We start from the raw sequence: 72,089 nt of genomic DNA, 5'->3' as shown, positions 1-72,089 counted from the left end.
GCTGAAGCTGAAGTGGGTATAAGCTGGGTGCCTTGGGGTGCTCAGCTCGGGGTGGGGGTGCCCCTCTGAGAGGTTTGGAGCTAAAGTAGGCATTAGCTGGGAGGTCCCTGAGTGTTGTTCACTGGGGGTCCCCTAACCAGCCATCTAAAGTTGCAGTGGGATGGGCAAGGATTATTCAAGGGTGTTTTGCACTTCTTTCACCCTGGTGCAGCTGCTGGAGTTGTAATCAGCAGGGGTGTCCTGATGTCTACCATCTTGGGGTTGCTTTAGTGGGATGGCTAGGGCTGTTGTTGGATAGGGGTCCAGTGCACTCTGAGACAGCAGGCTGGCTGTGGCATCCAGACCCTGCTTTGGTCTGTGCTCTCAAGGTAGAGGGATAGTGTAAACTATGGCACTTGCTAGCTCCTCCAGTCCAGAGATAGTTCCAGCAGCTCCCTTGCCACTCGATGAAGTTCTGATGTTGGCTCCATTGTGTACTAGTTTCTCTTTTAAAATGTATTTTAAAGATTTTATATATTTATTTGAGACAGAGAGAGAGCATAAGTAGACAGAGAGGCAGGCAGAGAATGAGAGGGAAGCAGGCTCCTTGCTGAGCAGAGAGCCCAATGTAGGGCTTGGTCCCAGGACCCTGAGATCATGACCTGAGCTGAAGGCAGAGGCTTTAACCCATTGAGCCACCCAGGTGCCCCACTAGTTGCTCTTTTAAATTGGGGGCTGTTTTACTATGCCCCAGGGCAGATAAATGCACTTCCACTCCCTCAGTATGATCCCTCTTCACTGCACTTTGCAACATCAATAGTGGAAGTTTCCTTTCTTACTGTGTATTTGTCTCTTCCTTCTGGGTATTCTCTCTTACCCTTCAATCTTTAGTTATGCAGAAGGTATTAAGTCAGCCCTTGGTTATTTTTTAGGAGGAGGTAAGTTCAGGATCTTACTATATCACCATCATGGACACTAATTCCCCTCTATGTTTTACCATTTTCAATTCATTCATACTACTCTCACTGGAATTTTTACCCATATTTAAATCATCCAAGTTACAGAGACATAGGGGCAAAGAATTTGGGGAAGAGAAATTAACCTGGGAAGCATTATAGAATTAATGACATCATCCCTGGAAAATTTCATGGCAATACCCTCTATGCTGCTAAGCAAAAGGTGTTTGGTGATTTCATAAACTCACCACCCAATTCAGTGCCTTTAATAAAGTTGCAGATGAAGAATTATGTTGACTTCTTAAGACAACATGTTTTATTCTGTTAAGCTGAGATGAAACATATAAACCTAATACTTTAGGACTCTCATCATGAAAGTGGGTGTTTCATATTACAAAATGAATTAAAGTCTCTGAATTAATTTGTGAGATTTGGGAAATTTTATTACTGTTAGTACTGCTGAAATGTGTGTCCTGGAGTTTGAGTGATAATTAACTTTTTAAAGCAGCAATATCTTACATGAACCTATTAGTTTAAAGACTCTAAGCTTCTACTTATAACATAATATAATTTATTAATGATTTAAATTATTCTTTTTTTTTTAAAGATCTTATTTATTTATTTGACAGAGATCACAAGTAGATAGAGAAGCATGCAGAGAGAGAGGAAGGGAAGCAGGCTCCCTGCTGAGCAGAGAACCAGACTTGGGGCTTGATCCCAGGACCCTGGATCATGACCTGAGCTGACGGCAGAGGCTTTAAACCACGGAGCCACCCAGGTGCCCCAATTATCTAAATTATTCTTAAATGAGACAGTCACAATACAAAACATGGAACTATGAGTGCAATCAATGTGGTGGAGTCAGAATCAGTAGCATCTGTAAGGAACAAGCAGAGAAGAAAGAGAAAGAATGAAGATGGATTGGAAAGAGACTAGGAGAATAGAAGAAGAGATAAGTAAAGGGAGAAGAAAATCCTATAAGACAAATAGGGAGGATTTCATAGCTTTTTATTAATATAAAATTAAAGTTTATGATATTGGAACGTTTCTACTTTATCTAACACTCTATCACCTGCCTAAAATAGTGGCTGGCATATAGAAAAGCCCAGGAAATATGTGATGAGTGAATTTCCTAGAAATAGGTATTGAATTGTTCATAGAAGAAACAAAACAGTAGTCATCACAAATACACAGAGAAATTGTTTTAATAGTATCTTCTCCACAAACTTGTACTTCCTGGTGATAACCCAGTTATATATACATAAAAAGTGGGTATTTAGCGGAGTGAAAAAATTTTCACTCTTTCTGTTACAAACATTTCAGATTACCATGTATCATTGATAAGGAAATCCTGATGACCTGAGAGAGCTTGTTTGGAGAAAAAGACGGTGCACTTGTTTCTCTACATTTTCAGAAAACCCTGGTGACTTTGTGAAGCTCTCAGCAGTTCATCAGAAGCCAAGTCTCCACAGAGTTTGCTCTCCTTCCTCTTGGAGATGTAACATTTTTCAGTCATTCAGGGTCTGGGAGAACCATCTTTAAACAGGAAATATAAATAAATATTAAACAAATAAGATGATCAGAATGATAAGTTTGTATAGAAGTGGGAAAGAACTTTGAGAGAATCTTGTTCATTTACTTCATTCTGCCAGTGGAGAACCAACCCTGTGAGGGTAAACAGCTAGCCAGTGTGTTCACAGCGTTACATTCACAGGGCCAGAACTAGAAGTCAGCCTAACTTCCATCCAATCATCTTCCTCAGTAATGCTCTATACCTGCTTAGTAGAGTCATGAAAAAGCTAGAATTATTTATATTTGATAATATCACTCTAACCTAATTAGAAGAGCCCTGATCCCTGAGTTTTTAAAAAATCATTTAAAATAATATTCGCTTCCCTTCCCAAAAGATGATTATTTTTTTGTTTTGTTTTGTTTTGCCAGTAGGAATTTCTCTTACTAATCCCCTTTTCCTATTTCTTCACACAACCTGGTCAGTCCATGAACAGTTCCATCTCAGAACTTGTAGCTCTCTGCTTCTCTGTACCATCTCCTGGTATGGGGCCAGAATATTCCTGACTCAGAATAGCCTCTTGGACTAGGCATTGGCTGTTTCTTTCAAATGTGGAGAAAAATAATACGGAAGGAGAGGGAACCACACCAGAATCCTGGAGGTAAAGGATCAAAATTTCCTTCCTCTTGCTTAAAACAGGATTTAGTTCTCAAATAGGGCAGGAATAATTGAGGCCAGATGTCTGTTTTACACAGTGGAAAAAGTTTAAAATGAGTTGGAGAGCATTAAAATCAGAAACACATGAATCTTGGAAAATCTTCCCATTATGGAGACAAACATATCAAAAGGTTTTGTGTGAATAATTGATTTGATAAGACAATGCAATGATTGAAATTTGAGAATAAGAGAGTGATAGCGTAAAATAAAAGGGTGGAAGTATTTTCAGTAAGAGAAAACTTCTGACACAAATATTTTACTGAAGAGTAGAATCTAAAGAGGAATTGAGGGAAATAGAAAGAGGGACCAACCATGACAGGTGCAATTTTGGGGTGTGTGTGAATATATTTCTTTATTAAGATGCTCACAGGAATGACACACTAGCACTGTCCTTCTGATGTGATAAAGAATACATAAATCTGACCTACATCATGGCAGGCAACAAGGTAAGGGCTCTCAGAGTTGTCCACTGGAGACATCTCCATCCACCAGAGAGGATGTTTCCTCGATTCCAGCATCTTTGCTGTAGCTTCCAGTCAGGTCTCCATGACTTGCCCAGACTTCATTCCAGCATCAGCTAACCCTCTTTTTCCTAGCCACTCAGACTCCTTCAAGACCTATGTCAGCTCCCTCATGTCTAACTTGTCCAGGCAGCCTCTGGAATTCTGCAGCACATCTCTTTGGTATGCTGCTGCTGTGCCACCCTCAGGGGCATGTTTGGGACTTGGGGGAGAGGGAAAATAACATCACATTACCAAAGCAGGCATTTGGGGTATATTGGCAATGACACTTGGACATACACCTAACAACCTCACAGAATACACCGAACAACCTCACAGAATACAAATAATACCTAATCCCCCAGAGAGCAACCACATATGGAATGATTTTGTGTTTCAGGCACAAGGGATACCAAGTGAATGGTATTTACATCCATCGTGTCCTATGTAAAACAGGAAGTTAGTACCTGAACGTTGGAACCAGATCTCTGTCCTGCCTCTTCCTTGTCTTTCAAAGGTGTCAACACTTTGTTTACCGCTGTTTTCAGCCTTAGATCATTTTATAAAAGGCAGAGAGAGTAGAATGGGTGATTGGTGTAGGGTGGTGGATTAATATATGGATAACAACCTATAAAACAGAAGAAGAATAATACAAAAATGCAAAACCCAGATTTAATACTAGAATGTGACAAGAGAAGGTAGCTAGAGAAACTAATGCAAATACAGGATATGATTCACAATGCTAGAGGAAGGACTCAGTGAAGAGTGGGGCAGAGCCAACTGGTTGAGACTAAGAGCCTTTCAGTGGACTGCTAAATGGACAGGATCTGGTGCTTCAGCTGAGAGCCTTCTTTGATGGTGACAGAGCAGGCAACAACAGGCTCAGAAACCCTGCTGACCTACCCCATAGCATGCTTGGAGCACACAATCACCTAGGGCCCATTTTTATCCTTACACAACAGCAGAAGTTGCAGGATGATCTCCAGGGGCTCAGCATCTGCAGCCATCATGATGAATGCAGTGACAACACTGTTGAGAGTTTTGGTGGCTTCATTGGTTCCTTTCCAAAGCTGCTTTTAGTTACATGACTGCTGACAAGGTCCAGTAGTTTTTTGGTGAGGTGGGCATCTTCAGATTTATATCACCCTCAGTCATATCTGCATTTCTGTGGTCCTGCCACCCAGCAGAGCAAGGGGACTTAAGAGGAGGATCGAACTTGCCTTGACCAGGTCACATGGGAGGAATGGCACAGGTGCAGTTTTATAATTAAAAAGCATCTTTCCTATCTGCCTGTTCAGCAACAGGATGGACATTTTTAGAAGAAGAGAGATTCAGAGAGCTTAATTTCTGTGCATAATCTTCCCTCAAGACAAAGCTGTACAAAAGATTCTTCAAAATGGGAAATAATTAGCTACACAGGAGAGTTATCAACTGTTGTTGCAGAGAAGGCTAATATCGAGCCCAGTATTAGCTTCTCTTGGGGGACACTTTGAGTCACATTGACTTCCCCATGAGAGAAATAGTGAAAGAGAAATTGCTTGGTAATGAGACAGAGGGGAAGAGGGATGGTTTGTAGGCAGTATGTTGGTTTGTGTAAAAATATCCTTATATTGATTATGTGATCTTTGAGATGAAATGCTTAGATGCACTGAGCTAGGGAATGAGGGTGTGAAAACATATCCTGAGTGTACAGACATACCTTCACTCATGTACCAAACCAGAAGAAGTAAATGTAAAACCCTTGATATGTGGAGATAATTTTTTAAAGATTTATTTATTTATTTGAGATAGAGTCAGTGAGAGAGAGCATGAGAGAGGAAAAGGTCAGAGGGAGATGCAGACTCCTCATGGAGCTGGGAAACCAATGTGGGCCTCGATCCTGGGACTCCAGGATCATGACCTGAGCCGAAGGCAGTTGCTTAACCAACTGAGCCACCCAGGTGCCCTGTAGATATGATTCTTAAGCTTGACAGTGGGAGAATATATTGATCATTTTTCTCTTATCAGTCATAGCCTATGTTAACCTGTATATATTTATCTGTGGTCCCAAACTTTGAAGCGTTGAGGATGAAGGTCTTCTTGAATGCTTTCAACCCTTGTTTTTCCTGAGTAGACTGACAGAAGTAAAATTTGTATGTAATTAGATCAAATTCTTATGAGATCAAGGGAAAGAGATAAAAACAAAAGAAAATGTAGGGAGTTAGAGCTGTTTCTAAGAGGAGCATGTTTACCTGAAGGAGATACTCATTCAAAGGACCTATGATAAGGCTTTGAAACAAGCCTAGTGTATCTCTGTAAAAGTAAGGCTTTATTGATGTGAAAATATAAAGAATAAGATCTCCAGGCTATCATTGGGCTCCAAAGTGTGAAGGATCTATCTTTGTTTAGAACTGCATTTATTTATACCTGTATTTTATTTTCTTGGGTCAGAAACAAGTAAGAATCTTAATTTTCTAATTATAGAATGAAGTCTCAAATTAATTTTCAGAAAGTATTGACATTGAACCTAGTGATTCACAGACCTGTACCCCTGGGGCTAATATATGTTTACTAAAAAATTAAAAATTATAAAAGAGTATTGACATTGCAAGATGTATAAACAAGGATACAAACTGGAGAATACTGTGGGGTGATAAAAAATAAATAGGTAAGTATGGTCACTTGCATTAATCCTAGTATATATCAGATGATGTAAAGCAATTTATTTGCCAAGAAGAAGCAGAACTACTCTAAGAGGAAAATTTCTCCTGTTGCTTTTCAGCTCTCCAAAAGCCCTTCTGCAACACAGTGACCCATAAAATCATTCTATCATGTCAGTGTGCTGCTGTCCCGATATATCAGTGTTCTAAGTCAGACCCTGGATACCAGGCAGAACAACAGATTAAGATGAATGAGCAGCATCTAGGTAGGAATAAAGTCCTGAGGAGCTGGTCAGGTCAATCGACACAGAGCAAGCTGTGATTTGAGAGCCATCCTCTAAGGAATGGATCTTGGGTTTGCTTGGTAACAGAAAAGGATGCAGGGTCAAGAGGAGCAGGCATTACTAATGTAGAGTTTATGAGACCTAGAAGTATTAGAGAGGATGGAGACCATCAACTAATTTATTTGTTGCTGCAGCTGAGATTGGCCAAAGCTTTGAATTGGCTTGAGTCTACAAAAGGTACTCATTAGTAGATTTCACTGTAGAGTATTCAGGACACAAAGACAGAGAAAATTAACTGAGAAAAAGAGAAAGAAAAGGACAGAAGTACTGTAATCCTATGATCTTTGGTTGAATGTATAAAGAAAACTCAAACAGTATTCAAGAAACTATTCACGTGGGGCACCTGGGTGGCTCAGTGGGTTAAGCCGCTGCCTTCGGCTCAGGTCATGATCTCAGGGTCCTGGGATCGAGTCCCGCATCGGGCTCTCTGCTCAGCAGGGAGCCTGCTTCCCTCTCTCTCTCTCTCTGCCTGCCTCTCTGCCTACTTGTGATCTCTGTCTGTCAAATAAATAAATAAAATCTTTAAAAAAATATATATAAAAAAAGAAACTATTCACGTTATTTGTTTTTACTCTTTGTTGGTTCTATTAATTTAATTAATGATAAACATTTATTGAGCATTTTCTGAAGAGTTGTTACCCATTAATGTTATAGTAGTAACTATGATGGACCCAACCCCTTCCTCACATGGAACTTCAACTATAATGAAGAAGACCTACATCAAATAAGAAATTATTATAATTCATTATTATTTTATTAATTATTATTATTGATGTTACCAAAAGTGGCATTAGGGAGTGGTATAATATATACAATGAAAGGAGTTCTTCTGGACACAGGATTTTGGAAGTGCTTCTTGATAAAAGGATGTTGAAACTGAGATTTGAAGAATGAATAGATATTAATAAGTGAAACATGAAGGATAGATTTTTGAGACAGAATGATTAGCCAGGAAAAAGCCTCAAGATGAGAGAGAATGAAGCTTTTTTTTTTTAAGATTTTATTTATTTTTTTTTAAATTTATTTTTTATTTATTTTCAGCATAACAGTATTCATTATTTTTGCACCACACCCAGTGCTCCATGCAATCCGTGCCCTCTATAATACCCACCACCTGGTACTCCAACCTCCCACCCCCCCCCCGCCACTTCAAACCCCTCAGATTGTTTTCCAGAGTCCATAGTCTCTCATGATTCACCTCGCTTTCCAATTTCCCCCAACTCCTTTCTCCTCTCTAACACCCCATGTCCTCCATGCTATTTGATATGCTCCACAAATAACTGAAACCATATGATAATTGACTCTCTCTGCTTGACTTATTTCACTCAGCATAATCTCTTCCAGTCCTGTCCATGTTGCTACAATAGTTGGGTATTCATCCTTTTTGATGGAGGCATAATACTCCATCGTGTATATGGACCACATTTTAGTTATCCATTCATCCACAAATTGATTTTTTTTATTTTTAAAGAAAGTTTCAAAACAGATAGGGACAGAAAACCACTGAGTGTGCTCCAAGACTCATTTCCATGTTTCTTCCTCTTCATGCCTGTGAATGATGCATATTCCACTTCCTTTGCTTATACTTTATTTAAAATTCAGTATTACTCTTGTGATTTAAGCATTTCTTCTGTGCTCCAATAAATGTTTTTTAATGGCAAAAAAAGGGATTTTTTTTTACTTATTTTATTTTAGAGAGAGAGAGAGACAGAGGGGTAGAACCTCAAGCAGACTCTGTCCTGAGCACAGTGCCTGATGTAGTACTCAACTCTGGGTTTAATTTCATGAGCATGAGATCATGAATTGAGCTGAAACCAAGACTCTGAAACTTAAGGGACTGAGCCACTTTGTGCCCAGAGAAAAATGAAGTTTTAGGCAAGCAAAAGAAAATAAAATTTCCTCTGGAATTGTCCTCTATCCAGGAGAAGAGGATGAGGGCCAGGTCTTGGATCACCTGATAAATGTTTAAAAAATATAAATAAAAAATAAATTAAAAAAAGTAGTTTATATTTTAATTTAAGAGCACTGAGAAGTATGTGAGGGGTCTTAAGGAGAACAATCATGTATTTAAATTTATACTTTAAAAATCTCTCATTCTGTATGTAGATAATGGGAATAAAGGCAAATCAGCTTTGAAGGGAGAAGACACATAGTGACTCATACTCAGTTGAAAAATGACATGTGAAGAATTAGACAAGAATGGTGACATTTGGAAGAAAGCAAAGGACATATTTAGGAGGTGTTTAGAGGTTGGAATTAATATGATTAATGATGAGACAATTAGTTTAGTTTCAGGTCTGCTGAGTGGGAGATGCCCTTGAAGCATCAAATCAGTAAGCAGTTAGATTTATGAAGTAGGAACTCAAGAAATAATACCCTGGCTTAAGAATAAAAGGCCTTAGCTGAGTTGGTAATTAAAGCCAAGGGAATGGATGTTCCCTAGGGAAAGAATATGGAGTGAGAAAAGACCAAAGATGCAATTCTGAGGAACACTGAGTTGGGTGGTGGAGCAGATGAGAGTACCCCAGCAAACTGTTACTGGGAAGGAATTCCCCAAAAGTAGGTGGAAAAGCAGGAGACCGTACTATTTCAGAAACCCAGTGGATTATTTATAAGAGGGAGTGGTTAGCAATGATCAAGTAAAGAACTTCCCATCCAGATGAATACCAAAGCTTTAAAAGAAGTATTAATGGTTAATTTACATGGAGTAAGCAGATATGTTATTGAAAATGTTCCTGGAGAAACACTGGACAAAAAACATAGGCATTATTTTCCTTAATTGAACAGATCTTCTTTTCAGAGAAGTATAAACAAGTAAACGAAAACATGTGTACTTTAATAAAGCACTTATTCCAAATGTAGAAGTGCTCAATCAAATTGAATATGCCTTACCAGTTTTGGCTTTTTACTTATCTAAGATACATAAACTTTTGAAGGAACATTTTGTCAGGTCAGCAAACCATATTCAAAGAAACCAGAATCTCTAAACATATATTCTAGGGTGATTATTCTTATGTGAAACAGCTATTAGTTTTATATTTTAATTAATTAAATTTTTCAAGATTTTATACACTTGAAAGAATTTATTAATTTATTGAAATAAATACATTTTATTTATTTGAGAGAGAGCACAACCTGGAGGCAGTTGCAAGGGAGAAGGAAGGCAGGCTCTCTGCTGAGCAGGGAGTCCCACATGGGGCTGAGATCATGACTTGGCCAAAGGCAGATGTTTAACAGACAGAACCATCTAGGTGTCCTGAAAGAGCAATTACTTTTATAATTTTTTTTAAGAATAAACTAGGATAATTGAATATTTGAAAACCTTCATCTTTAGAATAGTAGAAAATGAGACAAAATTTCAAAAATCTGGTTTGTATTTATTTGAAGTATTTATAGTGTAAAGAATTATCCTTCTTTATGTACAGCCAATCAAATCTAAACAAATAAAACAGCTTGCTTAACCTGATAACAAATAGTTGATTTTGATTCTTATTCTAAATTAAACTCAAACTAAAATAAAAATTAAAAATAGAATTTATTGATTTTGATTGACTCAAAGTCACATTTTATCTATTAAATCCATAAGTTACCATGAGATATATTTATCATTTGTTTGAGGTATGTCTTCATAATTTAGAGTAAATACAATTAGCAAGTCACAGAAAATGGTATTTGAATGTAAGTTTACTCCTATGAATTAGCTCAGTTTTCTGTTCTCACCTTTCTTTTCAATGTAAGTAGGTGATGTCAATTTATTCTCTGTCATTAGCAAAATAACGTCACCTCTGACTCAATAATCCATCTCTACGGGGGAGTTTTGTTGAAATATCATGACAATAGTAGTTCTTACCATTGTAATGATGGCAATCACATGACTTGCAGGGGTTTTGGTGAGCCTGAAGCATGTTGTATGTGGATCTGCTCCATTCATTGTGAGATCCCACTAGGACCCACAATCCGTTTGCCCAGTCTTCTCATGGCCACTCTCATGTCTTTGTTTCTTAATGTATAGATGGCAGGATTCAAGAGGAGGGTGATAGCAAAATCAACAATGAACAAGCACTTATCCAGTGATGTTGTAGGGAAAGGCCACATGTATAGGAACATGCATGGTGTAAAAAACAAATTCACTACAGTGATGTGAGCTGACAGTGTGACAAATGCTTTGGACAAGTCCCCTGAAGAACGTTTCCAGACATGACCAAAATGAAGATATAGGATATAATTAAAGAGAAGAAGGTAGCCATGGATATAAACCCACTGTTAGCAATGATTACAAACTCCAGCTTGTAAGTGTCTACACAAGCGAGTTTCATGACCTGAGGAAAATCAGAGTAAAAACTATCTACTTCATTAGGGCCACAGAAGGGCAAGTTTATGACAAAAACAAACTGAGACATGGCATGAATTATCCCCACTATCCAGGCAGCCACTATAAAGGAAACACACATTTTGGGGCTCATGATGGTCAGATAGTGGAGAGGCTTACAGATTGTAGTATACCGGTTATATGCAATGGCTATGAGCAGCACCATCTGACCTCCACCCATGACATGAATAAAAAATATCTGTATCATACATTTTGGAAATGAAATGATTTTACAGTCAGTGAAAAGATTGGTGATTGTTTTGGGCACTGTGGTAGAGGACAGACCTAGATCAAGGAGAGAGAGGTTGGCTAACAGGAAGTACATGGGGGTGTGTAAATGAGAGTCAATAACTACTGTGAACACAATGAAGAGGTTTCCCAGGATAATTCCCATGTAGAACACAGAGAAGAACCAAAAGAGAAAAAGATGCATCTCCCATGAATATGAAAGTCCAAGCAATACGAATTCAGACACCACAGAGTCATTTGTTGTATCCATTGGCTCAATCAGTAGAGAAGATGCTGAAGTATTCTAAAGGTAGAAAATAAGGCAGAATTGAGAAATATGGGAACTGAACATTGACATGTTGTTTGCCCATCAGTGATTTTGTGTAAAATATGTTGCAAGTGTCTAATTTAGAAGTTAGAACACATACAGAGGAGAAAGGGGAAAGGAAGGAAAAATAGAAAATAAAAAATCAAAAGTTAGGCTAGGGTGACAGGGAAAGAAATCAGGTGAGAATAAGGCAGGTAAAGTTGAGGTTTAGGAGCAAAGAATAACATCTTCCTGGTAGAGACCTTCTTTACCATGCTTCTGTCTTCTCCATATATATTCAAGAAAATGACTTCTGTGTCATAAACAGATAGCCATAATTTGAATGCTCAAACCCTTAATCATATTTGTGCACAAATACTGTAGCAGAATGTACTCTTTGATTATTCTTTTACTTTGTAACTGCAAAATTTCAGGCATTAATCACTCATGCAATAATGAATAGTGACCAGACAATGAGTGTAAGAGTGTTGACTCTAAGAGGAATCATAGCTTAAAACGAATAGGATTAGTCCTCTGATAGTTTCCAATATTGTGACTGCAACCAATGCCTTGGATAATTAAAAGGTACTTTAAACTGGTGAAACGCTAAAACTTTATGGTTTTGCTTCAGTTTGTGATGTGCAGATCATGAGATAGAGCCCTGTGTGGAGCCCCTTACTGGCCTCTGTGCTCAGCAGGAGTCTGCTTGAGATTCTTTCTCCCTCTCTCTTTGCCCCTCCCACTTGTGCGCTCTCTCTCTCTCTCTCTCAAATAAATAAGTAAATCTTAAGAAAAAGAGAAAGGTTGAACATATGTATATATAATGTATTTAGGTCCATTCATTATTTAATGTAAAAGGAAAAATTAAAGGTACATTTCAAAGATAAGTTTAGAAATGAGAAGATATTCAGAAAGGGGGATTTGGTAAGATGAGGTAGGCCATCATAAAGAAGCAAATTTAGATTTCCTGAGATGTCCACTAAATTATTAAGATTAATTATTTACAAAGGAATATACATTTGATGTGCTCTTTATAATTATACATTAGAAAAATATGTAAATTATGAGTCAACATTTTAGATCATTTTGGATAGTGACATTTTAGGTATTTTTAATACTAAAAATGTTGACCACCTATGTTTTCTATATTAGCCATGTGTTTTAATAAAAATCATGAAAAGGAGGAAATGGACCTAAAAATACAGAGAATAAATTGGTAGTTTCCAAGGAGAGGGTGTTTAAGGGATGGACAAAATAGTGTAAAGTGGAGTGGGATATAAGACTTGCAATAATGGAGTAAGTAAATCACTGGAATGAAAGTTACAGCACAGAGAGTATAGTCAATGACACTGTAATAGCATTGTATGGTCAGGTATGGTAGCTACACTCTGTTGAGCATAATCAAAATAATCATTATGGAAAGGAATTAAAAGGAAAGCAATAAGAGAGAGAGGGGCAAGAACAGGAAAAAGAATTCTGTGAAATATATGGTTGGAGTAGAGTATGCATATATATGATAGAAATAGATTATTAATTATTACTATTGTTATTATTATTTTGTTACCAAAATTTTCAACAAATGATGATTTCTGGGTATACTATGAAGAAAACCTTCATTTTTCATATCTAATTTTAACTAGAAAGGTACAGGCTTCCTTGCTTAGCACTAATATACATGAATGAATTTTGGGTCAAGGAATAAAATGACTGGTAACTGGATGGCATTTTACAGAATGCTAGTGTTTTTATTATTTGGCACAGGCAAGTCCTACACCAAGAACAGGAAAACACTAACAATAAGCCGTTCTTTACCTTGCCAACTGATTTCTTGTTCCTTATATTTTTTTATAGTCTCTAAAAGAGAGAAAACCTATCTCTTTAGGTATTTGATGGAAATTTCTGAATTTTATAAGAAGCTAGGTTCTTATTTTAGCCATGGGATGAAATATGAATAATCTATGTGACTTGGCCATGGATTGGTGTCAGAGGGGCATGTAGCTGATTTTTGATGAGATACAAAACAATAACTTCTGTAGAAGGTTTTTTTTTTTCCCCTCAGATTAAAATACAAAGATTAATGTATAGAAGTCTCTTCTAGCTCTTCCATTCCTGCATTCGATATTAATGTGATGCCCAAAGATGCAGCAATCATGACCTTTGAGAGTCTATATGTTTAAGATGATATTATGAACAGACAGAAAAATAATCCAGTCTAAAAGGTCTTTGACGGATGTCAGCAAATGTCTGCCTTCTGAGGACACCTGGGTGGTTCAGGTCTGCCTTCGGCTCAGGTCATGATCCCAGAGCTCTGGGATCCCGAGCCCAACATTGGGCTCCCTGCTCAGTGCGGAGCTTGCTTCTCCATCTCCCACTACTCCTGCTTGTCCCCTCTCTCTCACTCTCTCTGTCAAATAAATAAAATATTGGGTATTATGGAGGACACGTATTGCATGAAGCACTGGGTATGGTGCAAAAACATTGAATTTTGGAGCACTGAAAAAATATATTTATTAAAAAAGATCTACATTCTGTTATCTTATAATCGGATAAAATTTAAAAAATTTTAAGAGACTGTAAGTCAGGCATTATTAACTTACTGAAGCTGAATGTATTTTTACATTCTTAGTATTTGTGTAACAGAGCTCTCTTGCTTTCTCTCCTATATCTCTAACTTCTTTCACTGATGCATGGATTTTTTTCCTGCTTATTTTTGAGTGTTTCTATGTAACTCAGGAGACCTAAAATATATATTTTTTTTCATTTCAAGCATGCTTCATTCTTTTAACTACTCCTCACTTAAAAGATTTCTATATCTATAGTTCTATTCCTGGACTCTAACATAATATATCCAAGAATGTACTGTAGTACATAAATAAACATCCCTCAAACACTTCAAAGTTAAATTGTGCAAATCTAAGTTCATGATTTTATCCTCTTTTTAATGCCTTAGGAAATATCATGACTATTATCTCTTAGGTGCTTAATCCAAGAATCTCTGAGGCAACTTTTCTCCCCTCTCACCTTATATGACAGATGGGAAATTGTACCTCCTGAATATTTCTGTTTTGTGTCCTGGTCTTCATTTCCACTGTCAGTTTTATCTCAGATTTATATATTTTTCATTTCCAAATGATTTCTCTCTCCAATTTTAGCTAAGTTTAGTCTCTTTTCTACACTCTGCTTTCAGATCTATCTATCTAAAACTCAAATGTGGTCCTATTACTCTCTATTCTAAGCCTTTGGTTCTATCATTCAGGATATTTAAAATTCAATTGTAGGGGTGCCCGGATGGCTCAGTAGGTTAAGTGTCCAACTCAGTTTTTGCTCAGGTCATGATCTCAGGTTTATGGGATCATGGCTTGTGTCTGTATCAGCACTCAGCACAGAGACTGTTCAGGATTCTCTCCCTCTTTTTCCTACCCCGTCTGCACCTCCCTACTCTCTCTGTCTCTCTCAAATAAATAAAAATAATAAACCTTAAAAATAAAATTCAATTGTGTATCATATAAGAACCTTTATGAACTGAACACTTTACTATTTTTTTTTCACATTTCAACTCTTTCATATACTTTCATCTATGTTATTCCTTGTCGTTACAAAGTGGAACTGTCTTTGGCTCTTAGACCTAATAACCTGGTTGCCATTTTCGTCCTGCCACTTGTGAGTTATATAAACTAGAGTAAGGTAATCAGTTATGCTGAAGATATTTATTTGTCCATAAAATTAGAGATGACTAACTTCACCAGATGTTATAAGGTTTGAGAGTATATGGGTATCACTATCTGACAGAAATGTTAATTCCCCTTTTCCTTTATCCTTCAAACTTAGATTAAATGCTAGTTACCTTGAAGTATTTATTGATGACCCCATGCAAAATAATGTCTATAAACTATTGTTAAATCTTCTATCTCCTTTTTAATAAAGCGTATTATAATTTCTTATGCATATTAGTCTTCCTTATCATCTAGAACTTCTTTGAAAAAGGAGCCTTTAGCCAACTTTGTATGCCCCAGTAGTTAGCATAATTTCTGGCACAAGGTAGGCACTATTAAATGAGAGTCTTCACTAATGTTCATAAGGGAAAGTTCAAGAAGACATGGGAAGAAAATCAGGTGCTTAGAAGCCCTTAGGGGACATACGGTGGAGAAGAAATATTCACCAAATGACTTTGTGAATTGGCCTCATTGACACCTTCACACTGATGGGAGAGTGGAAACCAGTCTGGAAGCCAGAGACCTCCTTGCCATGACAATGTCCTTACAGAGTGACCTCAACACCCACATTCCCATGTAGATCTAAATCTAATACAATAAAACTAGCAAAGGTACAAACTTTGCTCTTCATTTTTTTTTTTTTTTGCCTCCAGCAAAATGTGTATAGTCACTACAGATATCTGGAACTTTCCTGAAATTATACTGAAGTATTATTGCATGCTATAGAAATATTGCTGAACAGAAAATCACCACCATATATTTGGAAAAATTCAGTAATTTGTAGAACAGAATCTTTATATACACTTAAAACTATGTTTATAGATTTCAGTGCACATGAAACAAATTAGAACTTTGGATGAATGAAACTGAAAATATGCCTATTTTGTCATTTAGTTAAAAAAGATTATAAAATGCAAAACATTACATATAATGTAAGTGCATATATGGAAATATTTAGACTTTATACCACAGAATCTCTAAGTTGTGGGATTTTAGGTGATTTTATTTTTCCTAAATATGAACTCTTTTTTTCATTATTTATTATAAATGATATTTATAGATTTTCTAATTTCCAAAGAAAATTTGAAATTAGTCAAAGAAATAAGAAAAATTATGTAGGAGCAATTTTATAAATAGCATTATTATGTAAAATGAATAGCAAACATTCTGGGGAAAGACCACATGGATTGCACTCTCTATCTCCTTGATTTATGAACTACATGTCCTTGGGTGAGTTGCTTCACTTCTCTGTCCCTGAATTTCCTCAACTGTAAAATTAGGAATGATAATAGTACTTACCTTAAGGAAAAGAATAAATGAAACAAGATGGAATCAGAAGGGAGACAAACCATGACTCTTAATCTCACAAAACAAACTGAGGGTTGTGGGGTGAGTAGGGAGAGGGTGGTGGGGTTATGGACATTGGGGAAGCTGTGTGCTATGGTGAGTGCTGTGAAGTGTGTAAACCTGGTGATTCACAGACCTGTACCCTTGGGGCTAAAAATACATTATTTGTGAATAAAAATTTTTTTTTAAAAAAGACCAAAAAAATAGTACGTACCTTATAGTGTTGTTGTGACGATTAAATGAGTTAATACATGGAAAACGGTGAAACATGCTGTGTCATATAATAAGTATTCAATAAATTTTTAAAAATAATAATGATTTTTAAAGACGATTAATTTTTCTTTCCAAAGATTCAGATAGCTTGCTCTGCTAGACTGTGCTCTGTTTGAATGAAATAGACAAAACGAAGTTTTATTTCCATGAATATAATATCACAGAAAAAGGGGGATGGAAATTTGAAGCCCTTTCACATATCAGTTTAGTAAAGATATGGGCTCTTCAAAGAGAAATTCACCTCAAAATACAATTGAAATTATGAAAATGAGACCAGAATATATATATAACTGTATGAGTGAAAATCATTCAGGTAAAGAGCATGAGCAGAAAGAACCTTGAGATAAAGAGAAAAGAAGGTTTGGGAACAAAATGTAACCAGTTTTGGGGGAGTTGGAGAGCAGGTTTCATTTGTACCTGCTTAGGTGCAGGTCTCACTCAGCAGGAGCTTCAAGAGATTGAACACACAGACAGTTCATACCCTTTTGAATCACCACCTTTTCTTAAGACAGAAAGTTATAAATAGTTCCTACCATTTGGAAGGTAGTCAATTAGTTGGACTGTATGGTAGGACTGGGTAGAGTCCATAATTTCTTCTAAAGGAAGCCATGTTTTTGTGTACACTGGTTTTCCCAAAGACAAATTATCTCAACTTGCTGAAGAGATCCAGGGAAATTGAGAAGTTCAATGTGATGATCTGTGTCTTTGTGCTCTGATCATTTTTTTTTTCAAATGTTAGGTTTACCTTAGATGTCCATTGTGATATTGTGAGTTATATGAACCACTGATAGTATCAGTTTGGCACCACTATCAAGTTTAAGGAAATTATCCCCTTATACTCTTAACAGCTTATCTCCCTGGGAATTTTGAAAAATAATGAATTAATATTTGAACAAACCAGGGGAGTTCCAAAAGTAGTACAAATTTAAATTTGAAAATCTAAGTTGGTATTTTTAACAACTTTATGGAGGTTTAGTATTCTGCCATCTCATAGCTGTTTTGAGTCCTTGTAATGAATTGAAAAGTAGTTATGTACTAAAACTCTCAAATTCAAATAGGGTCATTTAAAAATATATATATATCAATAAATATTATGTTATTGCTTTCATAATTTCAATCTTTTATTTTTTTGTTCTAGTTTCTTTGCTTTTTCCCCCATTTTATTTTATTTTTTTAAATTTATTTTTAGTTATTTTCAGCATAACAGTATCATTATTTTTGCACCACACCCAGTGCTCCATGCAATCCGTGCCCTCTATAATACCCACCACCTGGTACCCCAATCTCCCACCCCCCACCACTTCAAACCCCTCAGATTGTTTTTCAGAGTCCATAGTCTCTCATGGCTCACCTCCCTTTCCAATTTCCCCCAATTCACTTCTCCTAACTCCCCATGTCCTCCATCCTATTTGATATGCTCCACAAATAAGTGAAACCATATGATAATTGACTCTCTCTGCTTGACTTATTTCACTCAGCATAATCTCTTCCAGTCCCATCCATGTTGCTACAAAAGTTGGGTATTCATCGTTTCTGATGGAGGCATAATACTCCATAGTGTATATGGACCACATCTTCCTTATCCATTCATCCGTTGAAGGGCATCTTGGTTCTTTCCACAGTTTGGCGACCGTAGCCATTGCTACTATAAACATTGGGGTACAGATGGCCCTTCTTTTCACTACATCCATGTCTTTAGGGTAAATACCCAGTAGTGCAATGGCAGGGTCATAGGGAAGTTCTATTTTTAATTTCTTGAGGAATCTCCACTCTGTTTTCCAAAGAGGCTGCACCAACTTGCATTCGCACCAACAGTGGAAGAGGGTTCCCCTTTCTCCACATCCCCTCCAACATATCTTGTTTCCTGTCTTGCTAATTTTGGCCATTCTAACTGGTGTAAGGTGATATCTCAATGTGGTTTTAATTTGAATTTCTCTGAGGGCTAGTGCATTCCTGATTAAAATGCTTCAAAGTATAGGAATAGAGGGAACATTCCTGAACTTCATTAAATCTATCTATGAAAGACCCACAGCAAATAGCATCCTCAATGGGAAAAAGCTTGCAGCCTTCCCGTTGAGATCAGGAATACAGCAAGGATGTCTACTCTCACCTCTCTTTTTCAACATAGTATTAGAAGTCCTAGCAACAGCAATCAGACAACAAAGGGAAATAAAAGGTATCCAAATTGGCAATGAAGAAATCAAACTGTCTCTCTTTGCAGATGACATGATTCTTTATATGGAAAACTCAAAAGAATCCACCCCCAAACTACTAGAACTAATACAGCAATTCAGCAATGTGGCAGGATACAAACTCAATGTACAGAAATCAGTGGCTTTCTTATACACTAACAATGAAAATACAGAAAGGGATATTAGAGAATCAATTCCATTGACTATAGCACCAAAAATCATAAGATACCTGGGAATAAACCTAACCAAAGAGGTAAAGGATCTGTACTCGAGGAGCTACAGAACACTCATGATAGAAATTGAAGAAGACAAAAAGATGCAAGACTATTCCATGCTCTTGGATGGAAGAATAAACATTGTTAAAATGTCTGTACTGCCTAGATCAATCTATACTTTTAATGCCATTCCGATCAAAATTCCACCAGTATTCTTCAAAGAGCGGGAGCAAATAATCCTAAAATTTTTATGGAATCAGAAGAGACCCCGAATCGCTAAGGAAATGTTGAAAAACAAAAATAAAACTGGGGGCATCACGCTACCTGATTTCAAGCTTTACTACAAAGCTGTGATTACCAGGACAGCATGGTACTGGCATAAAAACAGACACATAGACCAGTGGAACAGAGTAGAGAGCCCAGATATGGACCCTCAACTCTATGGGCAAATAATCTTCAACAAAATATGAAGAAATATACAGTGGAAAAAAGACAGTCTCTTCAATAAATGGTGCTGGGAAAATTGGGCAGCTATATGTAGAAGAGTGAAACTCGACCATTCTCTTACACCGTACACAAAGATAAACTCAAAATGAATAAAAGACCTCAACGTGAGACAGGAATCCATCAGAATCCTAGAGGAGAACATAGGCAGTAATCTCTTCAATATCAGCCACAGCAACTTCTTTCAAGATATGTCTCCAAAGGCGAAGGAAACAAAAGCGAAAATAAACTTTTGGGACTTTATCAAAATCAAAAGCTTCTGCACAGCAAAGGAAACAGTGAAGAAAACAAAGAGGCAGGGCACCTGGGTGGCTCAGTGGGTTAAGTCTCTGCCTTAGGCTCAGGTCATGATCTCAGGGTCCTGAGATTGAGCCCCACATTGGGCTTTCCACTCAGCAGGGAGCCTGTTCCCCACCCTCTGCCTGCCTCTCTGCCTGCTTGTGATCTCTCTCTCTGTCAAATAAATGAATAACATCTTTAAAAAAAAATCAAAGAGGCAACCCACGGAATGGGAGAAGATATTTGCAAATGACAGTACAGACAAAAGGTTGATATCCAGGATCTATGAAGAACTCCTCAAAGTCAACACACACAAAACAGACAATCATATCAAAAAATGGAAGAGATTATGCTGTGTGAAATAAGTCAAGCAGAGAGAGTAACTTTCCAGTAAGAGCAACTTACTGGAACACTGACAAATCAATTTAAGGAATCATTAGGTGTAACATGTTGAATGAGGTAAATTAAAGGATAAATAGTTGCATTTTCCTTAGCTAATCTAATGCTTGAACACTGGATCCATGAATGAGTTTTTGCTAGTTACTGCCACTGTAGACTGTTTGACCTATCAGCAGTACAGGAAGAGCCTTGAAATGATACCATGTTTTAAGGACTGAAATCAATCAGTTGAGAGTAGTTACTGACACTGAACACTTTCTAAACTGGAGGGGACAGAGATTTATCCTTTGGGATTCAATTATATATTTTGAGTATTTATTTTCTTTCCTTATTTGGGCGTTTGGCACACCACTATCCAAGTGTTCACAGTGTCTGAGTTCCAGTATGAAGTCTTGCATAATATTTCCTTAGACCAAGACTACTCACTTTGTAGCTAAGAAAGTACATGAAAGCATGCAGAACTAAGGAACCTGTTTTTCCTTTCTACATTGCATGATTAGGAGCTGTGGATCTGATAGAACATTGGAATACCCTATCAAAATTTCAACTGAGGCACCAGCTTGAAGATGATACTGTAAAGATTTGGGGTCTGTGCTCCAAGATATGTGCTTTGATCTATGACCTTCAGATGGTGCTGTGCCCTCCGTGGTTAAAATATACAGGTTTTGTAACCAAAGGGGTAGAGTAAACAGTAGTGTCTCCTATCAGATCTCAGTGAAGTTTGTGTGGAGTTTCTGTTTTCTGTTCTCAAATTTTAGGTTTTGTTGTAGTGGGGAGAATGCTTCTTCTGGGAGACAGTATGGGTTATAATAAGCCTAAAATGTTTACCTGATTTTCTTTCATTTGGGGTTCTTCATATTGGAAGAGCAGCATTTAGAAGATTGAGTTACCTCCTTTTTATCACATATTGGTTAAATACCAGGTTGCTGCTTCTTAATGGGTGATACAGTGAAGAGTTGTCTAAAACTAGGGATCACTGAGCCATGCCTTATTGCCTTCATGATGGATGATAACAGTAGTGAAGCTACTGTAGCAACGATAGATTGGTAAGAACAAAAACTAGAGTTCAGACTGCTCATAAAAAGCTGACTCACCTCAGCAGGCAAGTAACATTGATCATCAGGAGAACTGCCTGAGAATAGGGATATTTAGAATGGGTAACAGAGGAGACTATGACTATCAACTATGAGCAACGGTGCTGCTGTAACTTGTCCCTACTGTTTTAAGTCTTCTTTTTGTGAAAGTTAAAACAGCCATTACTTTGAAGAATCTGTGACAGGATAAGGAAAGGGGAACTGTGGCAGTTTCTGCTTCCAAACAAGATGATCCTCTATTGCCAGCACCTTATGGTTTCTCCTCTGGCTTTTTATAATGCACAGTATTCTGTTTGGGAAAGACTGGACATGCTAATGAATTAATACACCCTTTAAAAATGAAAGAGTATTCCAGCAGGGTGGAGTTAAATTGGCAGAGGAATAGGGGGTGGTAAGTTTTCCTGGTCCCTCAAATACAGCTGGATAGTTATCAAATCAAATCATTCTGAACACCTGTGAAATCTATTGGAGATCTGAGAAAAATGCTGCAATCCTGTAAGTAGAAAAGTGACCACTTTTTGGAAAGCAGGAGGTTCAGAGCTTGAGTCTGGGGTGATATATCTGAGGAAACAATGGCGGGAAGGGAGCCTGCTTACGGAGGATAACACAAAGTATTTTAAGTAGCAGACCACAAAATTAGAACTTTTGTAAGTCTGCAACTGTGGGATATGTCCGTGGCTGAGAGGTGCTTATGCGGTGGATGGGGCTGACTAATTTTACTTAGTGTAATATCGCTGGTTCCATCCATGCCATAGCAAATGGCAAGATTTTCATGGCTGAATAATATATTATATACACCACATCTTTATCCATTCATCATTCCATGGATACTAAAGTAATTTCCATCATTTGGCTACTGCAAAGAATGCTGATATAGATGTTGGGGTGTATGTATCCCTCTGAATTAGCATTTTTGCATTCTTTGTGTAAATACCCAGTAGTATTTTCCAGCACCTCAGTTCCAGTGTCAGGTCTCATTTCACAAGCAGACCAAAGCACATCTAATTAAAAGTGGCTGTATTCAGGCCAGGGGCCAAACACTTCCCACTATAGGCAAGGAGAGCCTCTGCGGATGACTGGCCTGAAGTACAGAGCAGCCAAAACACAACAGCAGAGTGCAGGAAGCACACACTGTGGATGCTTCCTGAAGCAGTAGGCCCTGGGTACTACATGACTTCTTCACAAGGCCATTACTTTCAGAAGCAGGAGATATAAGTGCTTTTCTAACACAGAGAAGAAGATAGAGACTTAAACAAAATGTGAAGAGGAATTCATCCCAAATGAAAGAACAGGATAAGGCCATGGCCAGAGATCTAGGTGAAACAGATATAAGTAACATGCCTGATGGAGAATTTAAAGCAACAGTCCTAAGAATACTCGCCAGGCTTGAGGAAAGAAAGAGAGAGACCATTATCACAGAGATGAAAGAAGTAAAAAAAGAATTAGAGATGAAAAATGCAATAAACAAGATTGGAAACAGGCTTGTTGCAATGAGCAGGCTGGAAAAAGTAGTTGAATGAATTAGTGACCCCGAAGTCACAATAATAGAAAATAATGAAGTTCAACAAAAGAGAGAAAGAAGAATATTGCAACACGCGCATAGACTTAAGGAACTCGGTGACTCCACCCTATGTATTTTGATGGGAGTCTGTAGTCTATTTACATTGAAGTGTTTTCTAAAGCAGGTGTATTTTGCATTCCCATTTATTGATGAGGGTTCCATTTTTTCTTCATCCTTTTCAGCACTTGTTAAAATCTGTTTGATTGGAGCCTTCCTAGTTATATGTGAAATGATATCTTAATTTTATGAGAAATGATATCTTAATAGGGCTTTGATTTAAATTTCTGTAATGGTTAATGATGTTGAGCATTTTTCAATTTAATTAATGATTATTTGATCTCTCTCTTTTTTTTTTAAATGTTAAATATCTGTTTATAATATGTAAATACCAAAGATTGGGAGGGGAGTTTGAAGAAGATATACTAGTTTCCTTATTTTTCAGAATAGGAAGTCAATAGAACTTGTCTAAATTTGAAACATAAGATCTCTCTCTTTTTTAAAAAACATGCCTTTTTTGTTATTTTAATTATTGAGTTGCAAGAGTTCTTTATATATTTGGATATGAGGTCCTTATCTTAATAATTAGCAAATTTATTCCCATTCTATGTCTTGTGCCTTTCTTGATGGTGACATTTGGAACAAAAAAAGTATTTCAATTTGACAAAGTCTAATTTTATTTTATTTTTCTGTAGCTTTTACCTTTTGTATCACATCTTTGAAAGTACTTTTTAGATAAGAGTAACATTGAAAACAAAACACTTCCACTAAAGACCACTCTCTGTATTGTGGGCTGGGCTTTTCTGCCTTTGGACACAATTTGCAACATCAGCTCTTCTTCCCTGGGTCTCCGGTCTGCTAGCCTTTTGCATTTGGTAGTCTCCACAACTGGGTGAGCCAGTTCTTTAAAATCAACACACACACACACAACTGGACACACACACACACACACCCGGATACTCACACATACACCCATACCCTGTTGTTCTGTTTTCTGGAGAACCCGACTAGTACAAAATTCATGTTGTGTCTGTTTTCTATCAGTGATTTCCTCTCTTTTGTGTAATATTTTGACTTCTGCTTATTTGGATTTAATGTACTTTTTTTCTCCTAACTTTTTAAGTAAGAAGCTTAGATAATGCTCTTTACTACTTAAAACACAATGTTAAACTAAGACATTTCGAAGTTCTCTTTAGTTGCATAACAAATTTTGATATATTCTAATTTTATTATAATTCAGTTAAAATATTTTCAGATTCCATTGTAATTCTTCCTTGAAAGTGTTCAGAGATAGATGGTTAGTTTTAATATACCTGGGCTTTTCTATATATCTTATGGTTGATGCTTTCTAATTTAATTGAATTGTGGTCAAAGAACATATGTTGTTAAGGTGTTAATATTGAAAGTTTTTGAGATTCCTTTTATGACTTATCTTAGAGAACATTTTTCTTTTGATTTAATTTTATTTTTAATTATGTAAAATAATTTACATGATTTCAATGTTAAAACTGGAAAATAAGATATATTCTGAAAAATCTAGCCCTTATCCCTGTTCTTTGCCCTATGTCTTCCTCTCTCCATAAGAAACCATTTTTAATTTTTGTTTATTGTTGAAAATATGTTTCCATAAGTATTTATAAAATGTATGTTTATAAATTATATATACATAAAGCCTAATACATGTATCCCCGTTTGAACATAATAAATTAACAACCTGGAGATATCCTTTCTCAATTTACTGTTTTTATTTAACATATATCTTGGAGATTCCTCCATAGCTGGTTTTTGGAGATATTCCTCAGCAATTTTTATAGTACCATAGTGTTGCATTATGTATAATTTATACAGTTTTTTTTTCTCGTTGTCTTTTGGGTATTTTCCAATCTTCTACTGTTAAAAACATGCTGCCACAAGTAACCTTGTGCTTTGGTTATTTTGTATTTTTGAAATGTGTTGTTAGGATAGAATTAGGATTGTTGGGTCAAAAACTAGTAGCATGGTAAATTTTATAAATAATGTCAAGAGGTAACTATTTTGTATTCTTATCAACAATGCAGATGGTGCCCCTTTCTGTATAGCTGAACCAACAGTTTGTATTATTAACTATTGAAGTCAGATATTTCATACCTTATGGTCAAAACTGATATTCACATTGGTTTTACTCTGTATATATCTTCATATGAGAGCTTGAACTTTTATATGTATTTAAGCATCATTTATATCTCCTTAAATGTCAATTGTATATTCATGTTTTGCCCATTTGTTTGTTTGTTCGTATTTTTTAGAAGTTCTTTACTGTTATAGCTATTATTCTTTGTGATGTGAGTTGTAAAAACTTTTTTCTTTTCTTTTTTTTTCTACAAGAAACCCATTTTATTTTATTTTATTTTTTTAAATGATTCAATATTTTAATAATTGAAATAATTATTAACAACTTTACCACAAAGAAAGTCTTAGATCCAAGTAGTTTTACTGGCAAATCCTATCAAACATTTACAGAAGAAATAACACCAAAAATACAAAAACCCTTTGAGACAGTAAAGGAGGAAGTAACACTGGATGTTATCAGGTTTTAAGCCTTTGCCAATGTGAAAAGTGGAAAATCTTTCACGTTAATCTTATTTGTCTTTTGATTACTAGTAAGACATGGACAGGACTGGAAGAGATTATGCTGAGTGAAATAAGTCAAGCAGAGAGAGTCAATTATCATATGGTTTCACTTATTTGTGGAGCATAACAAATATCATGGAGGACAAGGGGTGTTAGAGAGGAGAAGGGAGTTGGGGTAAATTGGAAGGGGAAGTGAACCATGAGAGACAATGGACTCTGAAAAACAATCTGAGGGGTTGAAGTGGTGGGGGGATGGGAGGTTGGGGTACCAGGTGGTGGGTATTATAGAGAGCACGGATTGCATGGAGCATTGGGTGTGGTGAAAAAATAATGAATACTGTTTTTCTGAAAATAAATAAATCAATTTATTAAAAAAAATATTTTTTCTAATATCACATTTATCTTTTCTGCCTTGCTCATGGTTTTATCATGCATTTAAAACTTTAATTTGATATAGTTAATATTTTCAATCTTTACCATATTCAGGGGTTACTAAGATATAATCCATGTTTTCTGCTAATATTTGTATAGTTAAGAAAAAAGACTTAGGCTTGAATTTAGTTAGAAATTGTCCTGGCATAGGGCATGAGGAAAAGTTCCAAAATATCATTTCCTGTATTGTCCAGTTGTTTTACCATGACATTACTAGGTTCTCCCTTTCTCCACTGATTTGAAATACTGCCTTTATCATATACTTATTTTCTTATGTGTTTTTAACCTGCTACTGGAGTTTCTATTATTTTTTTTTTCCTGTGGCTAACATAATTATGATTCTCTTATCATTTGACGCTCATATTAATTCAAGCTTCACTTTGGAAAACTACATTCTTTTTTTTTCTTAGAATATTTAATCTTCAATATTAGCCTGATTCAGTGATTCTTGCTGGAGAGTGGAGCTATTTACCAGACTCACTTACCAAGTTTTTTTTTGTTTGTTTGTTTGTTTGTTTTTTTAATTTTTTATTTTTTATAAGCATATGTATTTATCCCGAGGGGTACAGGTCTGTGAATCACCAGGTTTACACACTTCACAGCACTCACCAAAGCACATACCCTCCCCAGTGTCCATAATCGCACCCCCTTCTCCCAAACCCCCTCCCCCCAGCAACCCTCAGTTTGTTTTGTGATATTAAGAGTCACTTATGGTTTGTCTCCCTCCCAATCCCATCTTGTTTCATTTATTCTTCTCCTACCCACTTAAGCCCCCATGTTGCATCACCAAAAATTATATTCCCTGTACTTCTATCTTGACTTTTTGGTATGTCTTTCTAGCATGGTATGGTGTATGAGCATGGGTACACACTTGCAAATAAATATACACATCCAACTATGATGTCTTCAAATGAGCATTTGTTAAGATTGATAGATATCCTATCTTTGGGATAAAATAAGGGTTGAGAACTTTTTGTTTGTTGGCACAGAGACTTTTTATAATAATGATAGTAGTAGTTGATATTTATTGTGTCCAGATAACTTGCCACAAAATTTGCTATTTATCTGATTTATATCTATTGTCTCATTATCTATCAAAATAACCATATGTATAGGTATTATCCTTCTTTTGCACACATGGAAACTGAGGGTTAGGCAAGTTAGACAAAATGCCTGGTCATGGTTAGTAATGCATTAGTAGAGTTGAACCCATCTCTTTTGAGTTCAAAATCTATGTTCTTAAAAGCTAACCATGGAAAATGACATGGATGGACCAAATTGATGTACTTTGTGCCAACCTGTTGAGAGACTTGGATCCTTCTGTGTACATTTTACTGCATATGAGCTCTTCCTGTATGCACAGGATGTCAAGTGCCTATTAGGCAGTCTCCCTCTTCCTGTCACTCCTGATGATGAACTCATGGATTATGGGTTGCTCTAGTGATTGGAAGGAACTATGGACTGTTGCAATGTGAAGAGTTTCTTTTCTAAATCTCTTTAAAGTTAGTTGTTAAATATTCTGAGCACTAAGAATATTTTTTGAGTGAGGCATACGGCAGTTTCTTCCTTGATGTTTTTAGGGAAAATGAGCCATGTAAAATGTTAAAAAAATTATAAATCAGGCTAATTTCTGTCTCTCCCTGTATTATTCTCAGGACTGCTCAGGTAGTCACAGGAGTGTACAAATATTGACAGATTTTTGCTATTGTTCTGAGGATTAGTGAGTTAATATTTGGAAGGCAGATCAACTTTTTATCTGTACCTAAAAATATAATGCAAAATTATAAAAGGAAAAATTGAGACAATGTATGTGAAAGTTCTTAGAAAATTACTAAAGGATATGGAAATGGAGGTAAGATTTTCATGAGGTTTACTAAATAATTCATCAACTTTGCTATGTCATTGTCTTAGATTAGCCTTATAGTTACAGGAGACCTAAGGCTTTTCCCTAGAGTTCACATTCCATTTTCTCAACCGTTTCATTGCAGTCTTCATGTCCTTGTTCCTCAGTGTGTATATAATTGGGTTCAAGAGAGGAGTGACCACAGAATAAAACACAGCAAGGGATTTATCCAATGATTTGATGGGGAACGGCCAGGCATAAATGAAGATACATGGTCCAAAAACCAAAAGAACTACAGTGATGTGAGCAGTCAAAGTGGACAGGGCCTTGGATGACTGGTGTGAAGGGCGTTGTCGGATGGTCACTAGGATGAAAACGTAGGAGATGATTAGGAAAACAAAAGAACACAGAGTGAGCACACCACTGTTAGCAATGACCATGATATCCAACCTATAGGTGTCTGTACAAGCAAGTTTGATAACCCTAGGTAAGTCACAATAAAAGCTATCAACCTCATTGGGACCACAGAAAGGTAAGTTTACTGCAAAGGCCAGCTGGCTCACTGAATGGAGGAAACCAGTCCCCCATGCAGCTGCCACAAGCCCAACACATACATTGCCACACATAACGGTAGTGTAGCGAAGGGGGTTACAGATTGCTATGTATCTGTCAAAGGCCATGGCTATAAGGATCACCAACTCACTCCCACCAAAAAAGTGAAGGAGAAATATCTGAGCAAAGCAGCCCTTGAAAGAGATGACTTTGCGTTTACTGAAAAAGTCAGCAATCATCTTGGGGGCTGTGACAGAAGACAGACACAGGTCAGTGAGTGAGAGGTTAGCCAGCAGGAAGTACATGGGGGAGTGAAGGTGGGAGTCGGAGGCCACAGTTATGACAATAAGGAGGTTTCCACACACAATTCCTACATAGAATACAAAAAAGAACACAAATAGGAAAATCTGCAATTCCTGAGAATTGGAGAGTCCCAGAAAAATGAACTCTGTCACCATGGAGTAATTTGTGTCACTTATTGATTCATTCCAAGAAACAGCCTCTGTAGTTACCTTGGAGAATAGAGTAAGAAGGAAGTCAGAATTATTAGATTCCAATTCAAAGTCTCATTTTGTTTTATTCTGCTCACTCATATAATGACTTTCTGTGGTTTATTACACAAACACTTTCACAATGCACACAATCTAAACCTAGTATTTTATTTACGCTCTTCCTGATGATGCCTTATCATCCACTTATTCAAGTCTACTTAGTATTTCCACTTATCCTAATAATTATCCTAATAAAATACCTTTGTTTATGCTATTCTCTCTGCCAGATTAAGTCTAGACTGCCAGCCTACATTTGGCTCCTTTTCCTTGAGCTCCAAAACAGTTTATATTCTGTAACCACTCTCTTAGCTCTTAAGCAAATGCAATATTATATGATTTTTACATTTATAGCACCATTTTATGACATCCATTTTTGAAAAAGTACTCTTAGAGGTTTTGTAACCCATCATGATAATTTTATATTTTGGTCATTGGAAACCTCTCCAACAAACTAAGAAAAATCCTTATTCACAGTTTTGCTACGTGAGGCAATTCGTAATGCACAAGTTTTGAATGTAGTCTGTGGACATTTTAATGTCCCTACTTAATTCTTATTTTTATCACTTTTACAAATGTGGATACTAATTATATTCAATTCTTATGGTTATTATGAATTTCAAATGAAGTAGTAAAAGTAAAGTTTTTTGGAGAGTTTTTGTATTTTGTGAGTGCACAATAGATTTAGATAACTATTAGCAGTAAGATTTATCACCTTCTGATTCATAGAGGAACCCTGGCTCCCCAATTATCATTAATTAATTTTACTTGTATTCTAGAAATAATAATCATAACAAGATGATTGAATTTCAGCTCCCTGTACTTCTGTTTTCCCATCTTTAGAATGAATGTACTGGCTTAAAAGTTCTCAACATGCCCACTAATCTAATACTCTATAGGATATGAGTGAGGGACAGAATTCCAAAATAATTTTCATAGTCTCTCAGGAGTTTGGATAGAAATGTGAGAGCCAAGACAGATGTAGAAATCCAGTCTTAGGAGAAGTTAAAATAAATGAGTATTCTAGAATAGACGGTAAGAGGCCTTATAGAGAATGGAATTCATACTTATCATTTAGTGATATGGAAGTGCTTAGAAGAAAAAGATTTAATCCAAAATAATATTAAAGATGAAAAATAGAATAAAAAATAACAGGGAAATAATAAAAGGTGATTCAGTGGTGAAATCAAAAGTGAGAAAAATGCAAAAAAAATCACATGAGAGATAATGTGAAAGAGTTTAATAGGAGATAAAATTGAAAAAAGATTCTGGAATGCCTGCTAAGATATTTTATTATGAATACAGCACAGAACTATGAAGAATTATGTGCAATTGTTTAATACATATTTCTAACAAATAGTGAATAGTCTATGCACAATAGCTATTGTTAAGGTAGTAAGAATAGGGCATTTGTCAACAGGATATGGGAGTTTTTTTAAAATGAGGTAAGTGATTTTATTCTGAGTAATGTGGAAATAGATGGTTCCTAAAGAGGTCTGAAATTATAGTGTGTTATTATTACCAAATTTCTTGGGGAGTAGTAGTATTTATTTTCAACATTTTCCTAATTGTGGATATTGTGTTGCCTTTGGAAATCACACTTTTCTCATTCATATCCCAATTCCATTACTTACCCCTGTCCACTAATGCTCCCTATTACTCTTTTCAAAGTTCTGTATGAATTTAGCGATTCTAATTGTATTTCCATGTATAAAAAGAAGTCAAATAATAAAACAAGCATAACCCCGCTCTTCCCTCCTGCTTAGCACAGTGATAAATACAATCCTAGTGATCATTGACAACAGAGAGGATGGGATTTCTGTTGTGAGATCATTTCTGATGTGACTGATTGGTTAGGATCATTCTGAAGAATCAAAGTATGCAACTTATAGTGGAACTTCAGTAATTACTTATGTACAGCAACCATTTCATTTCACTGAGAGGACAAACTCAATACTCACATTTCTATAAGAAATATACCAACGGTAATGGCTGGTAAAACAAAAAGACAAAAAGACTTTATAGCATGGTAACAAGAATTCAGATATGCTGCTCCTCAGCAAGAGGAATTTCTTGCTCACTGTGTTAAGACATCTCATTTCCTGAGCGTATGCTATGGAGGAGTGAGTGATGATGATGGATTCTCAGTTACAGGGGACCTGCTACCTCTGTAATCCTTTCAAAGCTCCTATCTGATTCTTCAAAAATGGCTCAAGGAGTTTGAGAAGAATTCTACTGATTCTAAGTTAAACATTAAGTTCATTGAAGAAGTTCTCCAGAGGCTTCGACACTGGCTATAGCATTCATGAAGAGCCAGCTACAGCTATAGGGAAAGAAAATCTTTCCCTATGTACTAAATTAACTTAAAATTCAACAATGAGGGTGTTACGTTTGTCCTAAATATCTTTTACCCCTCTTTAAAGAAAAATACCTAAAGTCCTCATAAGTTTCACTGAGATTGAAGTCAGGAGACTTGGGGATTTTAGTACAAAGTTACCGTGTGATTTTGGCATGTGATTCAGAATTTCCAAGACTTAGTTTTCCTGTTTACCAATGAGCTCATTGGACCAAAATCTCTCAAATGTGAAATTCCATAACTCTAGCCAGCTACAGCTATAGGGTGATTTATGATTTATGATTTACACCTATATGTGAAAGAAATATCCCAAGCCAGATTGTATTGTAGGAAGGATGGAAAGAGGTAAGTAAGAGAACACTGCTTCTGGTTATATGGAAAAAGGATCATTAAATAGAAAGGAAAGAAGAGATTAGCCTGAAAGACTCAGAAGGACTAAACACTTAGAACACTTATGTAACATATACTAAGTTTTATAACACACCTAGGGCAATCCTTGTTAATATTCATACTAACTCTTCTAAATATTTGAACTGACCTCACAGGACCTTCCACTTTTCTTGAAGATGCACATGCAATTGAATTCTGCCAATGGGTTCTTACTAATAGAAACATCTCATTGTCAATAAAATGCTACACTGTGGTTACTTTCACTTTCATCATTCCACCCACCTCCTTCATATCTGGAAGAGACTGCAACAATTTTCAGAGCAAGGAAGAGTACAGATTTTCCTTTTTGTACTTTGTCTTGAAGCAAAACATTTCCAAGAGAATAAAGTGTGTCTGATTGGTGTTCCTTAGTAAGTCACTTGGTTAAGAGCCAGTTATGAGTTGACTGGAGGCAAGTGAGGAGATCTGGAAGTAGCCAGCCTGAAGTTTGAGTGCTGAGACTAAATCATATAGTCTCACAGGTTTTCCCTTGAGGATACACATGGAATCTTTTTGAGTCAGGGGCTGTTGTCACAGTTTCTCAGCTTTCTTAGGTATTTCTAGTACTTCACTGAATCTAAGAGTGATTTTGTTTTTCTGTGCAAATGAAACTTTATTTCCTCATATCTATATTTCCCATAATTCTCTTTATATTCCAATATAGTGACATACAATGTGATGTTACTTTCAAGTGTATAAAACATTGATTTGACAATTCTCTACCTTACTCAATGCTCAGTACACTAAGTGTAGTCATCGTCTGTCAACATACATTATTACAATATTATTGACTTTATTCCATATGCTATACTTTACATCTCTGTGACTTACTTTCTTTAAAACTGGATGTTTGTATTATGAATCCCCTTTATTTCTCCCATACCCCACCCATCTGCCTTGTGGCATCCACCAGGTTTTTCTCTCTAAAAGTCAATTTGTTTTTTATTTGTTTTATGTTTGAGATTTTACCAATAAGTGATATCATATAGTATTTGTCTTTCTATGTTTGTGTGTGTGTGGGGGGGTGTCTTTCTCTGTTAAAGGTGACATTTTTTTTTAAGAGTCATAGTGAAAGCAAAAAGATAAAGTTCCAATATTAAAATCTGGATGGATTAATTAGACAATAAACAATAATGCTTTAGATACTATACAAAGAGGATAGCATATAGCATTTATATGACTTTCAGATAAAATATAGGGAAAAATACCTTCACCAGTAAAAAGAAAGTGTCATTTTTTTTACCTTTTTTTTGAGCAGCTTTAATTACAATTCTGCAGCTACAACTGAGCTGAGTCACCACAATTAATGTTTCTTAAATCATTCATTGGGATGCATCCAGCTGATTTCTCAGTCATGCTCTTTCACTCAATAGACTTCCCAAGTTTTACCTGGAAAAGTAAAGTAAAGATGTCAGCCATCTTCTTTGTCCTAAGCACCCTGGATTAAGTATAGGTATATTATATAAGGTGAGATCTGTGTTGGATGCTTTTCTTTAAGTAATAGCATCCTTAAAATGCTTTGATAATTGTAGATATTGTTTTAGGATGAGTCAAGAAATTCTTTGAGGAAGACTTCAAGGATGACAGAAATCTGTTGGAAAAAATGGAACATAGACAAATTTTGCATTATGTAAAATAGTAGATTGTTTTCTAATGCAGCGTTGAACAAAATACTTAACAATTAAAGATGGTAAACAATTCTTAGGAATTATAGCATAGTGTTGCCTGCCTATTTATCTAACATAAAATATAATTAGGATGAGAAATATTTCTTTCTTGACTTTTAATGGGTGCTACTTCAAATAAACTCACATTTTATCCATTGGATCCACAAAATTTCCATAAGAAATATTGATTTCTAGCAATGCTTATAATCAATATGAAAATATTGATAAATAAAATTCAACCATATATACATGTATGTATTTACACAGAGATAAAAAACACGAAAATTGAATGTACTCATTGATGATAATTGCCATTTAGTATTGTAGGTAGGAAGGAATATATAATACTTTATTTTTCATACTTAACAGAAATAACTGCAGCTCTATTTGAAAGTGAAGTTCATTGATACAATACCTCCTTTATGTAGAGTTCTCAGTTTTTTAAGGGCAGTAACGAAACTGTCCTTAATCCATAATGTTTGTGGTGGTCATACAGGTCCTGACGGTTCATGACATTCACCTTGTGCTCTTACCAGTGAAGTCTGTTATGGCATCTCGCTAGAACTTACAACTCTTTAACTTAGCTTTCTCATTGCCCCCTTCATATCTCTGTTCCTTAAAGTATGGATGGCCGGATTTAATATGGGACTGATGGCAAAGTCTATGATGGCAAAAATGTATTCATTGACTTGGTAGGGAAAGGCCACACATAGAGAAACATGCATGGAACAAAAAATGAAACCACTACAGTGATGTGAGCTGACAGAGTGATGAATGCTTTGGATAAATCTTTTGAGGTATGTTGTCTGACAATTATCAGAAAAAAGATGTATGATACAATTAAGAAAAAGAAGGTGCCCATAGATATGAAGCCATTGTTGGTAGTGACCACAAATTCTAGTTTGTAAGTGTCCATACATGCAAGTTTAATAACCCTAAGGAAATCAAAACAAAAGCTCCCCACATTAGTAGGGCCACAGAAAGGTAAATTTATGACAAAAGCAAACTGAGACACAGCATGAGTCACTCAGTAATCCAAGCAGCTCCTATCAAAAGCATGCACATTTTGGGACTCATAGTAGTTAGATAGTGGAGAGGCTTGCAAATTGCTGTGTACCTGTCATATGCCATGGCTATGAGCATTACCATCTCAACTCCTCTATGACATGAATAAAGAACATTTGTATCATGCAGTTGTGGAAGGTGTTAAAGGTGACTGATTTTGCAACCACTGAAAAGATCAGAGATCATCCTAGGAACTGTGGTGGATGAAAGCCCCAGGTCAATGAAGGAGTGATAGGTTGTGTAAATGAAATTCCTAAATCACTGTTAACATAATGAAGAGGTCTCCCAAGATAATTCCCACATAGCAGAAAGAGAAGAAAAGAAAAAGGAAGACCTGTATTCCCAAGGATTGTACAAGTCTTAGTAACACAAACTCAGTTACCACAGAGCCATTTACTTGGTCCATTGAATCATAAGGAAAGGAAGACTCTGAAGTGACCTGAAGGAAATGAAAGAAGGATCAGCTGTGAGGCACTAAAAACTAGGTGTTAACTGTTGATAATTTAAATTGGTTACTGACAGATCTTTTATTTGATAGTAAATTATTAACAAAATAATGGGAACCCAGAGAATGGGTTGGGTAGTATGACCAAAGCTGCACTCAGAAGCCATCTATTGCATTAAATTTGCTCTTATTTATTCAAGTACATGAAGTAATCATGCAACTTAAGAAGTTAGAAATGGATGTACAAATTAAACTCAAGGAATTCAGGTAAAAGAAAATAAAAAATTAAAAACAAAAATAATATGTATTGGCTCCTAGAAAATTGGAAGAGTGTACATGAGCATATAAAAGAGTTTTTTTGAGGGGCACTTGGGTGGCTCAGTGGGTTAGGTCTCTGCCTTCAGCTCAGGTCATGATCTCAGGGTCCTGGGATTGAGCCCTGCATCGGGTTCTCTGTTCAGCAGGGAGCCTGCTTCACCCTCTCTCTCTACCTGCCTACTTGTGATCTCTGTCTGTCTAATAAATAAATAAAATCATTAAAAAAAGTTGTTTTTGAAACAAAAAATAGACGGAACTTTTAAAAGAATAATAAAAAATTAGAAATGAGTATAGAATAGTAACAGTTAACATAATAGTTAAGACACTTCTGAAGTCTGTTCCTCATAAGTCCTTAAAAACAATTTGCTCAAAAGGAACACATAAATCATACTTGTAATTAAAATGCTATAGAGGGGCAAAAGGTTTGTATCTTTATAATATTAAAAAGATCATACCATTCAGTAAAACTTTCAAAACCTACTAGACATAATTGATACCAAGAAAGAATTCACAAATGTCAACTCCGTATGTGTAGGTATATTCATTTCTTCTTTACAAATCAAAAAAATATGATAAAATATATATTAGTTTCCTATTAAATTACAAAGAATTTTGTAGTTATTATCAAAACCAGGAAGCCTCAATGAAATAGATATCTTCATACATTGCTGGGGGAAAACCAATCAGATTCAAGCATTAAAAAAAAACCATTTTGAATTATGTATCAGGAATCTTGATCCTTATCATTTGGTGCAATAGTACTCATTACAGAGTTCTATTTGACAGAAAAAGTTTCTGGCACAGAAACGTTCATTACACTCTGCAGTGGAAAAACTGGAAAATTAAAATACCAAACATAAGTTTTAAGTCTGTTACAATATTTGCATATAATGGAATGTAATAGTTATTTTTTTTTCATTTATTTATTTTCAGCATAACAGTATCATTATTTTTTCACCACACCCAGTGCTCCATGCAATCCATGCCCTCTTTAATACCCACCACCTGTTACCCCAACCTCCCACCCCCCCGCCGCCACTTCAAACCCCTCAGAATGTTTTCAGAGTCCATAGTCTCTCATGGCTCACCTCCCCTTCCAATTTCCCCCAACTCCCTTCTACTCTCTAACTCCCCATGTCCTCCATGCTATTTGTTATGCTCCACAAATAAGTGAAACCATATGATGATTGACTCTCTCTGCTTGACTTATTTCACTCAGCATAATCTCTTCCAGTCCTGTCCGTCCATGTTGCTACAAAAGTTGGGTATTCATCCTTTGTGATGGAGGCATAATACTCCATAGTGTATATGGACCACATCTTCCTTATCCAATCGTCCATTGGAGGATATCTTGTTTCTTTCCAGTATGGCGACCATGGCCATTGTTGTTATAGACATTGGGGTACAGATGGCCTTTCTTTTCACTAAATCTGTATCTTTGGGGTAAATACCCAGGAGTGCAATGGCAGGGTCATAGGAAAGTTCTATTTTTAATTTCTTGAAGCATCTCCACACTGTTCTTCAAAGAGGCTGCACCAACTTGCATTCCCACCAACAGTGGAAGAGGGTTCCCCTTTCTCCACATCCCCTCCAACACATGTTGTTTCCTGTCTTGCTAATTTTGGCCATTCTAAGTGGTGTAAGGTGATATCTCAATGTAGTTTTAATTTGAATCTCCCTGATGGCTAGTGATGATGAACATTTTTTCATGTGTCTGATAGCCATTTGTATGTCTTGATTGGAGAAGTGTCTGTCCATATCTTCTGCCCATTTTTTGATATGACTGTGTTTTGTGAGTGTTGAGTTTGAGGAGTTCACTATAGATCCTAGATATCAACCTTTTGTCTGTACTGTCATTTGCAAATATCTTCTCCCATTTCGTGGGTTGCCTCTTTGTTTTCTTGACTGTTTCCTTTGCTGTGCAAAAGTTTTTGATTTTGATGAAGTCCTAAAAGTTAATCTTTGCTTTTGTTTCCTTTGCCTTTGGAGACATATCTTGAAAGAAGTTGCTGTGGCTGATATTGAAGAGATTACTGCCTATGTTCTCCCCTAGGATTCTGATGGATTCGTGTCTCACGTTGAGGTCTTTTATCAATTTTGAGTTTATCTTTGTGTACGGTGTAAGAGAATGGTTGAGTTTCATTCTTCTACATATAGCTGTCCAGTTTTCCCAGCACCATTTATTGAAGAGACTATCTTTTTTCCACTGTATATTTTTTCCTGTTTTGTTGAAGATTATTTGACCATAGAGTTGAGGGTCCATATCTGGGCTCTCTACTCTGTTCCACTGGTCTATGTGTCTGATTTTATGCCAGTACCATGCTGTCTTGGTGATCACAGCTTTGTAGTAAAGCTTGAAATCAGGTAACGTGATGCCCCCAGTTTTATTTTTGTTTTTCAACATTTCCTAAGCGATTTGGGGTCTCTTCTGATTCTATACAAATTTTAGGATAATTTGCTCCAGCTCTTTGAAAAATACTGGTGGAATTTTGATCGGAATATCATTAAAAGTATAGATTGCTCTAGGCAGTATAGACATTTTAACAATGTTTATTCTTCCAATCCAAGAGCATCGAATGGTCTTCCATCCTTTTGTGTCTTCTTCAATTTCTTTCATGAGTGTTCTGTTTTTCCTTGAGTACAGATCCTTTACCTCTTTGGTTAGGTTGATTCCCAGGTATATTATGGTTCTTGGTGCTATAGTAAATGGAATCGATTCTCTAATTTCCCTTTCTGTGTTTTCATTGTTAGTGTATAAGAAAGCTACTGATTTCTGCACATTGACTTTGTATCCTGCCACATTGCTGAATTGCTGTATGAGTTCTAGTAGTTTGGAGTTGGAGAATTCCCTGGGGAATTCTACCAAACTTTCAAGAAGAAATAACACTTATTCTCCTGAAGCTGTTTCAAAAAACTGAAGCAGAAGGAAAACTTACAGACTCTTTTTATGAAGCCAGCATTATCCTGATCCCCAAACCAGGAAAGACATCACCAAAAAGGAGAATTTCAGACCCATATCCCTGATGAATATAAATGCTATGATTTTCAACAAGATCCTAGCTGATTGGATCCAATAGTACATTAAAAAGATTATCCACCATGGCCAGGTGTGATTTATCCCTGGGTTGCAAGTGTGGTTCAACATTTTCAAATCAAACAATGTGATATGACAAATCAATCAGGGAAGAGAGAAGGACCACATGGTTCTCTCAATCAATGCAGAAAAAGCATTTGACAAAATCCAGCATCCATTCCTGATTAAAACACGTCAAAGTATAGGGATAGAGGGAACATTCCTGAACTTCATAAAATCTATCTGTGAAAGACCCACAGCAAATATCATCCTCAATGGGAAAAAGCTGACAGCCTTCCCGTTGAGAACAGAAACACGACAAGGATGCCCACTCTCACCACTCTTGTTCAACATAGTATTAGAAGTCCTAGCAACAGCAATCAGACAACAAAGAGAAATAAAAGGTATCCAACTTGGCAATGAAGAAGTCACTCTCTCTCTTTGCAGATGACATGATTCTTTATATAGAAAACCCAAAAGACTCCACCCCCAAACTACTAGAACTCATACAGTAATTCAGTAACATGGCAAGACACAAAGTCAATGTGCAGAAATCAGTGGCTTTCTTATACACTAACAATGAAAATACAGAAAGGGAAATTAAAGAATCGATTCCATTTACTATAGCACCAAGAACTATAAGATACCTGGGAATCAACCTAACCAAAGAGGTAAAGAATCTGTACTCGAGGAACTACAGAACACTCATGAAAGAAATTGAAGAAGACACAAAAAGATGGAAGACCATTCCATGCTGTTGGATCGAAAGAATAAACATTGTTAAAATGTCTGTACTGCCTAGAGCAATCTCTACTTTTAATGGCATTCTGATCAAAATTCCACTGATACTCTTCAAAGAGCTGGAGTAAATAATCCTAAAATTTGTATGGAATCAGAAGAGACCCCAAATCACTAAGGAAATGTTGAAAAACAAAAATAAAACTGGTGACATCATGTTACCTGATTTCAAGCTTTACTACAAAGCTGTGATTACCAAGACAGCATGGTATTGGAATAAAAACAGACACATAGACCAGTGAAAAAGAGTAGAGAGCCCAGATATGGACCCTCAACTCTATGGTCAAATAATCTTCGACAAAGCTGGAAAAAATATACAGTGGAATAAAGACAGTCTCTTCAATAAATGGTGCTGGGAATATTGGACAGCTATATGTAGAAGAATGAAACTCAACCATTCTCTTACACCGAACACAAAGATAATCTCAAAATGGATAAAAGACCTCAACGTGAGACAGGAATCTATCAGAATCTTAGGCAGTAACATCCTCAATATCAGCCACAGCAATTCATTAAATTAATATATTTATTGAATTAATTAATACATTGAATTAATTTATTAAATTAATTCATTAAATTAATTTGTTATTAATAATTATAATATTATTATATAAATAATAATTAACTACATAAATAATAAATAAATAATAATGAATAATAAATATTATATATAACATATAAATAAGAGTATATAAATAATAATAAATAATAAGTAAATAATAAATTATATAAATAATAATAATATTTAATAATTAATCTATTACATTATTTATTTAATTAATTTTAAATTAAAAATTAAAAAAAATATTGTTTCAAATATATTTTTTCTTTCTGTTTGTTTTTCTCTTTCTTCTCCTTCTGGATTCCCATTACATATTTTTAAACCTCCTTTAGTTGTCCTACAGGCCTTACTTATTCTTGTTTTTTTTTTTTTATGCTTTGTTCTCAAGGATTCTATTGATATATCATCTTGCTAAGGGATTATACCCTCTTCTGTGTTCATTCTACTAATAAGTCCATCAAAGGCATTCTTTATGTCTGTTATAGTGTTTTTAACCTCTAGCATATCTTTCTATCTATCTTACTTACTTTCTTTCTTTTCCATTAGGATTTCCATCTCACTGCTTTTATTGGCCACTTGTTCTTGCATTCTGTCTGATTGTTCCATTAGAGCTCTTAGCATATTAATTATAGTTACTTTAAATTTCTGCACTGATAATTACAACATTCTTTCTTTGTCTAGTTCTGATGCTTGTTATGTCTATTCAAATTTTGTGCTTCCACCTTAATTATGTCTTGTCATGTCTTCTTTTTTTAAAGATTTATTTATCTATTTGACATACAGAGATCACAGGTAGGCAGAGAGGCAGGCAGAGAGAAAGGAAGGGAGGCATTCTCCTTGCTGAGCAGAGAGCCCAATTTAGGGCTCGATTTGAGGACCCCGGGATCAAGACCTGAGCTGAAGGCAGAGGCTTTAACCCACTGAGCCACCCAGGCACCACTTGTGATGTCTTATTGATAACTAGATATGATGTACTTGATTTAAAAAAAAACTGCTATAAATAGGCATTTGGTAATGTGGTGATGAGGTGTGAGCAGAGGGAAAGCATTCTGTAGTGCTAGAATTAGGTCTTGATTTGAGTGAGTCTGTTTCTGGACTGTAAACTTCACAAGTGTCTCTCATTTTATTTCTTTTCTCTTAGATGGGACATGATGGCTAGAGTGGTTGAGGATGGGTATTGCCTTCCCCAGGTCAGTTAGACTCCTATAACACCTTAGGAGGTAAGGTTTTGGTTAACTAGTGTCCCCTGAGGTCAAGGCTTCTAGAGAAAAACAGAGTGCTCTGGTACATTTCTAAATGATTCCTTTACCCCTCCCTGTGCCAAAAGCCTGAGGGAATTTTTTCTCAGATAGTTATTGGGTGAATCTGGTCCAGCTGCTTAAAGTAAATTTCATAATATAATTGATGTCACCTCTGGATAGGTCCTTCTCACCAGTTCTTAACACAGAGGTCTCTACCCTCCAGCAATTCATCAGTTATGGTTTAGCTTTGTGTCTGCTTGGCAAGCTATGCTGTCCTTATTTGCCTGCCTATCTCTCTAATCATGGGGTAGCAGTTTGCCCTGTCTCCTCCCCTCTCTTCTGGATCAAGAAGAATTGTTTCTTTTTCACTCTGTTCTACTTTTAACTTATTATGATGGAATAGTGATTCCAAACTCCTTACATGCAGAACTATAAAGCAGAAATCTTTACATTTGTTTTTGACAAATTTAAAGCTAGTGTGGTAAAATATAGTCTTTTCTTTATTCATGTTTTCTATTTTTGTTGCCTTGTTTAAAATTGCATTTTTAATGCAACTACTATATACATTTCACCATACTGAAATTTATTTAAAAGCTGTATGGAGCACTGGGTGTGGTGAAAAAATGAATACTGTTTTTCTGAAAATAAATAAATTGAAAAAATTTAAAAAAAGTAAAAGCTGCTTTATGACATAATTTAAAAAATATTTTGATCCAGTTAATTTATTTTGAAATATATGTATCTGTTTTTTGTACGTGTGGTGTGAAGAACCTAACCTTTTTGTTTGTTCAGATGCCTAGTTATTTGTCATTTTATGGATTTATTCATGCCTATTTAGAGTCATAGAATCCACATTTATTATAGGATAAATCTTAAATCTCTTCTGGATTTTCTTTACTATTCTAACCATTATATTTTTATTAGTGTAAGTCTGAATTCAACAGCACTGATTTCCTACCTCAAGTTTTTCCTAAATGCTAACATACTGGTTTCTGGAGTTGATATTTCATTCATTCTCTTCTTTTCATACTAAATGGTTTAACCAGTTTATTTTACATATTTAACAAACGCAAAAAAAAAATTAACCTAATACTTTGATGGGAATTTTCTAATTACTCTAGTTTATGATATCTGTCCTCATAAATGTGGGTTCAGTTTTATAATTTCCATACAACTAGAATTGTCACTTAAAGTAGATAGTGGTTACTTAACACATGGGCCACACTGAGATATGATATAATTGGGGGGGGTTTGTTTGTTTTTTGTTTTTGTTTTTGTTTTTTTAGCTAGAAAAAGCATGAAGAAATACATGTAACTTCTTATATGTTTCTGTTCTTACTATAGCTCAAGAATAGTGTTAAATAGCTGAGTTAATAACCTGGCTCAGCCACTGGAGTACTTGCACAATGGGTGATGGATGAAGTAATTATAAACACATGAGTCCACTTCATGTGTTCTTTCATGTGCAATGGGCCAATATGAATGAAGTAATTATAATAATAAGGATATAATAATAATAAGGATAATAATAGCAAGGATGAAATCTTTCCATAGTACTTTCTGTGCAATGGGCCCCTGGATGAAGTAGTAATAAATGGCAAAGTTGAAGTCTTTCCATGGATTCTTTCAATATGGTCTCTTTTCAGTTAGGCAGGTATAGTGGCAGGCACTATTGAAAATCCTGGAAGGACAAGTGGATACTGAACACCATTGTGGTTTCATCTTTTGACACATTTAATCAGCAACTCAATTGCTAGCTGTTTACATTAGATCCGTGGATAGTTCTTACTGGATAAACATGTTTTCCAAGTATGGTTTTGACTGTCCTTACAGCAGTACCTGGCACTTTAAGTGATCCAAAGACACATAGAATGTCTAATGTCCTTCACAACATTGCTTAGGACAAAGAAATATCTTTGCAGCTAAGAAAGTACAATAGTGAGCACACAACAAAATGACCCACTGCTTTGGTAATATGCATATCATGTAGAAGCTGTCAGTCTGATAGAATATAAAGAATAGCTTTTAATGGTGGAAGTAAGTGTGTTTGGGGATGGCACTTTGTGTTTTATGCATGATATATACTTTGAATAACTGAACATTATAAGGTATTGTTTTATGAATTGCATAGGCCTGGACACCAAAGATAGGTGGTGAGAATGGCTCCTTTCACCATTACTTCCTTGGAGAACTACACATTTGACCTCACTGGGGTGAGTGCATCCTTCCTCTGGGGACAGAGTAAGCTCTTCAGTAAACCTAAAGTTTTAGTAGCTCACTGGTCATTTTGGTTTTCTTGTGTTTATAGATTCCTGAGTGTACTAGCATGGCAGGTATTATTAACCTCTATTATTGAAGAGAAATAGAAAGGGTGCTACATTTGATGATAACTCTAAATGGGCAATTGCAGCAATTACAGCCTGACAAAAGTATGGTAATCATGGATTTAGCCTTCTTAGATGGGAAGATGTGGATCTGGGCAAGTGATCTAGAGCGGGAAAAGTGCTGGACAAATGTGAGGAAAATGTAGGATGGGTTGTGGTGGAGGAAGATGAGTATCTTCCTGGGAACATGTGCAGTGGTGGAACCCATTAACACTTGTTTCATTAACAGTCCTATGTTTGAAGTATCAATGATGGAGTAAACTTACATGGAACATGAAAGCCTCTAAGCATGAGAAGGAAGATGTGGAGTGTTTCTGATGCTTTTGATGCCACACGCATATCCCAAGAATGTAGACTCTCTTATACCATAAGCTGCAGAAAATTTTCTGCCTGAGGACTTTTCTTTAGATATCGGAACTGCTCAACCCACTCATGGGGTAGCTTGGAACAGCTATGGAGTTAATGCCTTAGAGCTACCCCAACACAGAAATACACAGCTTCATAGACTTTCAGGTGAAATCGCCTAATGTGATAGAGTACATAAAGTCACTTAGGGGGCCACAATTAGGATTGTGCCCCAATGTCCACAGTAGGAGGGTGCTACTTAATACTAGTTAATACATCTTCTATTACCTTCCTTCTTTTCTCTGACTTATGTCCTCACTTTTGAACCAGTGTCATCTAGCAGTCCCTTCTAAATAAATTCCTCGCCTCTTGATTTTTATCTCTGGGTTTTCTTTTAAAGTCATTGAACCTATATATATATACATAACAATTCAGTATAATGATGCTTGTGATTCATTACAACAAATTTACAGGTTATTTTTAGACTTCATATAGCAAGCTTAGGATGGCAGATGATGACTTTGTTCTGGATATGTTAAATCGGTGGGGCCTAAGTTGAGATGGGCCACCATGCAGTTGGATGTTTAGTTTTAAAGCTCCAAAAATATATGTGGTCAACAAATTCTGGAGTGAGATTCTCTTTGCACAATCATTTTATTGCTGCTTTAATGTCTTTGTTCCTTAATACATAGATGGCTGGATTCAAGACAGAGGTGATAGAAAAGTCAATAATGAACAGGTATTTGTCACTTGATGATGTGGGGAAAGGCTATACGTAAAGAAGCATGCATGGAGTGAAAAATAGAACCACGACAGCCTGATGCACATTTCTCGATGGTGACCAAAATGAAGACATAGAACAAGATTAGCAGCAAGAAGGTATCCATATTCATGAAGCCACTGTTGGCAGAAATAATAAACTTGGCTTATAATAAACTATAATGAATATTATAAATTCATTATTCAATATAAATTGAATTCATATAAATTCATTATTCAAATATATTATAAATATGATAAATAACTATAATAAATTATAATGAAAGCAAATTGAGACAGCATTTTAGGATTCATGATGTTAAGATAATGAAGAGGCTTACAGATTGCTGTTTACCTGTCAAATGCCATGTCTACGAGTAACACCATCGCCTCTCCTCCCATGTTATAGATGAAGCATATCTGCATCATACAGCTTTGGAAAGAAATTACTTTGCATTCATTTAAAAGCTCTTTGATTGTCTTGAGAACTATGATAGAAGAAACACCCACATCAATGAGGGACAGGCTGGCCAGCAAGGAAGGACTTAGGAGAGTGTAGGTGAGAATCAAAGATTACCAAAAACAGAACAAAAATGTTTTCCAACATGAGTGCTAAGTAGAGAAAAGCACATATCAAGATGAGAAAAAGTTTTTTTCTCCCAAGAGCAAGAAAGGGCCAGTAACACAACTACAGAGTCATTTAATCCACCTGTTGACTGGGACAGGAAAGCTGATTTTCAAGTGACCTGGGGATAAAAATGAAAAAGACTAAGTATCACTGTCAGCAACATGGATTTCCTGTTTTGTTAATTAAGTTAGATGTTATTGACTGAGAGAGGAAAAAGAAAGATTTGGAAAAAATAAGGTAGCAACAAATTCATTATATAGAGGGGGTATTTGAAGGAAAAAATGTGACACTAAATTTTGCAAATAGAGCAAGAGGGATTCCTTTAATTTTAATTACTTCCTTTAATTTTAATCCAATAGTTAAAACTCATTTTAATTTTTCTCAAAGATTCTGGATCATTTTCCTGACCTTTTCTCTAAATGTGTTTTCTTATGATTATCTTTTCCATCACATCCTTATTAATACTTCCACACTAATTTTATATCCTCTTACCTGAATTTTTCTTAGCCCCTTAGGTTTTTCCTTTTCACTGCAATTAGAGAGATCACCATGACAAAAGTACTTGAACATATCCCATCACTCCCTACATGGGCTTTTTTTCTTTTCTTTTCAGTGTAACAGAAGTCATTGTTTTTGCATCAGACCCAGTGCTCCATGCAATAGGTGTCCTCCTTAATACCCACCACCTGGCTCCCCCAACCTCCCATTTCCTGCCCTTTCAAAACCCTAAGGTTGTTTTTCAGAGTCCATAGTCTCTCATGGTTCACCTCCCCTTCCAATTTCCCTCAACTCCCTTCTCCTCTCCATCTCCCTATGTCCTCCATGTTATTTGTTATGCTCCACAAATAAGTGAAATTATATGATAATTGACTTTCTTTTTAAATTTAAATGGAACTCAGGTGCACAGGCTCAGTAAATTTTTTTGAAGATTTATTTATTTGTTTGAGAAAGAAGAACAAGTGAGAAGGGGAGTGGAGGGAGAGAATATTCAAGCAGACTCACTTCTCTTTCTAAGCCTGGAGCCTGACTTTGGGCTCAATCTCATCACTCATGAGATCATGACCTGAGGTGAAACCAAAGAGTCATATGCTTAACCAATTGAGCCACCCAGGCACCCCCAGACTCAATAACTTTAACACTCAGTTCACGACATGATTATTATTATGTTTGGTTCATGACCACTTTTAGTAAACTGATTACTTCATGACAAATTAAACTAAACTAAAATATTGCATATCTCAGAGTAAAGATTAGTAAATATAGTTATGATTAATACTTAATAATCAAGTCAAATGATCCCAGAAAACAGAGTTGAGTATCTTCAATATTTAAGACATTGTTTTAGATACATTATTATTTTCAAGCTTCCTAATGACTTCATAAGATAGGTTTAGTTTTATTATCACCATTTCATAAATGAAACTGAGCATCAGAAAGATGAGGTGGCAGAACCAGGAGTGTATCAAGAGTTCTAGGACTTGAGAATATATTCTTCTAACCAATCCTCTGGGCTCTTCAAGGCCAGCACTTCCAAAAACACTCTAGCTCTCCTGAAGGTTTTAGATGCATCAACTTTTTACTGTCATCTCAACTTTTCAATTCCCTTGATGGGTTACACATAGAATCTCTCCTTCAAAAATCAAATCTGTTAGGGATGAAATGGAGGGCAGCCTTCTTATTTTTCTTTCTCTCTCAAACCCTTCACAGGTGAATTTATTAATCTTACACATTCTATTTATTGAACAAGCCCAAAAAAGCTAGATTGCATGTCAGAAAATCCTTTTAAAGATCTCACCAGGGATTCAGCACACAATAGTCTACATGTAAAAATATCATATCTAATAATCAGTTTTCAGTCTTTGTCTTACATACTTGTTCTCCAAATTTGGTACTATTGATATTGAATTGTTTTTGAAATTTCTTCCACCATTGGTTATTGTGTACGTATTGGCTGCCTATCCCAAAGCCTTTTCCATAGAGTTTGTGCTAAGAGAACACCTATCTGATTAGATATTTGATGGACATTTCTGAATTTTGGAAGAAGGTAGGTTCTTATCTTAGCCCTGGGATGAAATATGATAATCTATGTACCTTGGCCATGAATTGGTGTAAGAGAGGCATGTAGCTGTTTTGATGAAATATAGAACAATGTCTCTTGTAGAAGGCTTTCTTTCCCAGATTAAAGTGGAAAGATTAATATGGAGAAGTCTCTTTTTCTGGCTCTCTTATCCCTGCATTCAATATAAATGTGATGCCCAAAGATGCAATAACCATGAGCTTTGGGCATCTACATGTTACAGATGATATTATGAATGGATAGAAAAATAATCCAGTGTAAAAGTTCTTTGATGTCAGCAAAGGTCTACCTTCTGATAGCTTGTAATGTGAAAAAATAAAAACTTACTTCAAGAGATTGTGAATAAGGCAATGCTACTTGAAACTGGATGCATTTTTAATATTTGTATATTTAAGCTCTCTTGATTTTTCTCCTATATCTCTAACTTCTTTCTAGTGTTTTTCACTGATGCATGGATTTTTTTCCCTACATATTTTTGAGTAACTCAGGAGACATAAAATATATATTTTTTTCATTTCAAACATGATCACAGCTATGTAGTAAACCTTGAAATCAGGTAACATCATGCCACCAGTTTTATTTTTGTTTTTCAACACTTCCTTAGTGATTCGGAGTCTCTTCTGATTCCATGCAAATTTTAGGATTATTTGCTCCAGCTCTTTGAAAAATACCGGTGGAATTTTGATCAGAATGGCATTAAAAGTATTGATTGCTCTAGGCGGTATAGACATTTTAACAATGTTTATTCTTCTGATCCAAGAGCATGGAATGGTCTTCCATCTTTTTGTGTCTTCTTCAATTTCTTTCATGAGTGTTCTATAGTTCCTTGAATCAGATCCTTTACCTGTTTGGTTAGGTTTATTCCCAGGTATCTTATGGTTCTTGGTGCTGTAGTAAATGGAATAGATTCTCTAATTTCCCTTTCTGTATTTTCATTGTTAGTGTATAAGAAAGCCACTGATTTCTGTACATTGACTTTGTATCCTGCCACCTTACTGAATTGCTGTATGAGTTCTAGTAGTTTGGGACATGATTTCTTGTTTTAACTACTCTCCACTTGTAAGGATTTCTATATCTATAGCTCTATTCCTGGACTCTAGCATAATATATTCAAGACTGTACTAGTACATGAATGGACATCCTTTGAACACTTCAAAGTTAAATTGTGCAAGTCGGAGCTCATCATCTTATCCTCTTTTTAATGTCTTAGGAAATATCATGACTATTATCTCTCAGGTGCTTAATCCAAGAATCTCTGAGGCACTTTTTCTCCTCTTTCACCTTATATGCCAGGTGACAAATTGTACCTCCTTCCTGAATATTTCTGTTTTGTGTACTTCTTTTCATTTCCACTGTCAGTTTTATTTCAGGTTTATTTATTTTTCACTTCTGAATGTTCTCTATGCCTCTAATTTTAGCTAAGTGTAGTCTGTTCTATACTCTGCTTTCAGATTTGTTTATCTAAAAACCAGATGTGGTCATATTTGTAATTGAAGCCTTTGGTTCTGTCATCCAGGATATTTCAAATTCAATTGCATATCACATAACCTTTATAAACTGAACACATTAGTATTAAATTTTTTCACATTTTTCAACTCTTTCATATACTTTCATGTGTATTTTTCCTGCATTACAGTGTGGAGCCATCTTTGGCTCTTAAGCCCAATAGATTTGGTTGCCATTCTGGGTCTGCCACTTGTGAACTATATAAACTAGGGTGCACTAGCCAATTATGCTGATGGCCTTTATTTGTCCATAAAATGGGATGTGTCTAACTTACTTCCCTAGATGTTATGAAGATTTGAGAGTATATATGTAAAACTATGTGACAGAAATGTTAATTCCCTTTTTCTTTATCTTTCAAAATGTAGATCAAATGCTAGCTACTCTGAAGTATATCTTGGCTACCCCAAGTGATGTCTATGAACTACTGTTGTACCCTATACCTTCTTTATAATAAAGTATAATTTCTTATGCATATTAGTTCTTCATTATCAATTATGATTTCTTTGAGAAAAGGAGCCTTTAACCAACTCTGTATGCCCCACTAATTAGCACAATTTCTGGCACAAGGTAGGCACTATTAAATGAGAGTCTTCACTAACATCTTAGTGGGAAGTTCAAGAAGACATGGTAAGCAAAATCAGGGGTTTAGAAGCCCCTCCAGGAGATTTAGTGGAGAGGAAATTTTTAAATGACTTTGAAAATTAAGCTTACTGATACCTGCACACAGCTGGGAGAATGGAAACCAGTTTGGAAGCCAGTGACCTCTTAGTCATGACAATGTCCTCACAGAGTGACCTCAACAACCCACATTTCCATGCAGATCCTAATCTAAGTAAAAGTAGCAAAAGTACAAACCTTCCTCTTCATTTTTTGCCTCAAATAAAATGTGTATAGTCATTACAGATATCTGGAACTTTTCTCAAATTACAGTGTAGTAGTATTGCATGCTATGGAAATATTGTTGAACAGAAAAGCATCACAATATGTTTGGAAAAATTCAGTAATTTAGAAGGACGAGACAGTTATCATAATAGCCTATGAGAAGCTATTTGCTACATGAATAAGGAAGAAAACTTTTATATATACTTAAAACTATGTTTATAAGATTTTAATACAAATGAAACAAATTTAGAACTTGGCATAAATGAAACTAAAAATATATATACTTTGTTGTTAAGTTAAAAAATTATAAAACACAAAACATTACAGGTTTGTTAATTTACATGTGGAAATATTTAGACTTTCTACCACAATGTCTCTAGGTTATGGGATTTTAGGTGATTTTATTTTTTCCTAAATATGAACTCTTATTTTCAATATTTATTATCAGTGAATTTCATAGGTTTTCTATTTAACAAAGAAAATTTGAAATTAGTGGAGGAAATAGGAAAAATGATATAGGAGCAATTTTATAAATAGCAGTATTATGTAGGAACTAAAAGCAAACATTCTGGAGACAGACTACCTGGATTTGAATCTCCATCTCCTTGATTTATGAACTACATGTCCTTGGGTGAGTTGGGTCACTTCTCTGTCCTTGAATTTCTTCATCTGTAAAATAGGGATGATAATAATACTTAACCTTGTGGTTTTATTGTTAGGATTAAAGCAGTTAATACATGGAGAACAGCAGATTATGTGGTGGCATATAGAAGTACACAGTAAGTTGGATTTTTTTTTTTATTTTAAAAATTTACTTATTTTTTAAAGTTCTTTTCAGTATTCCAGAATTCATTGTTTATACACCACATCCAGTGCTCCATGCAATACCTGCCCTCAATAATACCCACCACCAGGCTCACCCAGCCTCCCACCCCCCACCCTTCCAAAACCCTCCGACTGTTTTTGTAATAATGATGATGTTCTTTTAAAAACTTGATTATTCCATGCTTTCCAAAAAAAGAGATATTTTGCTCTGTTGGAATGAAATTTCCAACAAAACAATGTTTTATTTCCATGAATCTAATATCAGAGGAAAGAAGGGATGAAAAATTGAAGCCCCTTTACATGTCAATTTTTTTTTTTGCAAAACGTTACACAATTTTTTATTATTAAATGAGAAAATTTCATTTGTTACATTGTCACATTGCTAGTCAGAGAAATGCTTCAGTGATGAAGAAAGTCAATGTTGGATCAACCAAAGTCCTCATTTCTACAACATTCATTTACAAAGAAATAATGTTCAACACAGCCCAACACAACATTTTTGGTTTTCTTCATAGTGAAGTCCCTCAAAAAAATCATCTTCTAATGGGGTGTTTTTGAGAATGATGACACAGAGACAAGTAGCAGTGACACATAAGATGATGATGATGTGTGAAGGATTTCCTAACAGCTTTAGAAATTTTAGTGTGATACATCTCTCATACATTTCAATTTAATAAAGATACAGGCTCTTTGAAGAGAAGTTCACCTCACAATACAATTGAAATTGTGAAAACGAGACCAGAACATATGTAAAACTATATGAGTAAAAATGATTCAAATAAAGAGTATGAGCAAAAAGAACCTTGAAATAAAGAAGAAAGTAGGTTTGGGAACAAAATATTATCAGTTGCTGAGGAATTAGAGAGCAGGTTTATTTGTACCTGCTCAGGAGCAGGTCTCACTCAGCAGGAGCTTCAAGGGATTGAGACACACAGACAGTTCACAGCCTTTTGAATCACCACCATTTCTTAAGACAGAAATTTATAAACAGTTCCTACCATTTGGAAGGGAGTCAGTTAGCTGGACTGGACAGTAGGACTAGGTGAAGTCCATAATTTCTTCTAATGGAAACCATGACTTTGTGTACACTGGTTTTCCCAAAGGTAAATTATCTCAACTTGCAGAAGAGATCCAGGGGATTTGAGCAGTTTAATGTGATGATCTGTGATTTTGTGCTCTGATATATTTTTTTTCAAATTAGAGAATTTTAGGTTAACTGTCCTCCATGGCCTAGAGTAATTTCTGGCTCGGTTCATGTCCCCGACATCTGGAAAAAGTGCCAGACGACGCTGCCCACCTGAGGACCCCTGCACAGGGGGATTTCCCAAAGCAGAGTTGAGGGAGGGGTTGTGGCCGGGCCTCAGCTTCCGACTTTCTGGGCTACTGTGGCGCCGAAGGTTGGGAATGGCCTCAATGGGGGCATGAAGGTTTCTCTCACTCTGAGGGTTTTCCACAGCTCTGAAAGACACTGTTTCTTCCTGGGTGGCAGGTGGATTCATGGAGCGTGACTTAGGGCTCTCTCATTGGAGGGCTCGAGGGACAGGACCCTGGAAAGGGAAGACTGGAAAATCACGTGAGGGTTAGGGCCTGGTCCTAGGACATGGCAGGCCACATATGCCAGTGCCAGGGAGGGTACCCCTGGAGGCTGAGTAGCAGGAGGCATTGGCCTCACCTGTGCCTGAGTCACAGAGGGCTTTCTGGTAGGGTTCAAGTCGTGACAAATTGGGATCACTGGCCAGGCTCAGGGGGCAGCTCTGCAGACATGTGGCACACGAAGCGATTCTGCCAGTTGTTTTCTGGCCAATTCTCATCAGTATTCTGCAAAAATCGGGATCAATTTGGGCAGAATGCTCATGAGAATTGGCCAGTGTTGGGCGGCCCTGCAGACCGCACTGTTCCCCATGGCCTAGAGTGCTTTCTCACTTGGGGCATGTCTTGGCCATCCAGAAAACATGCCCAGACGATGCGGCCCACCTGGGGCCCCTGGCGCAGGGGAGCTTTCCTGGAGCAGAGTTGAGGGAGGGGTTGTGGCCGGGTGTCAGCCTCCAACTTTTCAGGCACTGTGGCGCCAAACCTTGGGGTTGGCCTCAGTGGGAGCATGCAGGTTTCTCTTGCTTGGAGGGTTTTCTGCAGCTCTGAAAGGCACTGTTTCCTTCTGAGTGGCAGGTGGACTCATGGTGTGTGACTAAGGGCTCAACAATTAGAGGGCTTGAGGGACAGGGCCCTGGGGGAAGACATCTGAAAACCCAACTCAAGGTTAGGTACAGCGCCTAGGGTCATTGCAGGCCTGATCTGCCTGAGCTGAGGTGGGCTCCCCTCAGGGCTGAGTTGAGGGCATTTGTCCAGCACTGAGGCAGAATCAGGCTTTATTACTGGGGGCTGCTGATGGTTGGTGTGGCTCTCGAGAAGCATGCATGTTTCTCCTGCTCTACGTGTTTTGTGTAGCCCCGGTGGGCATGGTTTCCTCCTTGGTGGCAGCCAGAGTCTGGGGGTGATGCTCAGGTGTCCCCAATCTGGAAAGCTTGGGGGCCAGTTCTCTGGGGACAGAAGCCAGAAAAGCCAATTAGAATTAGGGTTTGGGCCTGGGGCATGGCAGACCTAATCTGCAGGTACTGAGGTGGGTTCCCTGATTGGCTGAATCAAGAATGGGATTCAAGCACCACATAGGGCTCTTGGTTTCTTTGTCATTCAGACCGTCTGCGGTGAGGGTGGCCTCAGGAATGCATGAGGGTCTCTCGTGGTCTGAGTGTTCTGGGCAGCTCCAAACCGAAGGGTTTCCTCCTGGATGTCAGGCAGAGTCCTTAGGTGTGGTCAAGAGCTTCCCAATCTGGAAGGCTTGTTGGCCAGATCTCTTGGCCCAGAATTCTGAAAACACAAACTAGGGTTAGTTTTAGGGCCTAGAGGCATTACAGACTGGATCTGCTGACGCTGAGGTGGGCTCCCCTCAGGGCTCAGTTGAGGGCATTTGTCCAGCACCACAGCAGAACCTGGCTTTATTGTCAGTCGCCTGCTGATGGTTGCAGTGGCTTTATGGGGAAACACTTTTCTCCTTGTCTGAGGGTTTGGCGCATCTCCAAACAGCATGGTTTCATACCACGTGGCTTGCAAAGTCCTGAAGTGTCACTCAGGGGTCCTGTATCCAGGGGGCTTGGGAGCCAGGCCCTTCAGAATGGAAGTCTGAAAACCCAAACTGGGGTTAGAGTTAGGGCTTAGGGGCATTACAGGCCCTAACTGACCTGCCAGCACTGAGGTGGGCTCCCCTCAGGGCTGAGTGGAGGGCATCTGTCCAGCACTGCGGCAGAATCTGGCTTTATGGCCAGGGCCCTTTGATGTTTGGGGTGGCTTTGTGGGGGCATGCAGGTTTCTCCTGCTCTGAGGTTTTGTGCAGCTCTGATGGGCATGGTTTCCTCCTGGGTGGCAGCCAGAGTGCTGGGGTGTGGCTCAGGTGTCCCGAATCTGGAGGGCTTGGGGGCCAGTTCTCTGGGGACAGAAGCCAGAAAAGCCAACATAGGGTTAGGGTTAGGGCCTAGGGGCATGGCAGACTCAATCTGCCAGTGCTGAGGTGGGTTTCCTGACGGGCTGAGTCAAGAATGGGGGTCAAGCGGCACTTCAAGCTCTAGGTTTTGTTGTCGTGTGGGCCGTCTGCAGTGAGGGTGACCTCAGGAATGCATGTGGGTCTCTCATGGTCTGAGGGTTCTGGGAAGCTCCTAACCAAAGGGTTTCCTCCTGGGTGTCAGGCGGAGTCCTTAGGTTTGGCCAAGGTGTTCCCAATCTGGAGGGCTTGTTGGCCAGGTCTCTGGGCATGGAAGCCTGAAAACACCAACTAGGGTTTGGGTTAGGGCTTAGGGGTATCCAGGCCCAATCTGCTGGCGCTGAGGTGAGAACCCTGGGGGATGAGTTGAACACAAGGGTCAGGATGCGAATTTGTGACTGGGGGGCCATTGAGGTTGGGGGAGGCACACGGGATGGTCCATTCCTAGGGTTCTCCAAAGCTTCAAGTGGCACAGTTTCCTTCTGGGTGGCAGGTGGACTTGTGGGATGTGGCCCAGAGGTCCCCAATCTGGAGGGACAGTGCCAGTGTGGCTTTATACCTGTGGAGGGTTTGTGAGCTGCTTTATGAGTCTGTGGAACACCCGACAGTGCCAATTCACACCACTGGAGGGAGTGGTGAGCTGTGGTGCCAGAGAGCATGGTAGGCATGGCAATGCTGCTTGCCACCACTGGAGGCAGTGGGGAGCTGCTGTGGGAAACACCAGAAAAGGAGTCAGAGCAGCCTGCTGGCTCTGAGGGCAGTGGGGAGGTGCTGGGTGAGAGACCCTAAAATGTGAGGCACTGCAGCTTGTTTTTACTGGACAGAGTGTTGAACTGAAGACTCTCTGTTTCCCCAGGCTCAAGAGTGGTGTTAAAAACTGCTGGAGCCAGGCCCCCACTCAGCACTGTGCCCCATTGTCCCAGGTTTGATGGGAATGTGCTGTCAGGATGTTTCAGGAGGGTCCTCCCGGTGGGGGTCTGGAGCTAGGAGGACCTAAACCTGACACATGGTGCCTTTGGAACCGAGAAGTTGAGTGTTTGTTTGGAAGAGACTATTTGCTTTTCCATAAAGGACAAGGGCATTGGCCAGCTTCAGAAGGAAGTGAATGACCACTTAAGAAACAAGCATGTGTCTCTCCTTCTCCCAGAAATCGGAGCAGGTGGGCAAGCTTTAGGTGGGAGGTGCCTGCTTATGCCCACCTGACAACCCTTCTTCGCTCTGGCTCCATGAGACCTGAAGTTTGGAAATCAGCATCTGACTCAGTCATGCAGCTTGTCCCAGGACATCAGTGTTCAGAGAAAACAGCAGGCCTGTGGGGCACAGTGGCACATCCATACCAGCATGGGAGGTCAAACTTCTCTTTCACCCCAAACTACCTGGGTTTTCTCTCATCTCCAGGGAAGCCCTAAAGTCACACTAGGCAGCTGTTAGCAATGGTGAGTGGGTGCTAGAGTTCCTGAGTTTCCCTGCAGGGAGCATCTGGCAGGGTATCTCATTTTCTCTGTTTATTTCTGGCTTACAAAGGTATTTGGAACATCTCTTTCCTAGGCAATCCCTTGGATTCGAAAAGGAAGATTAGATGGACTCGGTGTGTGTTTGGAACCTAGAATGAGTTCCTTCATCTAACAGTATTTATTCCATCAATCCTCGGCTGTGGTGGAATGGCCGCCATCTAGAGTGAGGTGGCTGTTTGTGGTTAAACAGAGGCTTGGATGATGGCTTCTCCTTTCTCCAAGGTGATGGATCCTAATGGATTTGTCCAGTGAGGGCGGAGTTCCGGTGAGGGCAGAGGGAACATTCAAAAGGATTCCAAGGAACCTTGGATGATTGACAAGGGAAGCTTGACTTTCTAGTTTCACTCAGTGGACCCTCTAGAGAGTTAGACATGGCATCCTTTCTCTGCAGTTTCATGGGTGGTGAAGTCAGGAGAGTCTTTGGGATTTCTCCTGGATAGAAGCGTTCTGATGGCTTCACAGGGCGTGACGTCAGGAACCCTGAGGTGAATTTCTGGGGCTGCTTGCCAGACGCTGTGTGAGTCATGTTATCCTCCAGGTTTTCTGTTTCCTCCTTAGGAAATTGCTGGCAAGGAATGTTCTGCTTCCAGAGGAACCCTCCTGCACTGTCGGTGGGCATGCGGGTTGTTGCAGCCACTCTGGAAAAGAGCACAATGGTTCCTCCAAAAGCTAAGAACAGAACAACCCTAGGATCCAGCAGTTGCCCTCCTAGGTATTTCCCTAAAGGGCACAAAAATACGCATCCAGTGGGGTACAAGCACTGTGATATGGACGGTGAACTATCAACCATAGTGAAACAATGGAGGGAGTCCCAATGTCCATTCACTGATGATATATATATATATATATATATATATATATATATGAACATTGATATATAATCTCCCACATCTTCTTAAAGGAATAGGAGCCAGGTTCAGAAAGAATGAAATCTTACCATTTGCAAGGATGTGGATGGATCTAGAGTGGCTTTAGCTAAGCAAAATCAGTAAGAAAAGACCAATAGCCTATAATTTTACTTCTGTGGAATTTCAGAAAGAAAACAGATCAGCATAGTGAGGGGAGAAAGATAGGTCAATTAGGAAACAGTCTTAAACTTAGAGCACAATTCAAGGGTTGCTAGAGGGCAGGGATGTGGAGTAGAAGGGTTAAATGGGTGATGGCTATTAGGGAGGGTACTTGTCGCCCTCGGGCCCGCAAGGACGACAATGAGCCTGGTATGGTGTTAATGCTTCATTTCCGTTTATTTAATCAACTTCCTTAGCTTATATACAGCAGGGTGACCAATAAGGGGTCAAGCAATGGGGAGAGCCAATGAGAGTCCTGTTACTATGCTGATTAAATTTGATACAGCCAATAACTATGTCCTCCTTTAGGCGGGCTTCACCAGAAAGTTCATTGTATACTTGCAGCGTACTTTGCTAGCAGTGAGCCAAGCACCTTCTTGTAATGGCGGGGACTTCCCGGCCGGAGGCAGTCCCCGACATCTCCCCCTTTGTTGTTTTATGGCAGAGATCGTGCCTGTCTTAGGTCGTCAGTAGCAGAAAACATCCTTACCCGTCATCAGACACAAGATATCGATGATCTCTGTCCTGTCTTAGGTTGGTATGTTTCTCTACTGATCTTACCCGTCTTTGACTACTGATCTAGCATGCTTAGCCATATCTGGGGAGATGTCCCAGCCTCTATTGACATAGGGGCTTGTGCTATAGCTCGGCTCTGCTCTCGCTGCTATGTTCTCCACTGGTGAACGTTTCTGAATAGAAGCAGAATGCCAATAAGGAGGAGGACAAGATGACCAATTGTACCAGCCCATTTTTGGTGAACTGGAACATATTGCTGAATGTTGGAAATAGCTCTGGAAGGGAAGCTGGTTTCACATGCATACTATTTACTAGAGTTATCTCAGCCAGAAGGATTCGTGTGAAATTTTGAAAATCGTCAGACCAAGCACCCTGCAAATACTAAGAGAGCTGTTGGGAGGAATTGCTGGCCTTATTAAATTGAGAGAATTTTACAGGGGTAACACAGAGCTCAGAAAAAGGAACAATAGAACCAACACTCAGTATATCAGCTAGTGAAGAATGGGGGGAAGATAAAGGAAGAATTAGTTAAAGGTAAAGGATAGGGCCAAGCCTTCAGAATAGCCCATAATTCACGTGTCGCCGTCGGGGGAATTAGAAATATCAGAGTCCCCCACGACAGTAGGAGGATCACGGCTTCCTCTGTCCTCATCCTCGTTCTCAGGGGCCTTCCGGACCAATCTCTCTGGAATCCAAATCGGCACTTCTTTGTCCTGTGGGAAAACACAAACGGAGCCTCTGCTCCAGATTAATACAGGATCCGAGCCTTTCCATTGTCCTGTAAGGATATCCTTCCAAAGAACTAAGGGCTTGGGGGAAGAATCCATATGGGCTGAATGTCTTTCAGCTGCTGCTTGACCATTTTTATCGAGCGTCAAAAAATTTAAAATAAATAGAATTGTATTTAGTTTGTCTTTAGGGGACCAGAACGTGTCCGCTATTCCCCCTTTTTGTTTTAAAAGAGTTTGTTTGTTGGTTAAGTGGGCACGTTCCACGATGGCCTGTCCTTGAGGATTGTAGACATGCGAGGGGCGGGCCAGTGGAGCCAAAACCCCTCTGTCCACGGGATTTTTCTGTGTTGGGGAATAGTTTATGACAGCTTGGTAACACTATAATTTGTGCTATTTTATCACCTGGACTGATAACTGTAATGCCATGAGGGGAAGACACTAATATTTTGACTATTCCTCCATCAATTACTCCAGGGTGTACTATTAATCCAGCAAGGGCTGTGGAGCTATGCCCTAATAATAGGCCTACAGTATTCACAGGCAGTGGGCCCTTAAAATCCGATTCCACCACCTGGGTTCCCATCTCGGGGGTTAGTACAAGTCTGGTGGTGGTGCGGATGTCCAATCCGGCGCTTCCTTTTGTAGCCCACCTTGGCTCGTTGGCGGGTAATGCGTGCGGGCTACCTGTTGAAGCACCCCATACATTTGAGGGCCCTGGGGTGATGGGCCCCATTTCCCGTTTTTTGAATTCCTTGGGGGTAGTGGATTACCTTGAATATCTTTTACTGAGCGACATTCATTCGCCCAGTGTGTACCCTTGCCACACCTAGGACATATGCCAGGTTGCTTTACTGTTGGGGGACCCTTGCTGTCAGGACATTCTCGCTTAAAGTGCCCCTGAGCTCCACATTTGTAGCATTCCCCAGAATTTCCTTTAGCACCCTTACCTTGGGATAGATGAATGCCCTGAAGGCCTTGAGTAATGGCTGAAGCAAGTACTTGTCCTTGAATAACACTGTCATTAATATCCCTGCATACCTTAATGTAGGTGCTTAAATCTTTAGCCTTCCATGGCCTAAGGGCCTCTTTACACCATTTATTGGCTTGCTCATAGGCCAGTTGTTTAATTAGAGGCATGGCTGTGTCAACATCCCCAAATACTCTCCCAGCTGTTTGCATCAATCTTGCAACAAAATCAGCATATGCTTCATTTGGTCCTTGTATCACCTTAGATAGTTGACCCTGCAAGTCCCCACTGCCCTGGAGGGTTTTCCATGCTTTGGTAGCGGAAGGCGCAATCTGCATGTATAGGGCAGGGTTGTATTGCAATTGGTCATGTTTACCAGTGTATGGCCCCATGCCCATAAGCATATCCAGATTCCATTGTGGATTGCCTGCTGCAGCATTACGCCGTGCAACATCCTGGGAACGCTCTTGCCATGCTGTCTTCCAGACCAAATATTGCCCTCCAGAGAGGGCTGCCCTTGCTAAATTCCCCCAGTCTTCGGGGATTAAATTCATGCCTGCTATGGACTCCACTAGAGAAATAGTAAATGCTGCCTGAGGGCCATACTGCATGACCGCTTCCTTTAATTGTTTAACTAATTTAAATTCCAAGGGCTGGTGATACCGTTGATGATTTTGGTCCTCTAGAACTGGGAACATCGAGCTGCTATTGGCCCCCCTCCATGCGGTCTTCCAGTCCTCATTAGCAGAGGGATGACATTTACATGTTATCTCCCCCGCCAGGGGATTGTAAGGAGGCGGAGCTCTAGGGGTCACTGCTGAACAGGGAGGGCCTGGTTTTAATTTGAACTTCCACTCTAGCTCCTCCCCCGACATTTCTTCTTCCCCTTCGCTAGAACTACTCCTTTCCGAAGCAAGAGATGAGCGTTCTTCTTTCACTTCCTCGAGTGCCTCAGCGCCCTCCTGAATAGCCGAGTCACATTTCGGCTTACATCCTCCCAGGCACCCTCTGACTAGAGTCCATATAACTAACGTTCCCGGCGGCAAAGGTTTATTTTTATCCCTCTTCTTAAAATCCTCACCTAACTGGTCCCATTGGGGGATATTTAGCAAGCCCTCGTCCAGAAACCAAGGCGCCACTGTCTCAACTGTATTCAAGAATGTCCTAGCAGTTTTCGTTTTTAATGGCGTGCCATTGGCCTTTAGAAGGTCCTTTAGGGAACCCTCTCACCTCGACTTTGACAGTCCAGATCCCATAACTAGAATCCCAACCTAATGGCTGTTCCGTGTATACTCGCTGCTTAATCCCGGCTCTAAGGCCGCCCCGCTTCTTATTGCGGTCTTGTACAAGATTCCCACCACTTTGATCGTGGTCCCTTCCCCGCTCACCTGCGGACTTCTCCCTTGCAAGGTTTTTCTATTTTTCTTAATATTTCCCGGGTCTCAGCACCATTTGTCGCCCTCGGCCCACAAGGACAACAATGAGCCTGGTATGGTGTTAATGCTTCATTTCCGTTTATTTAATCAACTTCCTTAGCTTATATATAGCAGGGTGACCAATAAGGGGTCAAGCAATGGGGAGAGCCAATGAGAGTCCTGTTACTATGCTGATTAAATTTGATACAGCCAATAACTATGTCCTCCTTTAGGCGGGCTTCACCAGAAAGTTCATTGTATACTTGCAGCATATTTTGCTAGCAGTGAGCCAAGCACCTTCTTGTAATGGCGGGGACTTTCCCGGCCGGAGGCAGTCCCCGACAGGTACTTGTTATGATGGGTATACTATGCAGGCGAGGAATCATGAAATCCTACCCCTGAAGCAAAGGAATGAACACTGCATGGAAACAGATTGGAACTGAAGTCAAGGAAGGAAAGACCATGTTCTACTTCATGAAGAGTGAAGTAAAAGTGGAGTGATTTTTGCTTTCCTGTTCTGTTGATGAATATTTTCAAACACACTGTGGTAGGATACACTAGTTTCTGTTTGCATAAGGAGCCCTCGGAAAGCTTCCAGGATAGATGCAGATGTCAGAGCATGTCCATGTTCCATGGATATGTTCCTTCCAGTTTGCCCACGTACAAAGGTAAGTGGAGAGAAATATGGGAAAAGAGGAAAAGAGGTGTTAAGCATTCAGGAGGTAGACTTCCCCATTTCTCATGAAAGCCTTGGGCCAGTGTAAAGTGAGAAGAAGAGGGGATCCCAGAGCTTTGTGGCAGGCAGGGGAGTTCCAGGTCTGCCTAGAGCTGACAGGGCTCCCTGTGGAGAGCTGAGCTAGGGGCGTGGCAGGCCTGACATGCTGGTACAGAGGTGGGTTTCCCGAGGAGCTGAGTTGAGGATGGAGTCAGGCGGCGCATCAGGCTCCAGGGGGCTGCAGAACGTGGGGGTGTACTCATGGGGACATGCAGGTTTCTCGGGATCTGAGGGTTCCATGCAGCTCCAAACAGACTGGTTTCCTGCTGGGTGGCAGGCAGACTCCTACGGTGACTCCAGGGTTCCCAACCCAGAGGGCTTGCGGGACAGGCCCCTGTAGAAGGAAGGCTGAAAATGCAACTTAGGATAATGGCCTTGGGGAATGGCTGCTCTGATCTGCTGGTGCTGATGCAGTCTCCCCTTGGCGTTGAGTTGAGGGAATATATTCTACAGTGCAGCAGAAGCTGGGTTTCTGGCCGGGTGGTTTAGAAGTTTGCAGGCTTACGGCACTATGGAGCTCTAAACTGCTCAGTTTGCCCCCCACATGGTAGTCGGATTCTTGGGTTGTTGCAGAGTGGTCCTTAATCTGAGAAGTTGGGACTAGGCCTTTTGGGATGGGAGCCCAAGAACAGAAACTAGAATTATGGTAAGGGCCTCCGGGCATGGCAGGCTTGATCTGCTGGTGCTGAGGTGGGCCCCCCAGTGGGCTGATACCAGAGTGAGCATCAGGCACCATGTCAGACACCAAGTTTGTGTCCAGGGAGGCTACAGAAGCTGGGGGTGTCCTCAGAGTGGCATGCAGATTTCTCCCAGTCTGAGGGTTCTGCAGAGCTCCAAAGTGCATGGGTTCCTCATGTGTGTGGGGCACAGTCCTGGGGTGTCACTGAGGTGCTCTTAATCTATGCCAGTGTGAGTCTCAGAGGTGCCCATCAGCAGGCTTAGGGTCAGGCCTCTGGGCATGGAAGCCTATACAACCCACTGAGGGTTAGTGTTAGGGCCTAAGGGCATGACAGGCCCAATGTGCCAGCGCTGATGTGGGCTCCCCTCAGGGCTGAGTCCAGGGCATGCTTCCAGAGGCACAGAAGAATCTGGTTTTATGGCTATGGGGGCCTCTCATGGTGGGGGTGGCTTTAGGGGGGCTTGCATGTTTCTCCCCATCCAAGGGTTCAGTGCAGTGCCAAACCACAGATGTCCTTCCACGTGGTGGGTGGGGTCCTGTGGTGTTGCTCAGTAGTCCTTAATCTGAGGGACCTGGTTTCTTTGGAGGGAAGCCTGAAAACCCAAATAAGGGTCATGGTAAGGGCCTAGGGGCATGGCAGGCCCGATCTGCCGGGGCTGAGATGGGCTCCCTGGTGGGCTGAGTTGAGGGCGGGCACTAGGCAGTGGGTTGGATTCCAGGTTTGAGTCCAGGAGGTCAAAGATGCTGGGAGTTGCCTCAGGAGGCATTCAGGTTTCCCCATTCTGAGGAATCTGCACAGCTCCCAATGGCACCACTTCATCCTAGGAGTCCAGGGTGTGCCACAGTAAGTCTCAGGCATCTCCAATCTGGCGTATTTGTGGGCCAGGCCTCTGGGTATGGAAACCTGTATACCCTACCAAGGGTTGGGAGTAGGGTCTAGGGACATGGTAGGCCAGATTTGACAGCATTGAAGCCGGCTCCCATCGGGGCTGAGTTTAGGACATTTGTCTGGCCATCCTGAAGAATCTGGGTTTGTCTCCAGGGAGCTACTGATGGTAGGGGTGGCTTTAGGGGGACATGCAGGTTTCTCCCCCTTCTGAGGGTTCAGCATAGCTCCAAAGGGCATGGTTTCCATCCGTTTGGAGGGCAGATGCCTGGGGTGTCACTCAGGGCTCCTTAATCTAGGGACCAAGGGACCAGGCCCCTCGGAATGGAAACCTGAAAACACAAAGTAGGGTTAGGGTTAGGGCCTTGTGTCATTGCAGGCAAGATCTACCAGATCTGAGATGGGCTGCCCTCAGGGCTAAACTGAGGACATACTTCCAGTGTCACAAGTATATGGCTTTATGGCCAGGGGGGCTGCAAAGGTCAGGATAGCATTATGGATGCATGCAGGTCTCACCCCCTTTGAGGGCTTGACACAGCTCCAGATGGAATGAATTCCTACCATGTGGCATGTAGAGTCATAGGGTGTCACTCAGACCTCTGTTATCCACTGGGTGTTGGGGCCAGGAGCCTTGGAATGGAAGCCCGAAAACTGAAACTAGGGTTTATTTAGAGCTTACGGGCATAGTAGCCCAGATCTGCTGGGACTGAGACAGTCACCCACGGGCTCAGTAGCAGTAGGCAATGGACTCCCACCACCTGACTCTTAGAGGGCTTTCTAGCAGAGTTCCTGCCGAAACTACTGAGGAAGCGACTCTAGATAAAGGCAGTATCAATGCAGACAGATGCTGCAGGAAGTGAATTTGCCAGGGGATTTCCCACCAAAGCTCACCAGCTTTCTGCCCAAAGAAATATTGGGAGAATAGGCTGTCATTGGGGGATGATTCGGAATGCCCTGTCCCCCATGGAATAGAGTGCCTTCTACTCGGGGCGTGATGCAGACACATGAAAAATGGGCCAAAATGACACAGCCCACTCGGGGGCCCTGGCATAGGGGAACTTTTCTGGAGCAGAGTTGACGGAGGGGTTGTGGTCAGGTGTTCACCTCCGACTTTACCAGCGGCTATGGCGCAGAAGAACAGGGATGGTCTCAGTGGGGACACAGAGGTTTCTTTCATTCCAACGCATTTCCGCAGCTCTGGAAGGGACCGTTTCCAATGGGGTAGAAGGTGGACTAGTGCCTGGGGCTCAGGGTTACCCAATTGGAAGGCCCAAGGGACAGGACCCTAGAAAAGGAAGGCTGCAAAAGCAGGCAAGGATTAGGGCCTTGGTCTAGGGGTAAGGCAGGCCCCATCTGCCAGTGCCAGGGACGGGAACCCCGGAGGCTGAAGAGCAGGAGGCATTGGCCTCATCTGCACATGACTCACGGAGGGCTTTCTGGCAGGGTTTGAGCCGCGACCAATAGGAATCCCAGGCCAGACGCAGAAGGCAGCCCTGCAGATGGGAGGCGCCTGAAGTGAGCTTGCCGGGGGTTTTCTGACCAATTCTCATGAGCCTTCTGTCCAGTCAGGATTGATTTGGATAGAACGCTAGTGAGAACAGGCCGGCATTGGGCGGCGCTGTGGACCTCACTGTCCCCCATGGCCGAGGGCCCTTTCTTAACTCTGGGAATGTTGCAGTAACCTGGAAAACACGCCAAGATAACTCAGCCCACCTAGAGGCCCCAGTGCAGGGGAGCTTTCCTGGAACAGAGTTGAGGAAGGGGTTCTGGCCAGGCGGCCGTCTCCAACCGTTTGGACCGCAGGGGCACCCAAGGCTGGGGCTGGCCTCAGTGGGGGTACGAGTTTCTCTTGCTCTGATTCTTTTCCGCAGCTCCGAATGGCACCATTTGCACCAGGGTGGGAGGGGGAGTAGTGGCACAGGTCTCAGGGTTCCCCCGTTGGAGGCCCGGAGGGACAGGACCCTGTATACAGAAGGCTGAGGAAGCAGGCTAGGGTTTGTGCCTGGGCCTCGGGGCAGGCAGGGTCCCATCAGGCAGTACCAGGGAGGGAACACCAGAGGCTGAGGAGCAGGAGGCGTCGGCCTCGCCTGCCCCTGACTCACTAGGGCTTTCAGGAAGGGTCCAGACACGACCACTGGTGAACCCGGGCCAGGCCTAGGGGGCGGCCTTGCAGACATGTGGCATCCGAAGCGAGTATGTTGGGTATTCTCCGGCCAGTTCTCATGAACGTTCTGCCCAAATCGGGATTGATTTGGGCAGAATACTCATGAGATTTGGCCGGCGTTGGGTGGCCCTGCAGACCACCCAGTCCCCTGTGGCCAAGGGCACTTTCTCGCTCGGGGCAGGTCGCGGCCACTCGGAAAACTCTCCGAGACTTTGTGGCCCATATGGGGGCCCTGGCACAGGGGAGCATTCCCGCAGCAGAGTTGAGGGAGGGGTTGTGGCCGGGCCTCCGCCTCTGATTGTTTAGAACACTGGGACACCCAAGGCTGGGGCTGGCCTCAGTGGGGGCACGAAAGTGCTTCTCTCTCCAAGGCATTTCCGCAATCCCGAAAGGCACCATTTGCGCTGTGGTGGTAGGGGGAGTCTTGGCATGGGACTCAGAGTTCCCCCGTTGGAGGTCCCCTGAACGACCCTGGACATGGAAGTCCAAGAAAGCAGGCGAGGGTTCGTGCCCGGGCCTCGGAGCAGGTCCCGCCCCATCGGACAGCGCCAGGGAGGGGACCCCAGAGGCTGAAGAGCAGGAGGCATCAGCCTTGCTGGAGCCTGACTCCCAGAGGGCTTTCTGGTCGGGTTCGGACGTGACCACTCACGGTCCGGGCCAGGCCCAAGGGGCGGCTCTGCAGATGCGCAGCACCTGAAAAGGGTTCGAGGGGCATTTCTGGCCAATTCTCATGAGGGTTCAGCCGAAATCTGGATCTATTTGGGCATAAGGCTCATGAGATTTTGCCGGCACTGCGGAACAACCTGTTTGCCGTGGCCAAAGGCCCTTGCTTGCTCGGGGTGTGTTGCGGCAACACAGAAAAATGCGCTGAGACAATGCAGCCCACCCGGGGTCCCCAGAGCTTTCCCGGAGCAGAGTTGAGGGACGGGTGACCGCCGGGAGTCCACCTCCGACTTTTCGGGCAGCTGGGGCGCCCAAGGATGAGGCTGATCTCAGTGGGGCATGAAGGTTTCTATCCCTCCAAGGCTTGTCCGAAGCCCCGAAAGGCAGCGTTGGTGCCTGGGTGGGAGGGGAAGTCGTGGCGCGGGACTCAGGGATCCCCAGTGGGAGGGCCCAAGGGACAGGACCCTAGAAACGGAAGGCTGGGGAAGCAGTCGAGGATTCGCGCCGGGCCTTGGGTCAACCCCGGCTCCATCGGACAGCACCAGGGAGGGGACCCCTGGAGGCTGAGGAGCAGAAGGCGTCGGCCTCACCAGAGCCTGCCTCCCGGAGGGCTTTCTGGCGGGGTCCCGACTTGATTGCTCACGATGCCGGGCCAGGCCCAGGGGGCGGCCCCACAGAGGTGCAGCACCTGAATCGAGTTCTCTCGGTGTTTTCTGGCCAATTCTCACGAGCCTTCTGCCCAAACCAGGATCGGTTTCTGCCCAAATCAGAACGCTCGTGAGAATTGGCCGGCGTTGGGCAGCCCCGCGGACTGCCCTGCTTCCCGTGGCCCAGGGCCTTTTCTCGCCCGGGGCATGTCGCAGTCACCCAGAAAAGGTGCCGAGAGAACACGAACCACCCAGGGGCCCACCGCAGGGGAGCGTTCCCAGAGCAGAGTTGAGGGACGGGTGGCAGCCAGACGTCCGCCTCCATCTTTCAACGATGGAGCTGACCTCAGTGGGGGCACAAAAGTTTCTCTCGCTCCAGGACTTATCCTAAGCACTGGAAAGGCACCGCTGGCACCGGGTTGGGAGGGGTAGATGTGGCGCAGGTCTCAGGGATCCCCAGTGGGAGGACCCGAGGGACAGGACCCTGGAAATGGAAGGCTGGGGAAGCAGGCGAGGCTTTTGCCCGGTCCTCGGGGCAGGTCTGGCTCCATCGGATAGCACCAGGTAGGGGACCCCAGAGGTTGAAGAGTAGGAGGCGTCGGCCTTGCTGGAGCCTGGCCCTCGACGGGCTTTCTGGCGGGGTTCCGAGGCGAGTGCTCACAATGCAGGGCCAGACCATGGGGGCGGTCCTGCAGACATGCAGCGCCCAAAGCGAGTTCGAAGGGCGTTTTCCAAAGCGAGTTTGCCGGGCGTTTTCCGGCCAATTCTCACGAGCGTTCTGACCAAACAAGGATTGGATTGGGCAGAATGCTCGTGAGAATTGGCCGGCGTTGGGCGGCCCTGCAGATCTCCCTGCAAACTGTGGCCCAGGGCCCTTTCTCGCTGGGGCTTGTTGCGGCCACCAGGAAAACGTGCGGAGTTGACTCGGCCCACCTGGGGGCCCCAGCGGAGGGGTGCATTTTCGGAGCAGAGTTGAGGGACGGGTGGTGGCCAGGCGTGTGCCTCTGACATTCGTTTGGCAGGGACGCCCAAGGATAGTGCTGACCTCAGTGGCAGCACGGTTTCTCTCGCTCCGAGGATTGTCCGAAGCGTCGAAAGGCACCGTGTTGGTTTGGAAGTGGGAGGTGAGGCTCAGGACTCACGGTTCCTCAGTTTAAGGACTCAAGGAACAAGAAACTGGAAATGGAAGTCTGGATAAGCAGGCTAGTGTTCGTGCCCAGGCCTCGGTGCAGAACTGGCCCCATCGGACAGCGCCAGGTAGGGTGCCCCCGGAAGCTGAGGAGCAGGAGGCGTCAGCCACACCGAAGCCTGGCTTCCAGCGAGCGTTCTGGCGGGGTTCAGATGCGAGCACTCACGATGCCAGGCCAGGCACAGGGGGCGGCCCTGCAAATGAGTGGCGCCCGAAGCAAGTTCAAGTGTTTCCCGGCCAATTCTCATGAGCGTTCTGTCCAAACTGGCATTGGTTTGGGCAGAACGCTCGTGAGTATTGGCTGGAGTTGGGCAGCCCTGTGGACTTCCCTGCTCCCTGTGGCCCAGGACCCTTTCTCTTTCCGGGTATACTGCGACCACCTGGAAAACGCACCGGGTTGACACGGCCCACCCGGGGGCCCCGGCTCAGGGGAGCATTCCCGGAATAGAGTTGAGGGATGGCTGGCAGTTGTGAGTGAGCATCTGACTTTTCCGGGGGCTGGTGCGCCCAAAGATGGGGCTGACCTCAGTGGGGGCACGAAGTTTTTCCCTTGCTTAAGGCTTGTCCGAGCACTTAAAGTCAACATTGGCGCTGGAGTGGGAGGGGGAGACGTTGCACGGGGCTCACGATTCCCAAGTTGGAGCCCCCGCGGAACAGGACCCTGGAAACGGAAGGCTGGGTAAGCAAGCTAGGGTTTGTGCCCGGGCCTCGGGGTAGGACCAGCACCAGTGGATGGGGCCAGGGAGGGGACCCCCGAAGGCTGAGGAGCAGGAGTTGTCAGCCTTGCCAGAGCCTGGCTCCCAGGGGGCTTTCTGGAGGGTTTCGAACGCGAACACTCGTGATGCCAGGCCTGGCCAAGGGTATAGCCCTACAGACGTGCGGCGCCCGTAGCGAGTTCGCCGGGCGTTTTCCTGCCAATTCTCACGAGCGTTCTGCCCAAACAAGGATAAGTTTGGGCAGAACGCTCGTGAGAATTGGCCAGCGTTGGGCAGCCCTGCGGAGTACCCGCAAACTGTGGCCCAGGGCTCTTTCTTGCTCGGGGCATGTCGCGGCAACCCGGAAAACACCGAGTAGACTCGGCCCATCCGGGGCCCGGCGGTGGGGTGCCTTTTTGGAGCAGAGTTGAGGGACGGGTGGAGGCCAGGTGTGCACCTCCGATTTTTTGGGTGGTGGTGGCACCCAAGGATAGGGCTGACCTCAGTGGAGGCACGAATGTTTCTCTCGCTCCGAGGCTTGTCCGAGAGCCAAAGGCAACATTGGCGCCGGGGTGGGAGGGGGAGGCATGGCGTAGGACTCACGGTTCCCAAGTTGGAGGCCCTGTGGGACAGGACCCTGTAAAGGAAGGCTGGGCAAACAGGTGAGGGTTCATTCCCGGGCCTCGTGGCAGGCCCGGCCCCTTCAGAAACCGCCATGGAGGGGATCCCTGGAGGCTGAGGTGAAGGAGTCGTCGGCCTCCTCAGAGCCTGCTTCCCGAAGGGCTTTCTGGCAGAGTTCAGACGCTACTGCTCGGATGCTGGGCCAGTCCCAGGAGCCGGTCCTGCAGACGTGTGCCGCCTGAATCGAATTTGCGGGGAGTTTTCCGGCCACTTTTCATGAGCGTTCTTCCCCAACCGATCCTGGTTTGGGCAGAACACTCATGAGAATTGTCCGGCATTGGGTGGCCCTGCAGACCACCCTGTTCCCCATGGCCCAGGGCCCTTTATTGCTTGGGGCATGTCACGGCCACCCAGAAACTGCTCCGAGAGGCCATGGCCCACCCTGGAACCCCGGTGCAGGGGATTGTTCCCGCAGCAGAGTTCAGGTAGTTGTTGTGGCCTGGCGTCTGTCTCCAATTTTTTGGACCGCTGTGGCGCCAATAGTTGGGGCTGGATTCTGTTGGGTCAAGAATGTTTCTCTCTTTCTGAGGCTTTTCTGTAGCACTGAAAGGCACTGCCTCCGCTTGTGTGACTATGGACTCGTGGGGTTGGCCTAGAATTCCCATCTGCTGAAACAGTGTCAGTGTGGATTCGACCTGTTTAGGGTTTTTGGAGCTGCCTTAGGAGTCTGTGGAGGATTGACATACAGCTTACACCAATTAGAATGGCCAAAATTAGTAAGACAGGAAACAACATGTATTGGAAAGGATGTGAGAAAGGGGAATCCTCTTACACTGTTGGTGGGAATGCAAGTTGGTGCAGCCACTTTGGAAAACAGTGTGGAGATTCCTCAAGAAATTAAAAATAGAGCATCCCTATGACCCTGCCATTGCACTCCTGGGTATTTACCCCAAAGATACAGATGTAGTGAAAAGAAGGGCCATCTGTACTCCAATGTTTACAGCGGCAATGGTCATGGTCGCCAAACTGCGGAAAGAACCAAGATGCCCTTCAATGGATGAATGGATAAGGAAGATGTGGTCCATATACACTATGGAGTATTATGCCTCCATCAGAATGGATGAATACCCAACTTTTGTAGCAACATGGATGGGACTGGAAGAGATTATGCTGAGTGAAATAAGTCAAGCTGAGGGAGTCAAGTATCATATTGTTTCACTTATTTGTGGAGCATAACAAATAGCATGGAGGACAAGGGGAGATGGAGAGGAGAAGGGAGTTGAGGGAAATTGAACGGGGAGGTAAACCATGGGAGACTATGGACTCTAAAAAGTAATCTGAGGGTTTTGAAGGGGTGGGGGGTGGGAGGTTGGGGGAACAAGGTGGTGGGTATTAGAGAGGGCACGGATTGCATGGAGCACTGGGTGTGGTGCAAAAACAATGAATACTGTTAAGCTGAAAAGAAATTAAAAAAAAAAAAAAGTCTGTGGAAGGCTTGGCAGTACTGATTCATGCCACTGGAGAGCGTGGTGAGCTTTGGTACCCTAGAACATGGTAGCGTGCAATGCTGCTTGCCACCTCTGGGGGCACCGGCGAGCCGTCGTGTCAAACACACCAGCAGAGGTGCCTGTGCAGCCTGCTGATTCTGAGAGTAGTGGTGAGGTGCTGGGTGAGAGACCCAGAAACGTGAGGTACTGCAGCTTGTTTTTCCAGGACAAAGTGTTGAGCTGAAGACTCTGTTTCCCCAGGCTCAAGAATGGCGATAAGAATTGCTGGAGCCAGACCCCCACTTAGTCTGCACTGTGCCCCGCTGCCCCAGGTTGGTTGGGAATGTGCTGTCAGGATGGTTCAGGAGGCTCCTCCCGATGGGGTGTGGAGGCGGGGGAACCAAATTCAATCCATGGTGCCTTTGGAACCAAGGAGTTGAGTGTCTGTTTGGAACAGTCTATTTGCTTTTCCAAAATGGACAAGGGCATTGGCCAGCTTCAGAAGGAAGTGAATGACCACTTAAGAAACAAGCATGTGTCTCTCCTTCTCCCAGAAATCGGAGCAGTGTGTAGGCTTTAGGTGGGAGGTGCCTGCTTATCTGCACCTGACAACCCTTCTTCACCCTGGCTCCATGAGACCTGAAGTTTGGAAATTAGTGTCTGAATCTGCCATGTAGCTTGTCCCAGGACGTCAGCATTTAGAGAAAACAGCAGGCCCGTGGGGCACAGTGGCACATCCATGCCAGCATGGGAGGTCAAAGTTCTCTTCCACCCCAAACATCCTGGGTTTTCTTTCATCTTCAGTGGAGCCAAAAAGTCCCACGAACGCAGTTGTCAGCCATGGAGCATGGGTGCTAGGGTTCTTGAGTTTCGTTGCAGGGAGCACCTGGCAGGAAATCTCATTTTCTCTGCTTCTTTCTGGCTCACAGAGGTATTTGGAACATCTCTTTCCTAGGCAATCCCTTGGATTTGAAAAGGAAGATAAGATGGACTCAGTGTGTGTTTGGGACCTAGAATGTGTTCCTTCATTGAACAGTGTTGATTCCATGGGTCCTAGGCTGTGGTGGAATGGCCTGCATCTAGAATGAGGTGGCTATTTGTGGTCAGATAGAGGCTTGGAGGACGGCTTTGTCCAAGGGGATGACTCCTAATGGATTTGTCTTTTTTATCCAAAGAGTACCGATGAGGGCAAAGGGAATATTCAAAAGAATTCCAAGGAGACTTGGGGGATTGAAAAGGGAAGCTTGACTTTCTAGTTTTACTCGGTGGACCCTCTAGAGAGTTGGCCATGGCATCCTTTCTCTGCAGTTTCATGGTTGGTGAAGTCAGAAGGAGAGTCTTTGGGGCTTCCACTGGATAAAGGCATTCTGATGGCTTCCCAAGGCATGGCGTCAGGAACCCTGGGTTGAATTTCTGGGGCTGCTTGCCAGACACTGTCTGAGTAATGTTATCTCCCAGGTTTTCTGTTTCCTCCTTAAAAATTGCTGGATGGGAATGTTCTGCATCCAGAGGAACCCTCCTGCACTGTCGATGGGCATGTGGGTTGTTGCAGCCACTCTGGAAAAGAGCACAGTGGTTCCTCTGAAAGCTAAAAACTGAACAACTCTAGGATATAGAAGTTTCCCTCCTAGATATTTCCCTCAAGGGCACAAAAATGCACATTCAATGCGGTACAAACACCATGATATGGACACCAGCATTATCAACCATAGCAAAACGATGGAGCGAGTCCCAAAGTCCATTCGCTGATGAGTGAGATATATATATATATATATATATATATATATATATATATATATATGAATGAATGTAGATATCTAATCTCCCACATATTCTCAATGGAATAGGAGCCATGTTCTGAAAGAATGAAATCTTACCATTTGCAAGGATGTGGATGGATCTGGAGTAGATTTAGCTAAGCCATATTAGTAAGAAATGACCAATAGCATATAATTTGACTTCTATGGAATTTCAGGAAGAAAACATGAACATAGTGAGGGGATAAAGATAGGTCAATGAGGAAAGAGACTCAAACATAGAGCACCAACCAAGGGCACCTAGAGAGCGGGGTGT

At 40.8% G+C, this 72,089-nt stretch overlaps 2 protein-coding genes and 2 pseudogenes across 2 annotated transcripts; all 4 read right to left on the bottom strand.

The window, feature by feature from the left end:
• Positions 1 to 10,572: 10,572 nt before the first annotated feature.
• LOC116590131 (olfactory receptor 4F21-like) lies at positions 10,573 to 11,513 on the bottom strand. The gene is given in 2 exon segments (XM_032341783.1): positions 10,573 to 10,844; positions 10,847 to 11,513. Coding segments are annotated over 2 exon segments (939 nt in total).
• A 16,587-nt stretch (positions 11,514 to 28,100) lies between these two features.
• Positions 28,101 to 29,069, bottom strand: LOC116590130 (olfactory receptor 4F4-like). The gene has a single exon (XM_032341782.1). The coding sequence runs from the start codon at positions 29,016 to 29,018 to the stop codon at positions 28,101 to 28,103; it is 918 nt and encodes a 305-aa protein (XP_032197673.1). The 5' UTR covers positions 29,019 to 29,069.
• Positions 29,070 to 34,135: 5,066 nt separating this feature from the next.
• Positions 34,136 to 35,031, bottom strand: LOC116590263 (annotated as a pseudogene).
• A 9,409-nt stretch (positions 35,032 to 44,440) lies between these two features.
• Positions 44,441 to 51,967, bottom strand: LOC116590129 (annotated as a pseudogene).
• Between the last annotated feature and the right edge of the window lie 20,122 nt (positions 51,968 to 72,089).

This window comes from Mustela erminea, chromosome 5 (genome assembly GCF_009829155.1).
Source record: "Mustela erminea isolate mMusErm1 chromosome 5, mMusErm1.Pri, whole genome shotgun sequence".
Taxonomy (NCBI): Eukaryota; Metazoa; Chordata; class Mammalia; order Carnivora; family Mustelidae; genus Mustela; species Mustela erminea.
The sequence above is the reverse complement of the archived record's forward strand: the minus strand, read 5'-3'. Positions and strand labels throughout refer to the sequence as shown.

Excerpts from the sequence above, each read along its gene's own strand:
- LOC116590130 (XM_032341782.1), bottom strand. The coding sequence starts at position 29,018 with ATGGTGACAGAGTTCATTTTTCTGGGACTCTCCAATTCTCAGGAATTG.